The sequence below is a fragment of the Anneissia japonica genome, unplaced genomic scaffold, assembly GCF_011630105.1.
Source record: "Anneissia japonica isolate Jap-2015-1 unplaced genomic scaffold, ASM1163010v1 scaffold287782_len627234_cov183, whole genome shotgun sequence".
NCBI classification, from domain to species: Eukaryota; Metazoa; Echinodermata; class Crinoidea; order Comatulida; family Comatulidae; genus Anneissia; species Anneissia japonica.
The window spans coordinates 1-51,793 of NW_022695201.1; the positions used below are offsets into that span (position 1 = coordinate 1).

At 34.1% G+C, this 51,793-nt stretch overlaps 2 protein-coding genes across 2 annotated transcripts; one reads left to right on the plus strand and one right to left on the minus strand.

Annotated features, from left to right (window-relative positions):
• Window positions 1-3: 3 nt before the first annotated feature.
• LOC117101436 (cadherin-23-like) lies at window positions 4-44,218 on the plus strand (the record flags this gene model as incomplete). Its single annotated transcript, XM_033241414.1, has 64 exons — window positions 4-54; window positions 327-431; window positions 983-1,108; window positions 2,107-2,185; window positions 2,614-2,723; window positions 3,280-3,459; window positions 4,061-4,210; window positions 4,593-4,807; window positions 5,778-6,027; window positions 6,720-6,968; window positions 7,472-7,726; window positions 8,677-8,779; window positions 9,032-9,162; window positions 9,682-9,806; window positions 10,013-10,112; window positions 10,740-10,839; window positions 11,286-11,536; window positions 11,730-11,898; window positions 12,098-12,243; window positions 12,472-12,790; window positions 13,441-13,727; window positions 14,416-14,620; window positions 14,983-15,159; window positions 15,783-16,033; window positions 16,934-17,032; window positions 17,651-17,752; window positions 17,902-18,051; window positions 18,311-18,439; window positions 18,986-19,111; window positions 19,282-19,725; window positions 19,859-19,975; window positions 20,073-20,244; window positions 20,387-20,520; window positions 21,627-21,833; window positions 22,274-22,381; window positions 22,664-22,777; window positions 23,135-23,228; window positions 23,811-24,002; window positions 24,976-25,091; window positions 25,515-25,989; window positions 26,716-26,934; window positions 27,645-27,955; window positions 28,185-28,301; window positions 29,463-29,643; window positions 30,341-30,444; window positions 30,586-30,726; window positions 31,102-31,195; window positions 31,579-31,779; window positions 32,486-32,694; window positions 33,159-33,336; window positions 33,709-33,932; window positions 34,181-34,375; window positions 34,539-34,646; window positions 35,045-35,177; window positions 35,510-35,752; window positions 36,434-36,711; window positions 37,153-37,241; window positions 37,860-38,015; window positions 38,397-38,454; window positions 38,852-38,976; window positions 39,430-39,477; window positions 40,120-40,167; window positions 41,176-41,236; window positions 41,933-44,218. Coding segments are annotated over 64 exons (11,499 nt in total), but the record flags the coding sequence as incomplete, so codon positions are not given.
• LOC117101428 lies at window positions 44,219-49,773 on the minus strand. The gene is made up of 6 exons (XM_033241400.1): window positions 49,592-49,773; window positions 47,755-47,901; window positions 46,659-46,714; window positions 45,371-45,450; window positions 45,075-45,160; window positions 44,219-44,911 (listed from the first exon to the last, which is right to left on the minus strand). Exons 1-6 carry the CDS (start codon window positions 49,728-49,730, stop codon window positions 44,868-44,870), a joined length of 552 nt encoding a protein of 183 aa, XP_033097291.1. The 5' UTR covers window positions 49,731-49,773; the 3' UTR covers window positions 44,219-44,867.
• Window positions 49,774-51,793: the final 2,020 nt, after the last annotated feature.

Below are 51,793 nucleotides of genomic sequence, written 5' to 3' on the forward strand. Positions count from 1 at the left end.
GCCATAGATCTTGATAGTGGCCAAAATGGTGCCGTAACTTATCAACTAGCAGAGGTATGTATTGGCATCCACTAAGCTCTGTCTATGCTATAAAATATTCTTTGACAAAAAACTGTTGTATGCTCATATATAGTCATGATGTGCCTATATATGGTGACGATGTGATGTCATCATGACCATATTTGGGCATGTCATATGTTTTTTTACATAAAATTTGATAGTCAGGGCTTTTTATTCAAAGTCTGTCTACATCTGTAATAAACATACTGTTTTACAATATTATACTGATGGAGTTTTACTGTATAATTATTTTACGTTTTTTACAGGCATCAGAACTGTTTGAGATATCTCCTTCATCAGGTGAAATTATCCTCATCGGAACATTGAATTTTGAAGAATCCGCAAGCTATCAGTTAAGAGTGCGAGCCTATGTGAGTAAATTATCAGAAATTAACATGAAAATACATATGGTTTCTATATGGGGCTTGCCATGCCAAAACCAGTATCAGCAACCAACATAAGATAATTTACTTTTTAATACATTCATATTCTCCACATTATAAACTATAAAATTTATTCATTTACTGGAATCGACTTATTATTGTCAAAGTAAAAGTATTACAGCTTCTCTGTACTAAAGTATACAATATTATCACATTTTTCTGCTAATTATTCAGTGTAACATATAGCGACAGTATGCTGGTTTTGGGATGGGAAGCCTTATATAGGAAATTAAAAGAACATGATTGTGGCCAGTGTTAATAAGAAAACGCTTTATCAAATTTAAACAAACAAACTGTGTTCTATGACTAACTATGACATATGTCATTATTTTGGCCTTTGTTGGAAAGTTACTACAGTTAAATTTTGTCTAAAACCCAAAGGTAAAAGATTGACTATAGATTTTAATTTGTAGCAGTTTTCTTTGATTTTTTTTGTCATTTTGATTACGATCACTTACTGCCTGTATAAAAATTTTCAGGATGGTGGAGTACCTCGTATGGAAAGCGAGGAGGAAGTGATCATTACAGTAGGAGATGTTCAAGATTCTGATCCGGTGTTTGTCAACATACCCTACTCACCTACGGTAGATGAGGAAACATCAGTTGTAAGAGCACAAGTTTTGTTAATATTAGTTTACACCATTGTAGATGTATTTTTAAAGTCAAGTGTATTCATGTACTAGACTGTAATGAGATTCACCAAGAATAGGGTGAAGAGGGAGAAATGTACGAGATCCAACTTTTTAATGTTTTTCACAACTTATTCTAACTTGTAGGTCTGATGAAAAGATTTTTGTGCCTCCCACCATTAAAATAATCTTTAGAACAGTGATAGTTTGGAGAAAAACAAAAATTGCGATGCCTCTGAATGTCAGTCATTTTTATTTATTCTCTCTTTATACTGAATGACACTTTCAGTGCTAAAGCATTGATTTCCAATGTGGTTCAGTATTAACAAATAAGAAAAATCACACAATGAACTTTATAAAGTATATACAAGGTAAAAAAAAAATAAATAATAATAATAATTATATACATTATAGTTTAACATAACAATAAAAAAATTTAAATAAAAAAATATAGGCAAGGTAAAGGAAATATTTGTTTTAGATATTACAAACCTGATATAGAATTTTTAAATTTTGAAACTGTCATAGATTTAAAGTTTATTTTAATATCATCTGGGAATTTATTCCAGAGCTTAGTAGACCGGTATACGAAAGTTCTTATACCTTGCATATTGCACTCCAAGACTGTTCTATAAGAATGTTTTTACTTTGACTTTTAGTACAATGTGAGTGCAGACAGTCATTAAACATAAAATTATTTGATAGGTAACATGGATCATAGTCATTTAAACACTTAAAAATCATTATAAGTAATTGTTGTTCCCATTTTTCACTAAGTTTGCTCCATTCTAATGCATTTAAAATATCAACAGTTGGAGTTTTTACGTCAGCAGACAGTAAAATTCTTCCCAATCTATTTACAAGAACTTGAAGGGAATTGGAAAGATGGGGCTTGCCTACTTGTCATACTTTGACTATCTCCTTCCATTTTCAATCATAATGCACATTATTCAAACCTACTATTTGTCTTCTAGGGAAGTGTTGTTCAGGTAGTTAGTGCAGAAGATCAAGACGTTGACAATCCAAATATAATTCAGTATAGCATTATTTCAGGTAAGTGCTACAAGACTATTCCATAGACCGTTTAAGTGCTTCTTGTTCTGCCATCAAAGGCTAATATACTCAACACATTCCTCATCTTGTTTTATTTTATCAACATAATTATTTTATATTATTACTTTGGAGAACTTTTTTCCAAGTTTAGAAACCTGATTCTTGTGAATATTCATACGTAAGAAGCATTGCCCTATTTCCCTCATCCTTCAAATATGATGTTAAGCAGTTAATCCTGGGTCTCTGGGTGGGTGGACTACTGCAACGCAAGCATCGGCCCCAAGGGAGAGTGTCCCTTATAATTAGCTGAATAACAAAGATTGATCGTTGTCAAATATGACAGTAATTAATACACTTCAGATCACCTTTTCCACTATTATATAACAATGTCATTATTCATAATTAAAAAAATGATATTTCTAATATAGGGAATGAACAGGGGTTCTTCAGCATTAACGCATCAACAGGAGTGTTGACTTTGGCCAATATGATTGATCTGGAGTCGGGTGCACCATCAACTTTTACAGTTGTGGTCAGGGTAAGTCTAATCAAGTGAAACCAAACTTTACTAGGGGTGGCGCGGCAGGTGGCCTGGCGGCCTGGATCGAGCTGTCGAGGCGGCCTGGCACAGCTGGCGGGGAGCCATAAAAGAAATTAAACATGGTGGATCTGAGGTGGGTGTGTCTGTTGTTGGGGAGCAATAGACTAGGTGTTGGGGAAAAGCAACTGGCACCCCTGTCAACTACATTTGTCTATTTTTTTACTAATATACTGTACCAATTAAAACTGGTTTCTTAATAATAATTATGTAATGAACAATAAAATGAACAATAAAGAAACAACCATTGATGACTAGCTTAAAATACTCTCAATTATGTTACCATTGAGATCAAACATTATTACCTATCAGATTTTCTACTATAAAGAATACATTCATTCCCTTTCTGCCAACTACTGTAGTTTTAAAAAAATCAAATGAAGGTTTTAATGTCTGTAGATTGCCCTGCAATGCAGTATGTTTACTTGTGTTTGAATAAAAATGGAATACATTTTAGACAAATCTTTAAAGAAATATAATGTTTTTACATCTTTAGGCAACAGAAATAGGGCCAACAGGAGGTGCTAGCGCCATCACAGAATTCACAATCCGTGTTGCTGATGTGAACGACAACCTCCCCATTTTTAATGCACCAATTTATGTTGAAACTATCTCTGAACTTTCACCTGTGAACACGCCTTTGAATCTGGGCATATCGGTCAACGACACAGATACGGTAGGTTGGTCTTCTGTCAACTCTGCGAAAGTATATTTGAATTTCATTTCTTTTAGTTCGATTTTTTTCCTTCTATCTATGGTAAGTTTAAAATGGCATTTTTTGACGGAAAGCACAGTACAGTATATGTTAATTCAACTTACAACAAAATGGTATATTTATTATGCTAGTAGTTTTATATTGATGTAGTTCTAAGCTGGAATTTATAAAAGAATATGAGCGTATAATATAGTGGCAGCCTGTGAAGTGAATAGCGAATAAATATAATTGTTCCACTTGAATCAACCCATAGTATATGGAGCTGTATCATGACCAGAGTGTGCTTTCCAAATAGAGAACCCTCTAATTCTTAGACCTCGCTAATTCGAGACCACTTGTTCAAAGAATAAAAAACCAAGCGTCAATCTTTTAACACCAAGCTAACCATCTAATTGGAGACCGAATTTCGAGACCACTTCAAATTTTTAGGTCCCCGCTGGTCTCAAATTGAAGGGTGAAGTGTAATAACAAAGCTTTCCAGGTACACAAATAATATATTCCTTGGTGTACATATGTTTTTGCTTATAAAAAGGATTAAGTGTGAATTTCTATTTGATTCTAGGGCATTAATTCTGCGTATTCGATCAGTCTAAGAGGAACCAACAGAAACCTGTTCAGTGTGGCCCCTACCAGTGGTATTGGACTGTCCATGCCTGTTGTAAGCTTAGCAAGTACATTGGATTATGAGACAAGCAGTAGTTACACTGTTGAGGTAAACATTCCAATTAAAATTAATGATATTGATGCAAATGGAATATGTAATAATAACAATAACAAATAGCAATGACAATGAAAACAATAAAAATAACAATAATAAAAATAACAATAATAACAATAACAACAATAACAATAATAAATAACAATAATAATAATAATAATAATCTTTAGACTTTTGTATCGCTTCATGCTAATAAGGCCTGTTGTAAACACTTATATTATTACCACCGATCATTATTTTTAAAGCACATATGAAACCCATACTCAGCTCCTTGGAGAGAATTCCATAATATTTCAGCTGTAATATTTGTATAAATATGCAAGTGTAATGTATTCTTGATTTTGTTGATTAAAAATCAAAAAATTTCTTTTTTTAGATTTATGCAACAGATGCAAATGATCCAACAAAGGAAACCTCATCGACAATCATTGTTAATCTGATGAATGAGAACGATAACTCGCCTTTCTTTTCCCCACAATCATATCTTGTTAACATACTTGAAAACGTGACTGTGGGAGCAATGGTGTTGCGAGTCACAGCAACAGATAATGATGGCGATCTAGTGACTTATGAAATTTCGGATAATCCCAGGTTAGTTGGATTGGATTGGATGTATTCGGTGTAAACATTAAACATAGCCCACGAAAGTCTCGAAGACTTATTTCCAGTGGGGTTCTTCTGGTGGTGATTGGGTAGTACACCGAGAGACAATCCCTAATCTTTTCCCAAGAGTGTACTGCTTTCTTTAACGTGCACATGGGCCGTAAATGCTCACAGGACCAACGGCTGAAGTGTCTCATCCAAAAGACGGTGCGCTATTGTAACTTGTATTTCAGCCCTCCAGCTGAAACACAAGGAGAGGCAGCGATAGGAATTGAACCGGGGACATAGAAATCCCCATGGTTCAGTGCACACACAGTGGCACACCAGATTAGCTGACTGAGCTAAGCTGCTCTCTCTATTTATTTTGTTTATATGTTTTTATATTCAAAAAATAGTAAAATTTTAAAGCATATATACGAAAGCATATACAGTACTAACGAAGTACTGACATTACATATAAATTATTTATTACACAGCTAAGAAATGTTTAATATTGATAAATTAATAAATTTAAATTAAAAATAATTTTGCACTGGTGAGATCTACTGATATCACTGACAAAAAAAAAACTTTTTTAATGTATTTTTAGCGCAAATGAGGAGATCTAATTAATAAATCTTTTTTAGATCTACTGCCTCTATTATATTTCTCTCATGAGGCTGATTGATTAATAGTTAATTAGTAGATCTTTTTTTAGCTTAACTCTCTCTAATAACTGCCCTTATGAGGAGTTTTAGAAACACTAGGCTGATTGATTAATAGTTGATTGATTAATTGATCTTTTTTAGCTCTACTGCCAATATACTGTCCTCATCGGAGCTTTCGAGATTAAGTTTCACTTATTGTAAGAGAGCAACATAATTTCTAGCAGTGGATATTATAAAGTATGCTGTATGTGGATCTACTTATTTATCTGCTTTATTTTATTTCAAATTTCTCTTTTCTGACTATCTTACAGTTTTAAAATTGATGCTGTTAGTGGAAATATAACGACAACCCAGGAATTGAATTATGAGGACTCAACTCAACATATCTTTACCGTACTGGCTTCAGATAATAGGAATCCACCAAGAACAGCAACTGCACAAGTAATAGTAAACGTTGAGAATGTCAATGATAATGCGCCACAATTCCCGCGTGATCGCTACGATTTGAACACTTTTGAGAATGAGAATTATGGGCCTGGTAACCCGCTTTGGACTCTCGAGGTATATTTTTAGACAGTAATTTTAATGTTTATAACGTTTATAAGAGAATTATTTATATGGAACTGATAGAAAAAATGAATTTGTATAATTTATTGTTTTATGGAACAAAACAATACATGACACTTTAATAGTAAAGTAGAGATTGTGGCACTATACAAAAATCGTATTGGATGACATGAAATTTGGAGAGTGTATTTGCTGTTGTGTGTAAAGAAATTTACTTTGAAAAGTGTATATAAACTTTGTTAAAGAAACACAAAATTTGACACATATGTATATGTGACCATCTCTAAAATACCCGCCATTTGTCGCCATTTCTAATTTTTACAAGCACCCAAAATTTTGAATATTTTCGTGTTTTTGCATTTTATAAAAGAAAATATATTGAAGAACAATTCTGCAAAATTTCAATCATCAAATCTAACTTGAAAAGTGTAGTAATTATTATTAACATACAAATAAATAATTTCTGAATCCTTGGAAGCTGTTTTCTCAAAACTTTCATGGCTGATACCTGCAATGAATTAAATATTCATAACTTTTCTGATACTCAACCAATTTCCATCAAATAAACACTGTTTTCATGTAGAAAGTAAAATCACTAAAGAATCAAATTTAAATTTTTCCTACAAACGGCTGGATTTGCCAGAGCCAGTCACATATAACTTTGAAAAAAATCTTGATATTTGTAGGCTACCGATTCTGATATGGACCCCACCAATCTACCATTGTACAGCTTCCTAGTGACAAGTCCTAATGGAGACACCATGAAAGTCTTGGAGTACATGGGTCTGCGTATTGAGACAGTGTCCGGCGTGGGTTACATCTATACAACATCCCCAATAGATTATGACGTCCTAGATGGGTCGATTTTAGTTACTGTTATCGCTGAGGATTCTGATGGTTTATCGGACACAGCAACTCTTAACATTATTGTCTTGGTAAGAGCAAGGAAATATCTGGATTTTGTAGAGAGAAAATATATATATATCAGCCTCTTATTGGCCAAATTACAAGATACCTATTGTTAATTAGTACAGTTAAACCTAATACTTGATATATAATGGCCCCAAAACCACAACTCAGAAATACCGGAATTGTGTCCGGCGGGGGATAATTTTTACCTTGTATAGTAGTTTAAACATTATAATCTCAATTTTCAAGCCCCGAAACCTTGATTCAAAAATATGGAGATGGTGTCTGGCGGGGGATAGTTTATTACCTGATTTTGCTACTTTTTCACCTAGTTATTATTTCTGTTATTTATTAATGAGCGGACCCTTGCAATTATATTTCTAATTAAAAAAAATGGGTTTTTTTTACAAATGACAATAAATATACTGAATACTGAATCCCTGAAATATTTGATTTGATTTTATTAGTTTTTATCAGATTTATTAGTTTTAGTTTTAAATCATTCTGATTGTTTATTATATTTTTTTAGGATACGAACGACAATGCCCCAGTGTTTAACCAATCATCATATTCCTTCACAATTCCCGAGAACATACCTCCTGGTCAGAGCGTATTTCAGGTTGTAGCTACTGATGGCGATAGATCACCACAGTACGGTACACCCTCTCTCCGCTACTACATCAGTCCACCAAGCTCCACCTTCTCAATATTTCAATCCACCGGGCAGATCTTGACTGTGAGATCTTTGGATTATGAGGCTGGTGATACAAGTTATGAATTGCAGGTAAGATGATGATATGTTTACTCTGCCATTTATGAAGATTAGTCAAAAAAATACAATCTTAATATATACAAATGATGTACTATTAGATTAAATGTGAGGTCTCACTACAAAATGAGTCTCATCGTTAGAAAATAAAAAAATTAGTTAATATTACATTTTGGTAGATCACATTATAAGCTTTAATTTGGTCTTTGAATGGCTTCCCTAGGATAAATAGATCCAGAGATGTTATCAATTAAAATTTAGGTGTATGAGAACCAGGTTTTGAGAAAATCGGCCACAAAGATAAAGTAACCTCTACAAATAATAGGACTGAATTACAGAATATGCTAAGAGAACACCGTTTTAGTAAGAAAATTCACTTAAAAAGTACACAATCATAAAATATAAGTATCAAGTTATTCAAAAACATTAAAATCAAAATTTTGTAAAAATGTTGCCTTTGACCTATTTTGGTGAATACAGTATCTCAATATGATTTCACCAACGATGCATCTCATTTCGTGGTGAGACCTCACAAATATGGTTTTAGGACACCCCCTAGACATCACCCAGGGCTAGACAATTGTTTAAGCTATGTTCCCTCATGAGCTGCACTGTTTCTGATTAATTTTTAGAAAGTATTGGTGTAGTTGTTATATTTATTTTATTTTTTTATTTTATAATAGTTTGGGCAAACAACAAACTTTACAAAGCTATCCTAATAATATAAATAAAATAAAAATAGTAACAGTATCTGCCAGTCCAGGAAAGACAAAATAGCCAAAGGTAGTAGTTAATGTATTCCCAATTAAACAATTACTGAATAAAAAAAAAATCCATCACTGAAAAAAACCTAAATTTGTCTTGTCTTAACATTGCAAGAATGTTCAGTCAACACTAGTTTCATCAGTGCGTGGTAGGCATTTGAGTATTCCTATTTCATTTTGACCATTTTAAATTTCATTTAGGTGATAGCCATTGACAGCTTTCAACCCAATGAGATGACCGGCACAACTACTGTTAGTATCACCATAGAAGATGTCAACGATAATGATCCACAGTTTAACCCCAGTAAGTATAAACCACAAGGCAAGTGTTCCCTTTTTGCTTGTGCATATATTTGATACAAAATGGCAAAAATTATAGTTTAATAGTTTAATATTTTAACTATTACATATCAATGGTTTGGTCCATCACACTTGGTTGGTTTTGTCTATCCAAGTGTCTAATCTAATGTAAGATTTGTCATCATAGCATTATATGTTCTCCGTTTTGCAATGATAAACATATGAGTGATCATGTGGGGTTGTTCTTATACCATAGTTTTGCAGCAAGTGACGGTGATGGAAGAGCAAGGCACTGGGGTCTTCGTTGCTGATGTCAATGCCTTTGACAGGGATAGTGCGGGTCCCAACGGAGACATCACATATTCTATCATTAGTGGAGACAGTGAGGTGAATAATTTGCATATGTAGTCAGATAAGGTTTCTATTTCCAATGATTGAGACACAAATTGAAACAAAGCGGTTTGTGCTGTTTTAAAGACTTTATAAATGCTGAAATTAACCAATTTATGGGTGTTTGTAAAATACTGTATATAAAAATGGTATTTTATGCATCTGTTAATTGTTCAAGAAAATATTTTGTTCTTATTTTCGCATAAAAGTTAAATACAGGTCCCCCTCCAATTAAAGACCACTTTTCTGTGGTCCCAAATTAACAAATGTCTTTTATTTCTATTATTCTAATTAGAGACCAAAGCTGTTAAAAACATGAAAACCCCAGTCATAAAAGTGGTCTTTAATTGGAGGTAGACCTGAATTGTATATGCAATTTAAATATTTAATTAAATTTTACAAATTCATTAGCTCAAAATTGGCAATATATCACACTGGTTATGGTGATGCTTTCATAACCTTCCTAATAATTATGTTTCTTATAATCATAGTCACACTGTCTTATTCATTTCACAGGGGGAATTTACAATTGATGGAATGACTGGAGAGATAAGAACAACCGCAGTATTGAACTATGAAAACACTCAGTCTTACACTCTCCGCATTTTGGCCGAAAACAACGCCACAGCTGTTCCACCTGCGTAAGTTAATTTGTAAATGCAAACTTTCTTATCATCACAAGTTATGTTAAAAATTTTAATAATGTTTGTGTAATTATAAGTTTATTTTGAATTTAAAATGGCATACTATTTCATTTACCAAAGAATCTTGATTTTGGTTTCTAGTTGGAATAGAATAAATGAATAATAAATATATCAAGAATTTTATTTAATATATATATATATAGGTCTGGTTCATCTACTGGAACAGTGATTGTGTCTGTTGTGGATATAAATGATAACAGCCCTGAGTTTGTAGGTGTACCTTATGCTTTTGAGGTATCAGAGGTAAGAATTTGTGTCTCTTCTATAATTCTGTGGTGTCTCTTCTTCTTTATTGCCGTTCTGCCAAATGATTTCTTGGCTGCTCTACAGATTAGCTGACTTAGCTCGGTCGGCTAATCTGGTGGTAGGCACTGTGTGTGCGCTGAACCGTGGAGATCTCTAGGTCCCTGGTTCAATTCCCATCGCTGCCTCTCCATGTGTTTCAGCTAGAGGGCTGAAATACAAGTTACATCAGCGCACCGTCTTTCGGATAAGACGTTTAAACCGTTGGTCCTGTGTGCATTTAAGGCCCATGTGCACGTTAAGGAACTTGGTACACTCTTCGGAAAAGAGTAGGGGATTGTCTCCCGGCGTACTGCCCAATCACCACCAAAAGGACCCCACTGGAAATAAGTCTTCTTCTAGACTTTCGTGGAGTATCCTTTGTGTTTACACCGAATAAATCCAATCCAATCCAATCCATACTTATTCTTGTGTTAATATTTTCCATATCTTTCTATCCTGGCAATTTTTTTGCCTAAATCAATGTCATGTCATTCATAAGGTTTTAAGTACTTGCCTTTATTGCTGTTATTTTTTAATTAAAATTGGATTGCAAATGAAGTGTAAAATTTGTTTTATATTTTTTAGGACCGGTCACCAGTTAGTACCATAGGGGTTGTATCGGCAGTAGACCGAGATTCAGGCGTGAATGGGGACATTACTTATAGCATAGTAGCTGGAAATATAGGTATTGATCCAATTCATAAAATTAAATACTAATGTAAATACTAATTATTGAATATTTTCATATCAATAGTTTTTTTTTTTAACAGGCCTAGTATATATTTTTTGATTCCTCAAATCTCAAATCCACTTTATTGCAATCAATGCTATGTGTCTTTGTAGTATCTTTGTAATATGCTGTCCTGTTTTGGGATAGTGTTAATAACATTGATTTTCTTTTTTCTTCTTTGACTGGTTATTTAATTTATTTATTGTTTTGTTTATTGATAATAATTCTGTTTTAGTTTGTGGAAGATTGGTTGCTATTACTATTTTGATTTTTTAAAAATTAATATAAATAAATCTGCATTTTATTAATCACTCAATAAAGAATATTTAAATTAATCAAGTTATGACTGAAACTTGGCTAATTAAAGTATAATAATTAACTTGGATTGATTTATCTTTCAGAAAACTCTGCTGTTGTATTCCAAGTGGATCCGAATTCAGGGGAAGTTACACTTCTCCGGAGTCTTGACCGTGAAACTAGACCGTCTTACTCATTGACCATACAAGCGGCCGATGGCGGAGCATCACCACGTATTGCTTTAGTTAACGTGCCAGTGACAGTTCTTGATGTTAATGATAACAGTCCCGTCTGGATTCAAAATACGTATGATGTTAGCATTACGGAAAATTCAGCAGCAGAAGAAGTTGTTCAGGTACTACTTCTACTACTGGTACTGATAATAATATTAAAATAATAATTATAACAATTGAAGTCATAATCAGTAGTGGATTTGATCAGATATAAAACTTGTAATTCAAAATAATTAAATAAATTCATTGATATTAGCTTTTTTCCAGAAGTGCACCCATTATTTGAAATGACACTCAATTTTGAACTTTTTATAGGTCATAGCAACTGACGCAGATATTGGTCAGAACTCGAGATTGATTTATCAAATTCTTTCTCCAAGTCCATACTTCACCATCAACAATGAAACCGGCCAGATATCAACGACTGGACCAATTGACCGTGAAGCAGAGAGTACCATTAACCTTGTTGTCAGTGTCAGTGACAGTATGTATATAATTTATTTAATAAATAATTAATCCCACTCTCCTCTTTTCATTTACTAAAGGCTAGACACAACGTCATATGAGCGTTTGTGAATTGTATAAATGCTAACCACTGGAGAACTGTAACTTAAATTACATAAAATATTAGACTTAAATCCTACTGTACTAATTTTGGTGTTGTTTTTGCACTTTATTTTCAGGTGGTTTCCCATCACGTCAGGCCACACCCTTTGCTCAGGTGAACTTTGAAATTATCGACATGAATGACAATGTTCCGATGTTCGAGCAATTAAATTATGTGTTCGAAGTCGAAGAAAATCAACCAAATGGAACAATAGTTGGGCAGGTGAGATTGGTTTGTAGTGAAATTTAATGGCAAAAAGATGGTTATGGTGCTGAACTTTAGTCCCAGAGTCCAGAGTGCAAGTCCTTTTAATCATAAGTGAAAACAACTGCAGTTCTTAACCCTCATTTATGACATATTATCACCAAGTTTATTGTATTCAGTAAGTTACAAATCACACACAAATGGATGTTTTTTTGATTAAATTGTTACGTCTTGTTTTAAAATCAGATTTCAGCAACTGACTTGGATCCAAGTGATGATTTAACATATTCCTTGCAAGGTTTTGATGAAGTGTTTTCAATAGACTCCAACTCTGGTAATATCACCACACTTAAGCCACTCAACCAGGAGGATGTGTCATCGTATACTCTGATTGGTCGTGTCTCTGATGGACTAAACATTGGCCAGGCCAACATCGTTATTACAGTAATAGATTTAAATGATAACGTTCCGGTGCTGAATATTCAAAGTCAGAATGTAACCGTATCAGAGGGTGATCCTTCAGGGACATTTGTTACCAGAGTTAGTGCAAGTGATGAGGATTCTCGTGAGTAATAATTGCTTCATAGTATTTTCTTTGGAAGATATTGCGTTTTATCTTGCAAGGTTGTTGATTTTGTCGTCATTGCCGAGTATGCAAAGCTTTACTTGTGGCTGGCTTTGGCACAACCTTGCATTTATCAGCATTTCAAATTTTGCACTAGCAGCCGTAAGAATCGATATTTTTAGCAATTTCAGGTTTTTCTGTTTGGTATGAAAGGTATTGGGGAAAAATTCTACCACATATAAATAAGTAAATTTATATCGAAGGTATATTAAAATCATTTTAAAAATACATACCTGAATATTATATTACTGACTTTAAATCTATTTTCAAGAACCTACTATCCAATGAATTAAATATTCTTAACTTGACTAATACTTAACCAATTGTTAACAAAATAAACAATTTTAAAATATTAATACCTAAAGAATTTAAAAATACAAAAGATTCCAAAGATTCAATTTTAGTTTTTTTTTTTTTTGCAGACAATTGTAAAGTTTTGCCAGAACTGGTTACATTTATTATTATTGTATCATGTAATTGGCCATTTGACATGATTGAAATATAAAAAAATAATGTTTAAAATAATTGTTTATTTTACCTTTAATAGATACTCTAAAACTAAAAGTAAATTAAAATGTATTTTTATGTAGACTCACCAATTACATCATTTTCAATCACCAATGGGAACGTAAACAATGCATTCATCATTAAGTCTTCCGGTGAAATTGAAACGTTGCAGTCGTTAGACCGTGAGGTAATTCCATACTACTCACTGACAATCGAAGCTACCGATAGGGAGATTTCCGGTGTTCAGCATACAGGAACAGGGACCGTTGGCATTATTGTTACGGATGTGAATGACAATGGACCAAGGTTTATCCAGAACTCGTATTCTATCAGCGTGCCAGAGAATGTCAACCAACAGACATTAGTTACGGTTCGTAAACATTTCCTAATTTTTATTGCAACCCAAAAACATTGATGAAATCATAAAAAAATTCATATAAAATGTTGAATTGCTCAGTCTATTTCGTGAATACTTACCTGGGTAAACCGACTAATCGCCATTGTTTCTTTAAAAACACCCCAATATTGTAGAATATTTTGAAGAATTATAATAAGTCATCACTGCTGAATTCACACTCTTAGCTACAAGAATCCCTAAATTTGCCAACTTGAAATATACAAATTAAGTAATTCATTTGAATTTCAAAGGTTATTAGATTTTATACTTGGTAGTACATCTTTAATTATGAAAATATAAATATATGTAAGTCAAAGGAAACGAGGAATCTGTTCTTTCATGCATGGGTGTATATAGGCAACTAGGGTGATTCCATTATTTACTTTCATGGATGAGAGTTAAGTTTCAAGGGCACTTATCAGTTTTTTTTTAGGTATGTATCTCACTCTCAAGCTTGTTTTCCATACGATTGCTAAACGCTATCACTGATAGCTTTCGGTGATGCTGATTGGTCAGTTGAATCAGGGAGCCTTCCCAATTGCGTCAGGGACCACTACGCTGTACAACAATTGCGCTGAAAACACTGTAGCGACAGTGTTACGATTTTAAGGAAACCAGGCTATAATCTAACATCGCCTCTGATTTGTTGAATTTCTTATAGGTACAAGCAACAGATGCTGATGAAGACTTGAATGCACAAATCAACTATCGTATAATCCTAGGTAATATTAACAACGCTTTTGAAATCGACTCAATCACTGGAGCCATTCGTAGAGGGCGTGCACCTTTGGACCGTGAATTCATTGATGCGTACTCACTTGAGGTTGAGGCATCAAATCCACGAAGCAATCTCCCTCCTGATTATGGTAAGACTATAAGTGCTGCTGCTATTTATAAAATTCGTATCACAATTTTTTAAGTTACTTACAAAATTAATTTGGCAATTTGAAAATGAGAAAGCAGAGAGTAGTGCTAAGCTATGCATTTCAGTGGTAAGTAAATCAGCACAAACACGGGTTACGATTAGTCTGTATATTATCATTCTTAAAATTGTAAACATTGTGTGATTTTTGTGATTCGTGTAATGCAATCGGTAGTATTAATAGCTCTAATGGTATTTGGAATTGATCAAAGTTAAACTGTGATGTAAACACACGTTCACCTTTAGGCTTGCAAATGCATGTCAGGGAGCACTATTATAGTCATATTCTTTTCGCTCCTATAACAGTGCGCGTTAATATTGCTGTTGAAGACATCAACGATGAGGTTCCAGTGTTTAGCCAGTTGGTCTACCAGCGTATAAACCTGGATGAGAACTCTCCAGTGGGGACATTCGTCATCTCAGTCATTGCAACAGATTCAGATACTGGTGCAGGAGGAGAGGTTAAATATTTCATTGATCAAGGTAAATACTTTATTGTCTTTTATATGTGGCAAAGACAAGCCAAACAAGTCACTTGTCGCAAATAATGCTTCGGAAATAATGGCCTAAACATGCTGGAATGTCTACATTTTTAAAATCTATTTTATTGCACTAAACTAACCTATATATATCTATTCATCATGCTTTGTTGTTATTTCCCCATTTCAATGTTAAAACAACCATTTTTAATGATTTTGGTGATGGTTTCTGCCTGATAAATGCCCAAAATCGTAAACTTTGAAGGCTGCTTTCTCAAATATTGTTCTTTAAACAGCTGTATATTTAAAATCCTGTAACTTCATAATGAAATGTTGTATTTAAATGATTCTTTTACCATTTTATAACTCCCATTTTACCATTTATCCCTGTATTAACTTTTGCGAGGAGGGACTGATTTTGCTTGTCTTCGCCACATATCCTTGCTTGTCATTCACTTTGTATTAAAATGTGAATTGTTTGATTTATCTTATTACTTTGAGAGCTTTCATCTGCTCATTCACTTACCATCACTGGTTTAATTTGTCTTTTTTTTTTTCATTTTTGCCTGAATTGCTCCAATTTTGAGAAGAAAAAAAAAAATGAAAATTTTGTACTTAATTTTACAGGAAATGAAGATGGTAAATTTTTCTTGGATGAGGATACTGGAGAAATCACTGTAGCAAACCCTTTGAACTTTGAATCAGTTAGTAATTACACTCTTGTGATCAGTGCAAGAGATCAAGCCTTACCGTTCAACAATGGTACGTCTACAGTTATTATCCAACTTAGCAACGTCAATGAGCAGACACAGTTCTCACAGACACAGTATCGAGAAGCAGTACCTGAAGACACTCCTCCTGGTACCGTAGTCTTGCAGGTATAACAATCATTTATTGCAAATAAATATTTCAGTCATTGTTCATTTATTAACCATTTTTATTCTCATATTTGAAGCTGCCCTAATCTCTAGGTGTTTGCCTGTCTATTGTTAGATATAGACATATTTTCCCTGATTATCATTCTTGGTATTAAAATAGGCTATAGAATGGTGGTTCAATTCCATTGTGTCACCATGGTTTTTAAATATCTGATCAGTTTTAAGACTTGGAGGTCATCTTGCTTCATCAACATATTTTTCTTCAGTATCAATTGTAATGAAGCTGATGTTGTAAAGAAGCATTAGAATAAAATAATCTTGGCTTATATATTTTTTTTTTTCAATTTTATTCAATATTTGATAGGCAGCATATATGCTGAATTGCATCAAATTTACAGTTAAAAGTTCACAGTTAAAAAAACACAACTAGATTTGAACTTGTCACTGAGGATGAGTTTGGTGATCCGCCGTACTTTGACCCTCACGAAGCATGTGCGGATTGAAAATTATTATATGCTAAAACATGCTCTATTTAGTTTTTAAAAAGAGTAATTTTGAGCATTTTAAGGACTAAGAATGTGTACACTTACGTCTTAACGTCCCTGCGCACAGTAATGATATTAATACAGTGTCACAAACCCAAAACATGTAACCGAAACGTAATTTCCAGCTTCAGTATGTGCTGTGGGCGTGGAAATGAGCGTACGGCGCGTAAATTATGATAAGTTTTGGAATACTGAAAATGACCCGAAAGGGTGCACTACCCCAGGGAAGAACACCCCTGTGTTGATCTGGGCCTACATGGATAAATAAAGCTGAACTTAATCTTGATATTTTAATTTAAGTAATAATGGTTTATTTGTTATATTTCAGTTTTTTTTTTGTATCAATGTCTTTTAGGTATTTGCCACTGACCCTGACAATAGCGCCATCATCTACAGTATCAGCTCCAACGCCCCTTCCTCCATACGTAACCTCTTTACAATTAACTCAACAACAGTAAGTTTTGACTTTTAATTTCATTTTTATCTAAACCTTAATAATTGTCTTATTGACTTCCCCTTGGATCCTGTGGCCAAGTTTTCTCATGCAATCCCTATTGAGACACAGAGGTGTACATACAGTAAGTGAGAGATATTACTCTACACCTTTAGACTCTAGATTTGCCAGTGTTCTTATGTTTCTTTTATTAATTTTATTAATACATTAAAACTTAATGAGTCTATTGCATGAATACTTACCTGGATATCCAATAAATGCTTAAATTTGCTTTGGAACTTAGCTTTCGAGCATAAAAGAAAAGTAATGGACTCGCCCTAGCTCGCCTATATACGCCCTGCGTGAATGAAGAATATTCTCGTTTCCTTCTCGCTGTAAAGCAATATAGATGAATTGAAAGAAAAGCTTACCCATTCTATGTTTAGAAGTGTTTTTACTTAATGAATTTGTTTTGTATGTTGAGTACAGAAATAATATTATAGTATGAGTATTTTTAAATATTGTTGCATATTTTGATGGTTTTAAAAGACCTCTCTTATTAAAAGTTCTTTCTTTATCAACAATTAGTGAAGATGAGCCAATTCTGGTAATATTGGTCTTTTATTGTTTTTTTTTCAGGGTGAGATCAAAACAAGTGGACCGCTAGACAGAGAAGACACTGACCTTTATACTTTCAATGTGTTAGCCTCTGATGGCGGTGCTGGGGAAGGATCAGCAGAAGTGAGCTTGAATAATTTTATTCTTCAAGACATGCCTTTAAGGAAATTAACTGACTCATAGTGTTTTTTTATATATTTTCTTTTATAATTGTAATTTATATGTCAGTGTATTGTTTTTTATAAAACGTAATATAATGTATCTTTCTTTAGGTTCGCATTGATGTTGTAGATGTGAATGACAATACACCAACATTTGATGTAGGTCCAGTTGTCCTCGTCAGTATCCCTGAGAATGTAGATGCAAATTACCCGGTGACATCATTCCGGGCAACTGACCCTGATGCAGATGTTAACGGACAGGTAAATGTAATTTTATTCAATGTATTATTTTTATTGTTAAAATTATAGAAGAATGTGGCATGGAGTTCTTTGAGCTTCCAGTGTCCAACTCTGATCGCAATGTTGTGCCAAGTTGAACTACCTGCTTTAGCTTTTAAATTAAAAATGGGTTTAGGCTCAGGGTACCGCATTGACAAGGGTATAAATTCCTCTGGCACTGTCAATGTGTAATTAACATATTAGATGTAAAATAAACAATTGTTATTCTATTTTTTTATAGGTCACATACAGAATTGAATCAGGAAATAATCCAACAACATTTTACCTTGATGAGGGCAGCAATAACCTGATTCAGATGAGAACCAGTCGATTGCTAGACAGGGAAGAGCAAATGGAATACAGTATTGTGGTATGAAAATAGCTACTATCTAAAGGCTGAGCAAATAATTTATGTTTTCTCAATACTTACATGGATAAACCTACAAATGCCAGTGTTTTTATCCAGTCAGCATTTTGTCAGTTCATCAAGACTAAATCTCACTCACAAACTACCAACATCACCATTAATGTTTATATATTGATTGTTGCGCTAAGGCCCGCTCTTTGGATGTTTGTTAATACACAAAATGACCCTCATGGCGGTCATAAACATACAGCATGCTGGTGTTTGCGAGAAAACTGCCTTATCCGGGCCTCACCTATTAAATAAGACATTCTGATTGGTTAGTTTTTAAGTTTGATCGACACTCTTGGAAGGTCCATTCAATATAGGGTAATGCTCTCCAGTAGTGCCCAAACTACATCATAACAACAATGATTCTACAGCTTAAATGTATTCTATTTAAACAAATGCTTCCTAGAATTTAAACATATGATGATTTTGACTATTACATTTAAATATATTTTGACATAATTTGACAAATCTGATTATGAAAATTTTGTGTCTGTTGTCAAGGTGGTTGTGTCTGATGCTGGTAGGCCTTCGTTGAATAACTCAATCAGAATAAATGTGACTGTGGAAGATGTGAACGACAACCCACCGCAATTCGCAGAAAACTCATATACTGGCCGTATCAATGAGGTAAGTATGACCTTTCATCACAAATTGAGCCATGCTAATATTATCCAAAATATATTAATAGAACTTCAATTCTGGCAGAATTAATTTTCTTCCATGGTGTCCATCCTACTAAAATATTACACCTCGGTGAACTTCTGTTTCCAATTCTCTCACTCTGATTTCCTCCCCAGAATGCAGCTGAAGGAGCACCTGTTGTGAATGTGTCCGCAACCGATGTTGATGCAGGTAACAATGCTCGTCTCACATACTTCATTGTGTCCGGTAACCAAGGAAATGCATTTGAAATTGACCGGAATACGGGAGAAATTACTACATCATCAAATCCAACGGACAGGGAACAGCTTCCAGTCTATAACCTCATGGTTCAGGTCACAGATGACGGTATTCCTCAGTTCTCAGATTCTGTCCCGGTAACTATCATCATTTTAGACGAGAATGATAACACTCCAACGTTTGACCCAGCTTCTGTAACCTACACGATCCCAGAAGGCCCAGCATCACTAGGCATAACCTTTGGACCAATCACAGCCAACGATGATGATAATGGTGAAAACGGACGTGTTCTATACATGCTTCTTGATGGAAATGGAACATTCGTCATAAATTCTGGAACAGTAAATATATTTCCATAGACTTCTAAACATTAGTTTCTTCTCTTTTGGTCTTTTTTTTTCACCATCACCATCCATTATTAAATTAATTGTCAACTTATGTTTATGTTGATGTTCTATATATTCATTTCCGAAGGGTTTGTTAATGGTTGTGTCTGAGTTGGACCGTGAGACTGCTGCAAGTTATGTTTTAACTGTTATTGGAGTTGACCAGGCAGTTAATGAGGCTGACAGGCTAACAGGAACAGCTACAGTGAGTTGGAAAACAAATTATGACCAAAGCATGCATCAAGTTTTTATTGGTCGAAGAAATTTCTGTTTTCTATAATGATTATTGTGTATGGTTACAGGTGACAGTGATCGTCGAGGACTTGAATGACAATGCACCCTCATTTGAGCAACCATCATATGGACCAGTGGATATTGGTGAAGAACAGCAAGGACAGGTCATTGGTGTTTACACAGCAACAGACGATGATGAAATGCCTGTCATTACTTACAGTATCGACAGCATGTCACAGGGTAAGTGTTACTATATTGAAAATTATAGAATACTCACTCAGAGAGTGTAACACAAAAAGCTCTACGTTATTTCCCAATATGTATTGCTATATGATCAGTGATGTCATTATTGATTTAATGTGATTGGGTTTTTCTTTTTAAGGTTTGTTTGAGATTAATCCAAATACAGGTGTTTTAATGTTAAGACCAGGTGTAACACTTGATTATGAATCAGAAACATCCCACGTGATTATTATCACAGCAAGTGATGACGGCAACCCACCACTAACAGGAATGGCAAGTAGAAATCTATTGAAATAATGTCTGCTGATTAGAGTAAAGTCTTGTTGCAAGTCGTATCTACAGTGTCATTTTTTCTTAAGTTGTGTCAAGGACTTTTAACTGTTACCAGGATAGGAAACTGGCTGGTTGAAGCCGTCTAACTTGAATTAGCCTTATGTGCGGTATTGTTATGCGAATGAGCCAGATAAGCACAATCTGCGCATGCTCAGAAAAACTAAACTTTTCCTTAGCCACACGATGGCCACTAGGCGTACAGCTAGGCCTAGCCCTGAATTACGGTACGGTAAAACAAAGCAAAATAAGAGTACTAATTTCACTTAGCATGCAAATCAATCATACTTACACACTTAAAAACAAACTAGTCTACCAATAAAATCACCTGCAAGTTAAGATATAAGGCAAGTATGTCTACAAATTTGATTTTAAATTGATGTGATTAGGCTAGCCTAGACCCGGCCTAGGCCATGTCTAACCGCTTATGAAAATGCAGAAAAAAGACCCAAAACAAATTGGAATGAAGTTTTCAACTAACTAGTGCATTAAAATTATTCATATACTTACTACTTACCTATATAAAATTAAAATGTATTGTTCACAAACTCCAATATTTGGATTTTAATACGCCTTTTCCACGAATCGGTAGACATCGCGAAGTGATGACAAACTGCCTAAGTCAGTGGTGCGTAACAAACAAAAATAACATAAGCTAGGCCTAGCTGCTGTACGCCTAGCCGATACGAAGTGTCACCAAGGAAAGTTTAGTTTTTCTGAGTATGTGCAGATTGTGCTTATCTGGCTCATTTGCATAACAATACCGCACATAAGGCTAATTCAAGTTAGACGGCTTCAACCAGCCAGCTTCCTATCCTGGTAACAGTTAAAAGTCCTTGGTTGTGTAGTGCAATTTAAAGCTCCAATGATGCTGAAACTCAAATTCATACATGTGTATGTTTTGGTACAGTACAACCAACCAATGGTTTAAGAAACTTCAAAGTGTAGTCATGCAATGAAAATCCAGTGGACTATACAACTTCAAATTCTAGTATATAATGCCACTTATACAATTAAAATACAATAAACTTTTAATGATTACTTTTTAGACATTGGTTACCGTGAGTGTGACCAACATAAACGACAACACCCCAGAGTTTGAAGGTGCGCCATATGCAGCAGCTGTTGATGATGACTCGCCACCAGACACTGTCATCACCCAGATTACAGCCAACGATGCAGATAATCAGACAGGTGGTCTCTGGTATGACATCATTCAAGGAAATCCTGATGGATTGTTCCGAATTGACCCCATGGTAGGAACATTGATTTGATTACGCTGCATCATTTGGTGGATAAGACATCAATTTATTCCTTTTGACTGCCACCTCCCTCCAGCTGCCTTCCATTCCTTCACTTTCTCATGTTTATGGTCATCTCCCACACTGTCTTGTTGCATTTTTTGCCCATGTCAGTGCTGTTTCTTCCTTCTCTATTCATGAAACATATCCTCACAAACTCTGTTTACATAAACGTGTCTTCATCAACTTAGTATTATCAATAATAGTTGTATCAATCCCTTTGTAAATACTAACCTCAATAAGCCAATATAATATGCCCATTTAACCTTTGAGTAATTTACCTTAAAAATAAAGGAATCATCTGTCCCCTGCTATACGTAGGGGACAATCATGGCTTATAGCCCTCATTTGTCATTTTGCATAATTTGTTACCATTTTAATCATTTTTTTCCCAGACTGGTATTGTGTACTTGAATCAATCTGCTGGTAACTATGGTGGTGAGATGTTTTCATTGACAGTTGAAGTAAGCGATAACCCAGCAGATCCAAGCAATGCTCAAACTGTAAGTGCATGCATTTTTGTTTTTGTGTTCAAGAATAGTATAATATCCCCAGGTGTATACATTCAGTGACCAATACGAATACAATAGTTTGGTGATAATTTAGTTACATAACCAGTCAATTTAAGGTGTTCCAATATTATGAAAATATTAAAATGCTAGTATATGGTCCAGAAAATCACTGCACTTTCAAACTTCTATCAATTGAGTCATTTTATTTTAAAGTAACGCATTATAAATGTTTGATTGTTATTATTATTAACATAGAACATTCCTGATTTACAGAGCATAGCAACCTTGACAGTGACGGTTGTATCTGTGGAGAAACCACCAGAATTGACTTCTTCATTGTTCATTGGCAGTGTTGATGAGGGAGTTGCAGGAGCACCAGTAACAATGGTATGAGAACACTAATAAATAGTTTGTCAGCCTCATTAACCATAGTCCAACCTGTTTAACCAAAGTAGGATCAGTGACCTTAAGGAGCTCATTCTCTTTAGCCTTTACATTGTTTTCTGAGTAGAGCATCTACTCACATTTATTAAAGACTTAAATTTTAATTTTGTTATTTGATTTGAAATGTATACTTACTACTGACAATTAAAATTACACTTTCAGTACTGGTTTTAATACCTTCTGATAATAATTCTATTTTTTCTTCAACTTAGTATTTGTATCTCATTTATTCTAGGTACTGCAAGATGTTAGTTACACATTTGTTTCATTGTGTTTATATTGCTGTTCATAATTTTTCAGGTTCCTGTCATCAGTGTGTTAGGTGATCCTTCTAAGGTGACATATTCAGTCACTGGTCCAGATTCAGATTACTTTAACATTGACCCAGCAACAGGTAAAATCATTGACAATATGCTAAATCCTCTTTAGTATCATTTTAGGTTGCATTTTTTTTTTCTGTTTATCTGATATCTTCACATATCCTCCTCATGGTATAAGGCACATAAAAGACATGTGAGTCTGTAGTGTAAACCTCTGTTATACCAGAGGAGCAAGAGACTGTTTTTTTTATCTGATCTCAAAGCCGATCGGACCAGTCTACTCTACTATCAGCATGGTGTCAAGATGTAGTAGGTAACACAAGAGTAGGATACTGTTGATTATGTAATCCAGAGCAGTAAAATTTTAGCTGATAATGCAATAGTAGATTATGCAATAGTATACCATGCAATAATATACTATTGCATGATATACTATTGCATATTACATCATGCTATAGCAAAATAGAATATGCAATAAAGTAAATTTTGCAGCATATCAGGCTATAATAATTTATAATTTATATATAATTTGCCTTGTATACCTTGCAATATTAGATCCTACAAATATTCGATCATGCATTATTTGAATATTGCGGTAGATAGTAAATATATTCAATTGAAGATATATATTTCTTTTACATTTTCTTCTAATTCAGGCCAACTGACTACCAACAGCTCTCTTGATGCCGATACGAAAAACCTCTATGACTTTGAAATCGTCGCAACAAACTCAAAAGGCGAGACAGACACTGCAGATGTTCAAGTAATTATTACCAACCTCAATGACAACTTCCCTGTGTTCCTTCCACCTCAGATGAGCATTAATATATCCGAAGGGACAGTTGGTGGTGAGACAAAATTTATTTATATTTTTTTTTTAGAATACTTACCTTGGTTAAACCCATAGTGTAAAGCTTCTTTTGCAAGGCTCTAAAAATTATTGGAATTGGAACGTCTATCAGTAGGTGTACCGTAAGGGCCAACTCAGACAGCGTCGGCCGACGCAGCCCAACCTGATTTCTCGTCGGGGACAGTCTTAAGCCGTCTTGAGAAATATTAAACATGTTTAATATTCTACGACGCGACTGCCACTGACGCACACCATCGCGTCTGCGTTTAACTCACACAGGCCCGGCGCGACAACAAATCGCGTCGGGCTGCGTCATACGATGCTGTCTGTGTTGGCCTTAAGGCGCTATGCAAGTCTTTCTACATTACATCTAACTACATTACATCTGGATCTACAAGTGCATCCTAGAGTTTATACTGTATTGTATTCTAAAACGTATTAAAAAATATGAGTGTTGTGCTCATTAGAGCATGATATTCAAATCAATGGCAAACACTGTATTAAGCCAACATCTGTGATAGGTTTTCAATATATTGTGATGCAGCAGTCTTGGCTGCTTCCATTTGTCCAATCAATGTTCCTCTAAGTTGTGTGGCTCATCACATTCCTCTTTTGGCGTCACCTCCTCACCCGCCCTTGGCTAACAATAGACATCAGCTCTGGGTTAAATAAACACATTTTGGCGATAGAATTTATATGCACATCCAACTTTCCTATTTGCTGTTGCGCAAAAACAGATTTTATTAGTGAATGTTTTTTTTAATGGAAAAATTACATTACATAAAGTTTGAGATTGACTATTGCTTTTACATTGGTCAAATCAATATTATCTGTATCAGGTGGTAGTATGATTGAATCATTTATTTTGAGGGCCTCTTTGAGTCAGCTTCGCTGTAAGAGCCCCCTCATGAAATATTGTTGAATAAATAAATAAATAAACATTGTTTTCAAACCATTAATTTTCATAACAGGTGATATCATTGGTCAAGTGAATGCTTCTGATCCTGATGGATTCCCAATTACTTACTTTATTTCCAGTGGCAGTGAGGGAAAATTTATCATAGATCCCAATACTGGTGAAATTAGAGTAAGTCCTTGAAAAGCAAAGCAATTGTTTTACAAGATTTTCATTTTTTGTATTACTTTTTTAAATTGGATAAAATGTAAATTTTGTTACCATTCTAAATAATGAATTTCCAATTTAAAATTTAATCTCATCTTGATAATGTAAATGTCCAACATATTTGTATATTAGATTAGATCCAATCAAATATCTTGTGTCTGTACTTAATTGGACCATGGAGGAAAGAAACTTGAACCTAATTAATTCTAAGTTTATTTTGATATTTAGTAAAGTGTAGTAAGTGTACATTTACATGTTTCAAAGACGGAGCACAAAATCAAGCTCTCTGACTGGGTAAATACTGTTTCTTCTTTGTATCAGCAAATTTAACTTCAACAAATAATATCCTTGAAATGAATATTTGCAATTTTTTTCTTGAAATTCAAGGTTGCACCTGGAGAGACCATTGATGGCACGTCGTCATACACACTTACCATATCGGCAATTGATGGAGGAAACCCATCCCAGACTGCCACTTCAGTCATTACCATCAATGTAGAGAACGTCAATAACAGTCCACCGTACTTCCCATCTGATCAACTGTACCGTGTCGTTATAATTCCTGAAGATACCCCAGTTGGTAAGAACGTGGTTAACATTACGGCTATGGATGACGATAATGATGCTGATCTCGAGTACACAATTACGGACAGCGTAATGTATGACAGCGCCGGACGAGAAGTCATGCCATCAACAACCGCTAGATCAAACACTCAGAACTTATTTGTCCTCAATTCACAGACAGGAGCACTGACTGTTGACATGGGTCTGGACCGTGAACTTGTGGAAACAGTCAGGTTGACCATTGAAGCAACTGACAAGAATTCTGTTGACCAGAGTCAAGCTGATAGCGTTATTGATGGTAAGTATTAGTTTTGTTTCCAGGGGTCACAAGTCTCCTGGACGTCACAGAATCGGGAAGGCCTCACGTACTCCTGCAAGCAAGGAAGGATCTCCCGGAAAATAACCCATCTCCCGTACATTTCATAATATTTGTATATTTTTACTACTTTATTATCAATTGTCTCACGGAAGTCAGTGCTGATAGGAATCAACAGGCGCAGTAAAATAAAATTAAATATCTTATGAAAGCTCATTCAACCAGATTTCCTGGAAGGGATTTCTACCAACTTTGGACCCCTGTGTTTCTTTCTTTACATTTACTACGTGCAACACACCTGGCCCGGGATTTATCAATCTCAGCTTAGCAAATGTCTTACGTCAAAAAAGTTAAGATGTCCCTAATAAATATCTTAAGCTGATTTATTACCCAATCTTAGCAAAATCTTGGCTTAAAAATCATCTTAGATGGCACCAACGTACAATCGACTTTCTAATTTTAGGCAATTTTTAAGCTAAGCAATATGGATAAATTTGACTTAAGCAAAAAAATGGACTTAAGACAAATTTAAGCTGATTTCTAGTTTGATAAATCTGGCCCCTGCACTGACAACATCAAAGTGCTGAAATTCACTATAAATATATTTATAATTTTAATTATTAATTGTATTATCTGGTGGATTAATTAATCAAGCAATTTTTAAAAATTTTAAAAATAATGCATAATTTTTGTTTCTATTCCATCCAGCGATTGTTCTAATTCAAATTACCGACATCAACGACAACACTCCTGTTATTGAGCAGATCAATGTCACAGCATTGGTCATTGATGTTACTGAAAATGAGGAACGTGGGACGCTTCTTACAACGATTGTTGCCAGTGATGCAGACAAGGATGCCAATGGCATGTTGGAGTATCTTCTTGTTGATGAAGACACTGGTCTTGTTGGCCTGATCAGGGAAACAGGTACGATAATACAGGTTATGTAAACACGTAATTATATTTTCATCATGGTATTGATTGAAGATTTTGCCAAAAAAAAAGGGGCAATCATGGTGGGCTGCAGGGGCTGGGACCACATTTAATTTTGTTATTTTGACTTTTCAGCCCCATAATCATCCATCCCTGTGTATATTTCCAAATTTATTCAAACAGAAGATGATTGGAATAGATGTGTTCACAAAATTTTTCGACCATGGGTCTTTCTCAAGTGATCTTCATAAATTTAGTTACTTATAGTCAAAAAATGTTGGTTTGACAGTATCAAAATGATTACACTATTGATTAAGGTCTGTTTCATGAATATTTAACAGTTTTTCCAATCAATACCAGTAATCCCTTTATTAAAATACAGGGCTCAATTTATCTTTCTTTTTGGTGAGTAGCCCAATGGGATAGTTTACTGTATATTTCACCAGCCCAATCATTGGCTACATTTTACATCAGTAACATTATGTTCTTGGTCAAGCATACTTGAGAAGGAGTTTATAACTAATCTCTAGCCCACAGGGCTAGTAGTGTAAGGTAGGTTTACTAGCCCAGAGGAGTTTTCACTAGACACTGTACGATGGACTAGTACTAAATTGAGCTGTGGAATACCCATTGAAGCTAATAGAACTGTCAACATAAACTATTATTTTAAGTTGTTTTTTTTTTTTTTATCAAATTTTATTTAGGTCATTTAGTTGTAAATGGTGAAATAGACTATGAGCAAGTCCAGTGGTTCAACTTTACTGTGCGAGTGCAAGATATGGGAATGCCCCCATTGTTTACATCAATCCCAGTCTTCATTCGTGTCATCGATGTAAACGATAACAGTCCAGTTTTCCAAGATACGCCCTATGAAACTGTGGTGTCTGAGAGCGCAGGAATTGGAGATCCAGTTGGTGTCACTGTACTTGCGACTGACCAGGACAGTGGTTCATTCGGAGAGGTTGTGTACACACTTAGCGGAGGAAATGGAAGGTTTAGCATCGATCAAAACACTGTGAGTAAACAATATATTTCATATGACAGTAGATGTGTAAATATATTTATTTCTTTTTTACATTTTTTAATTATAAAAATACATAATAATACTTATACAATTTATAAATGATAGGTTCTTTCAAACTTTCATAATTTTTTAAATTATCATTTACTTGATTAACCATTCAAACAACTTTCTTAGTGTGTCAATAACATATTTCTCTGTATATTATTAAACATATTTTTAGGGTGAGATTTTTGTAGCTAACCAATTAGATGGAAACCAGAATGAATATTTCGTCACAGTAACAGCAACAGATAACCCTAATGGAGCCTCGACCGATCGCTTGACAGCTACTGTAGGGGTGAGTAACTTAAACTTAGATATTTTAGGAATCTAGCATTTGTTGAATACAAAAAAATTAAATAGATTATAATAGAATAAATTCCAAGTACACCACATAAGTTGTGTGAAATATGGATGTGGTACACTGCAAATTTATACCAATTATTATTTATCTGCCATGCGGTGAGCCTCAAATTTATACCAAATATTATTTATCCGCCATGTGGTGCAAATTTATACCAATAGACTTTGTACATATTGTCATAAACTAACTTATCGAAAAGGCTTTGTAAGTATTCCTTTATTTAACGTCAGACTTTTGACCCGTTAGATTGGAAGTAGAGTGAAAGAAACAAATGGAAATCTTGAACATTTTTGCATAGCCTTGTTGCGTGAACACGGGTCTAGCCCTAGACTAGAGAGCGGTACAATCAACCTTCTTCTTACTCATTATTGGTCATCGCAGTCAAAAGAAACCTCATATTCTACAATTCAGCAATTTAAGTTTATCCAATAGTTTAAATATTTCATATATAAATTGCAACAAAATGAATTGGTGACAGTGTTTAAGTTGAATGTGTACCTCTAAATCAACGACAATCGCTTAGTCAGCGCTGGACGTGGTGAGTCCTGCTAGCGATGGACCTAGGCCCCCTAGAAGGCCTGTCAAAACTCTTCATATTTTTAGTCTGAATGGAAACTTAAATAAAATCAACCTTAATCCCATGAATCTATGAATCATTCAAAATGTATACGTTGTTATAAAAATTATCTTCTATGGTAACTTCATTACATTTTAGACAATTTAATATACACCACTTTCAACTCCGCTCAATGCATTAGCATAGGACTTTGGCAGTGTAAACAACTTCAATACCCACTCGGTGAACTTGCGATGACGTCATCTTTTGGTGACTAATTCGGTCTATTATTGTATCACTGAGTGGTGAACTGCAAATTTATACCAATCATTGTTTATCTGCCATGCAAACCATTAAACAGTATTATTCAATGATACTTATCAATTTTAAATGATTTCTAGAGGTGCTGCAACTGGCTTAACAATGGCAACTGATCTTTATGGTTACACTAATTGTTGTGTTGTATATATGACTAAGTAGATGCATGAATTTATCCATTTCTGTTGATTTACCTGATTTTCTTTGTTTCATTTTATCAGGTTACAATTGGCGTTGTAATTGATAACAAATTCACCCCAATTCCTGATACGTCAACCTACTACTTTGAAATTGCTGAAAACACACCAGCATCGACATTTGTTGGTGAAGTGCAGGCCACTGATAATGATATTGGACAGGCAGGTGAATTGACATATGCACTTAGTGATACCAGTCCAGAATGTAAGTAACAATCAAGAGAAGATAATTTGAAATGCACTAAACAGTTAATGTCATGCTTTTTCATTTAGCCATCATATTCATTTTTAGAGTAGCAGTGTCTATTTTGTGAATTCTTACCTAAATAAACTGAAAATTCCCATTTTTTTAAACCAGAAAAAACCCCTTAAAAATAATAGAACAATCTAGCCAGGGTACCATATATCACATGTGCATCCTCATTCTTTTTTCACTTTGCAACGATATACACCTTCTCAGAAGGTAAAGATTAAATAGTAGTTTAGAACACCCCTAGAAAATAATAGAACAATCAACCCCAGGGTACCATATACCACTTGTGCATCCTCATTCCTTTTCTACATTGCAACTATAAACACCTTCTCGGAAGATAGAGATGGCCTAAATAGTAGTCTTAGTTATTTGTGTAGTGATATTGAGTTTTTGGTTTCAAAGTGTTTAAGATACGTCCTAAAGTAAGACAATCTCTGTAATTAATGAGTATTTATTGTAAAACAAAGCTTATAATGATTAATAAATTATTATTATTATCAATCAGTATTTTTCATAGTTTCAGTTAAGTAGTTTTAAGTTAATTAAGTTATGGTTGCCAGCACTTATGTACAGAGTCCATCTCCCTTTGTTGGCTACCATCTCTAGTGTATTGAGAGAAAAGAAACTTTGATATATTTTTTATCCACAGTAATCCTTTCTCATCTGATGATCAATGAGAACCTTGGTGTGATTCTCACCACTGCTCCCTTTGATCGCGAGGTTCATGGTGGTCGTCTTGAATTCACTGTTGTTGTGAGTTTTCAGTTTACATATTTTCTAATCTCTTTCTATCTAACACAATAGGCTTTTTTTTTTATTACTGTTGTTTTTTGTGATGGTTTTTAAAAATATTAATCCAATTAATAATCTGGTTCAATCCATCATTTTCTGTAGATATCTGACAATGGTACACCAAGAAAATCCAGTACTGCAAATGTGATACTAACCATCAAAGACGTGAATGACAATCCTCCGGTATTTGACAGCACAACTTATTCTGTCAGTGTTCCAGAAGGATTAGCAATAGGATCATCTGTAAGAATTAAATATGAAAGATTGATAAGAGAAGTTCGATGATTTGAATGAGTTACAGTCTTAAGATACTGCTATACAATATACCAATCAGTGATTTTTAGAATTGAATTTTGTTGATAATATTATTGCTATTTGTATTTTTGTATTACACCTTAAGAGCAGCAAAGCTATAGGGGCTTAATTAGTGGTAACCCTAATGTGTGTGCAGAATCATAGATGCACTAGTTACTTGGGCATCTCCATGCTGCCTCCTTGTTCTCTTAATAAGTACAAAAGTAATTGTAAAGTGAAAGAAAATTTAAGTATGATGTTTTACTTGTTTCACGTTCACTGATGCAATATGATGTGATATACTGGATATTTTTGTTGTTTTAGGTGTATACTGTGATGGCTTCTGATTCTGATACTAACAGTAGTGTAACGTACAGCATAGTTCAGGGAAACACCGGAAATGCTTTCATAATAGATCGTAAGTTCTACATTTTTATTGCATAATGCAATTTTTTTTTTTTATACAAAGTAAAAGAGATAAAAATGAAGTATATTACAAGCTACTAATATGGAACATATCTCTCACCATGCATCAGTGTTTTAATATTCTAAATAACAGTCAATTTTTTAGTATACTGTGTTTGCGCAGATATGCTGTGGAAGTGAAATTTCTGTGTAAATTGGAATGTGTTAAGGTTCACTTCAGTTCCTTTCATTTTACACGCACGCCCATACAGTGTGTTGACAGATGACCAATGGCTAGTAGCACCCTGTCCGTTAAGAGTAATTTTTTACCTAGTTCTGCAGTATACTAATGCTCTTATCTAATGCCTATTTTATATATATTCCTGTCTTTTACAGCATCATCTGGAGAATTGACCAATAATCAAGTGTTGGACTTCGACACTGTTAATCGCTATAACTTAACAATAGCTGCCACTGATCAGGGCGGTATGATTGGAACAACTCAGCTCTACATTGATATCTTGGATTTGCAGATTGGAAGTATTACATTTTCAGAGACGATCTACCGTGCCAGCCTTGCTGAAGACGTACCAGTTGGTGAGATAACTTTTTAAGTCATTCTTATCCAATAGTGAATACTTTATCAAATGCCAGATACTGTATATACCACACACATACATCCCAGACATCTGATTTAGTAGTAAGTGTTGGAATATTTTAGGCATCTCATTGTAAAGTGTTGAAATATTCTGGGAATCTCATTGGTTAAAATATCCTATGCATCTATTTGGTTGAAAGTGTGAAAATATCATGGACAAGTATTTGGTTGAAAGTGTGTAAATATCATCGACAAGTATTTGGTTGAAAGTGTTGGAATATCATGTGCATCTCAGTGGTTGAAAATGTGGAAATACTGAGGAAATCTATTTGGTTGAAAGTGTTGGAATATACTGGGCATCCCTTTAGTTGAAATTGTGGGAATGCTTTGACTATTGTATATAATTGTGTTGTAAACAAGTATGCCCCAGGCAGAGTAAAGTATTCATATCCTTAAGGTATTACTATTCTTAGGCTATTCTAGTAAGGTAGGCATGCCATGAATGAGTAGGTGTAGGGCATATACTAACTGAGACATCTCCTAGTTAGGGCCTACTCAGGCAGGTAGAGTAAGTGGTAAGTAAAATTATGGGTTTAGAGAGTAGAGTTGTTTTCAATGCATCTTACCACCTAACTACACCACTGATCCTTAAAACAACAGAATTTATAGCCCTCCTTTAAATTTGAATGTGAATTATGTTTTCAGATACCTACGTAAACCAGGTATTGGTGAATGACAATGGGAAACCCGTCATCGCCACATTCAGTATCGTCGATGGTAACGAGGATGGCGCTTTCATTATCGATCCCAACACCGGTACCATTACAACTAACAAAACTCTGGACTCGGAGACTAACTCTCAATACTTCCTTGTGATCGAAGCTAAAACCGATGATACAATAGCACAGGCTTTGGTAAGAAATTAGTCCAATTTATGTCTTGAGTTATAAATCTCCAAAACTCTTTGATTTTGTCTTGTTCGTTTCCACTTTGTTCCATTTTTTTCCTGTTCCTCCGCTATTTTTTAATCAGTAATACACATTTGCATTTAGAAATTTTAATATAAATGAAATCCATTTTGTAGATGACAGGTTATTGAATGCAATTTAAATTATAATGAAATAAATCATATCTGCATAGAAACATACAGTAATTTTTATAGTTCCAATACTATGTGAAGCACTTTTTATAACATAAAGTTAAAAAGAATACCTCATCAATGAAGATCAGATTTTCAACAATTTAACAATGAAGTCAACTGCTAAAATTTACCAGTCAGTGATGGTCAATTGTACTCTAGCAAGAGATCTCAAGTATCATATTATAATAATTGATTATAATAATAATGCTATTATTTTTTCCTATTTACGATAAATAGCTGCAAGTAGTTGTTACTGACGTCAATGATCAGGCACCAGTGTTCCAGCAGGCATCTTACTCTGTCCGCATACTGGAGAATACAGAGGTTGGCATGGAAGTGGAAGAAGTGATGGCAGTTGACAAAGATGCTGATGGTGGTACCATACTCTACAGCATCATAAGTGGAAATGACATGGGTAAGGTAGCTTGTTATCTGGTACTGGTATGGGCATTTATAATGCACCTCTTCCTTGAGGTTCTAAAGCATAGTTCTTTTCCCGGGTCATTAGGTCCACACGCTTTATGTGTTGCTGCTGGAAATCAGCGCAGGAGCAAGCAACCCCACCAGGTACCCAGTTATACTCCTGGGTGGAGAGAAGCAATGCAGATAGTCTCTTGCTCAATGACACAAGGGAAATGCACAGCGAGGGATTGAAACCCTGACCTCAAGGTCGGGAAACCAAAATTTTCCCGCTGCACCAAACCGCTTACTGTATTATTGTTGTTGTTGCTGCTGCTGCTTTTACAAGATGAACTTTATAATCTATATTATTATTATACATTTGTAGGGCACTTTAGGATTGACAACACAACAGGTAAAATTTACCTGAAGAAAATTCTTCTTGACCGTATTCCAATGGACTTTTTGTATGAGTTGGTGGTCGAAGCTCAAGATAGTGCCGACTCCCAACTCTCCAGCACCATTACCGTCTCCATCGAGATTATCGATATTAATGACCATGCTCCCGTCTTTATCATGCCCTCTGAGGGTGAAGTACTCACAGTTCCTGAAGTAAGTATAAACCAGACTGCCCCTTTTTGTTCATAGAGAACTAGCAGTATCTAGCAGATGTACACTTTCATATATTTTTTTAATGGGTTTAGGTGTTTTACCTGTGTTTTTTAATTGTTTGTCCTTTTTTTCTCTCTGGAATTATTGTTTTTATATAAACATAGTGGCATAAGAATTTTTCCCAGTGATTTACAATCCTGTGAATTACTGGTTGATCTTTAATTTAAATATTTTCTACTTTGTTTTAGAATGAACCAGTTGGGTATATAGTCCTTTATGTTAGTGCAATGGATGTTGATTTAGGGCGCAATGCTGAAATCAGATACGATTTCTTGCGTACAGAAGATGTTAGCCGTGATTGGGAAAGCTTCACCATCAATGCAACATCTGGTGAAATTGAAACAAGTGTAGTGTTTGATAGAGAAGAAAAAGATCTTTATACTGTAAGTATCCAAAGTATTTTGCAGTACAGATATCAATGCTGGTAAAATAATTGAGAATACATTTTCAGTTCAGATAAGTAAATCTTCTCATAAAGAAGGTCATTATTAGTTATGATTGATTGAATGATTGATTGAGTGATTGATTATTTTATTATTCCTGCAGCTTGTTGTGGTTGCATCAGACCAAGGCGTAATTCAGTTGGCAACACCACATGAGATAACTGTATTGATCTCTGATAGAGATGACAATCTTCCAATGTTTGAGCAGCTGGTAAGTGTCACTACTCAAACTGAATAAAATTATATTTTTATGGAAACATGCACATAAAATGATTATTATTAATGGAAGTTAATTCTCAAAAACATTAACATTATCATGATAAAAATGGGATTTTTTTTCTGGTGGGATAGTTCCATTAGCAATCTGGTTATATCTCTTCTTCCAGGTATTACTCACAATAGATTTTTTTTTTTCAATTTAGAAATGAACGAGTTACAATTTTCAGTATACAATATTTTGGATATGCTATGCATTCCTTCAGTAACACAGACTAAAAAAAAAATCGCCCTAATATTACCCTTTTTTTTCTCAGCATCACTTATAATTTTGATGATTTAGTAATAAGTTGATATACAGATTGGTTGATTGATTGATTGATTATTTATTAGGTTGCAGGTGTACCTACAGTAGAAACAATGGATGTTGATGAAAACTCACCTGTTGGTACAGTCATTGGTGTTGTTCCATCAGCTGCTGACAGAGATACAGATGTGTACTCTAAGACTTACTACTACATTGTTGGTAAGTTTGTAGAGGAACATTCATGCAGACATGTATGTTTAAAATGGATGCAGAATGGCTTTAGTTGATTAACTTTCAATAGAAGGGCCCATAAGCATCTCCTGTTTATTGGCAAAGAAAATATTTCTTCGTTTTGATTTACTTTAATGTACAAAATAAGCAAATAAAAATTATTATTTTATTCAAATAACAATGTCAGTATATTATTAAAGGTGTCAGATTCATATTATGCATGAATTAAGGTTGTTGTTCCACAAAGCTTGTTTTTCCATTTTGAAAGTACCAAGACGTCAATTGTATTTTCATGATGTCGGAATCTCTTAATTTTTCAGAAGGAAACTCAGAAAATCTATTTTCTATTAACAAAACAACTGGCCAACTGACTGTAAATGGTGAGATTGATCGTGAAGTGAAGTCTTCGTACCGGATTGTGGTTAAAGCTAGCAGTGACAGCGACTACACAATCTCTGGACCCTACAATGTCACCAGTGATTTTTCGTTAAAGGAGATTCTAATTAACATCAATGATAAGAATGACAATGGACCCAAGTTCACTCAAAACCCATACTTTGCAGGTAAATTACAGTTGCATTCATTTAATCGTTATTAATATTGTAAATTTTAAGTTTTGGGTTTTTTTTAATTATTTTTATTTTATTTTAGACTTCAGTATATTTTGTATAATACATAATTTTAACATACAAACCATAAGTAAATGTGCAACAATTAAAAAGAAATACAAAGTAGGGATATGACCTTAATTTAAATAAAGAAATTACAAAATTTATAATACCTGATGTAAGGATAACTTATGAAAGTTATAAAAACACCATGCATCCAATGGGGTCTTTCAATTTGACAATACGGTACTTGGAAGCTAATTTTACTTGTGTTCTGTTCTATGTAACATTAAATTGCCGAGAATATTTTAAAATATAAAACAGAAACATTTGTCACTGATTATACATTGGAAGAAGAGTTCTTTCAAACGTGCCCTGATTCTGTATTATATAAAAAAAGTCCTATAAAATGAGCTATTCAAGGAGCTCAGACACAATTAATAATACACCATGGATATTCTTCTGACATGCCGTAGTGCATTAAGATAGCAAGACTGAAGTTTAAGTTTAGGGTCACGCCAGTTCAACCAATCAACCGCTTGGAGGTTGTCGGAAAAATATTCACAGCCTTAATAATATCCACATTAGCTACTAGAATGACAAGAGTCAATAATGAACTTCTTTGGATCCTAACAGCTGTTGCCATTGATGCTACTGTGGGAAAATCCATAATCCGTGTGTCTGCGGTGGACGCTGATGTCGGTGATGAGACCATCTTTTATGACCTTACTTACAGCATCATCTTTGATAATTCCATACCTCAACAAGCTCCGAATTATTTCAGTATTGATAGAGCAACAGGGCTGATATTTCTGAACAAGGAATTGACATCTGTGAAGACAGGCTATTTTGAAGTTGGTCTTCTTGCTGAAGATGCTTCAAATACAGATCTTAAAGACATGTCTGTTCTTCAGGTATTACTTGTTTGAATTCATAGGTTTATTTGGTGTATCTGAATGTCAACTATTGCCAGTGGCTTCTTAACTAGAAAACCCCTCAAGAATAATGTAATCATCCGTGCCATCATGCAGTATAGCTATGCTAACCACCATCTTATCATCCTCATTCCCTTTTCGCTGTAACTGAGAAAAAAGAACTAGTGATAATTTGTTGTCACCTGCAATTGGAGAAACTTGCTTTCGCACATTTTGAATGACTCGCACTCTTTGTAGATATTTTGAATTATCAGTTTAAATTTCAGAACAGTAAATGGGCACAGTGGATTCCAACAGACCATTTTTTTTTGTAATGATCTTTGTATTGAAATACAATATTTATTATCAGATAATTTTCGAGAGTTTATAAGTTTAAAATTAATAGAAGTATATTATTTAATGTGATTACCTTAAAATTAGGTAAATCTTCTGAAGAAAAGTGAGCGCATCATACTGATTGTTGATGCCAGTGTGGATGTTGTCAGAAGCAAAGAGGTGGAGCTCACTGAGTAAGTACATCATCTTTATCTATTTTAACAATTCATTTTGTTTTAAAAGAGAACAGTAACTTGTCATTCAGTCCCAGAGTAGAGGGTTCACCCTAAAAAATTTAAGATATTTTTGCTCATGTTGAGACTTACTGCAAAGTATGTTATAGAAATGTGGCACAGCATGTATAGTGTTAAGCTTTTGATTGACAGGTCTTTTATCTGTAAAGCGCTTAGAAGCATTGTTTTGCACTAAGCACTCTATAAGACTAACATTCAAGATCAATACCCTGGTCACGTTACTTGTGATCTTGGTCAAGACACTTTTATGTACATTTGCCTCTCTTCAGCTACCTGGGCAGAGGTTTGGATTGTACAGGAGTAATATTAATATAACTGCTATTTTATCATACTTATTCATATTATTATTATTATACAAGATATGGTAAATAAATCTGTCTCATTTTCGACGTATTCCTTCGTGTTTTGAAATGATTTATTTTGTTTTTATGGATAGCAATAAATATTATACTTATACAGAACTTAACAACATTTATTTGTTATAATAGTCTATATCACAAGGAAAGTAACTGAATAAAGCAATTTTATATCATTCTGCTAACTTCCTTCCAAACATAGGCTGCTGTCTAACATAACAGGTGGCATGGCAGTAATTGACAGCATTGAAACCTACATTGATGCAGATGGTGTGGCCCACCTGGACCAATCACAGGTGTCATTCCATGTGATCAATGAACAGACAGGTGCAGTGGAAGATGGGGCAGAGATCGACAAGTATGTATCAGTTAACTATTATGTTGGAATTTGTTATTATTATGATGTTGGTATTTGTTGTGAATTATCTTGGTTTCAGCTCATAGATGATCTACTTATCAATATATCATATATAATTTATTCAATTCATTGTTACGCTCCTTTCTCTTCGTGTTTGATGTTCTCCACAGTATTTTTGTTTCTATTAATATTAGTTTTTCTTTATATGTTGTTTTTCGTCCTTTTTTCCATCTTTCTTCATCTCATTTGTGTACCTTTAGTCTATTGTAAGATGTAGATAGTAAATTTTAGTATCAAAATCCATTATTAGAAGTACTGTATTAGTTGATTAGGTGACGTTTACAAAATTAACTCACTTAAAATAAATTTCAATAATTTCAGACTAATCCAAGCCAACTATTATGAAATTCAGAAACTTTTCAGCATTAGTGAATATTATGTGAGTATTTTATGTGTTATAGTTTTATTGATATATTTTATTTAGAAAACTGTTAATAATGTTCATGAAAAGGGTAGTTGAATGACTGATTGATGTTCATGGTAATGGTAGTCAATACAATTTGTTTTGTTTAAATATCCACTCGTTGTATCAACCAAACAGTGCAAAATCGCTGAAAATCAGCCCTTTTTCTGCAATTTTTTTAAAGCCACCTTCGTTAATATTGGATGTTTTTTGCTGTTTTTGTAACGTGTTCATTATTTTTTTTAGCTGCCATATCATTTTAAATTATTAAATTAGTGATGCAACATCAGAATTTTTGAAAATATATCTATCTGTGTTGATCTATATCCTATTCTGTTGTTGGTGTGATTTTATAACATATATTCCTGCACAGGCGCTTTCGGAGATTACCGGAGGAAGTGGTCTGGGATTCTTTGAGTGGATGTGGCTCATCCTTGCCATCCTCATCTTCTTAGCTGCCCTCATTGCAGCTCTGCTCCTGTGTTGCTGTGTTAGAAGGTATGTCAACTCAACTACACTTTAAACTCCATATAGATACCAAAAAAGAGTTGAACATAAAATTAAATGCTAAATGGTTGTTAAATTGCTTAGCATGGTGAAGTTGTGTTGAATTTTGAATTGGGATATTTGTAGATCATTATCTCTGTGCTTGTAGTACTGGTACGGTATAGATCAGTTTACTAGTGCTGTATAAATTATTTGATATATTCTATTTACAATATTTCATTAACTGTGTATTTTTTTAAAAACCCAAAGGTTTTTTAAACAACAAAGATGTATTGTGACAGGTTTTTGCTGATTACAATTGTATTCTTTCTGATTGATATATTTTATCCATAAAATTAAATCCCTCCCCTACTCCAGAGTCTGAATTGTTTAATTCCCAAACAAGTATTATCGTTGCAGTTTTCAAGTCTGTCCTTATTTGTCTTTTGATTTTATTTTTTGTAGGAAAAAAGTGGCTAAGAATGAAGATTATCGCTTGGCATACTGGAAAGGGTAAGTAGAGGAGTATTCTTCATTGACAGTATCCTATAATGTGTTGAGATGATGTCATATAATGTGTTGAGATGATGTCATATAATGTGTTGAGATGATGTCATAATGTGTTGAGATGATGTCATATAATGTGTTGAAATGATGTCATGTGTTGAGATGATGTCATGTAATGTGTTGAGATGATGTCATATAATGTGTTGAGATGATGTCGTATAATGTGTTGAGATGATGTCGTATAATGTGTTGAGATGATGTCGTATAATGTGTTGAGATGATGTCGTATAATGTGTTGAGATGATGTCGTATAATGTGTTGAGATGATGTCGTATAATGTGTTGAGATGATGTCGTATAATGTGTTGAGATGATGTCACGTAATGTGTTGAGATGATGTTAAAAAAAGACAAAAGATGGTGATGGCTGTCACTCATCATCATTATTCAATAATCTTTCCTTTTTTTGTTCATTTTGTAAATACTTACCTGGATAAACCATCTAATTGCTCATGATGCCCCAAGACTGACTGTTCTATTTTTTCTGAGGGGTGTTCCAGATTTTAGGAACAAGGCAATTAGTTGATTTATCCAGGTAAGTATCTCAGTCATAGACAACCAACATCACAATTGATTTGTGTAATTTACAGGAAGAAGGTTCGCAAGGTTGATGAGTATGGTATGGATGTCTTGAGTAGGTAAGTTATTTTCTTGTTTTTAACGTAGTCAACAACAAGTGGAGTTCTGAATACAACTATATACATAGTTTAGTATCATGCAGGGCTGGAAAAAGTGCACAACCGGCGGTTGGAGGCAACATGAATGTCCCGGAGGGATTTTGGGAGAAAAAATTTAAAAAATAAACTGTTGGGCTATACCATGGCTATACAGTGTACAGATACATTTTGGTGCTAGCAGGCATTTGAGGCATGTTGTGGCAAAATGGCCAAGTTGTAGCAAAAATTGAAATTCAAGTTATTGGTATTTTCAGATACATGAGTATGTGATCTTTAAAATGAGGGGTCATTCATTGAAATTGGACATTTCAAGCCTAAGTTATTGGAAAGTAAAAGTACAGTACTCTTAGAATCAAGATAAACATGATTTTGAGCAATTGCCTTTCAAAGTTATTTGTGCATACATTGTTTAATAGAATGAACTATCAAAATAACATTAAATAAACAATTTGTTGACCATTTCCAGAACTAATACTTTGGTACATGATTAATCAGACATTAAACTGTGGATCTATAATGAAAAACAAATTTGAATTTTTAGGCAATTTTTTGAGCTCCCATATTTTATAGGTCATTTACTCAATACTAGCCTGTGCGACAACTTAACCATTTTGCCACGACATGCCTCATTTTATCGAAACAATTTCCATGGTTGGAGGCACAAACATTTTTTCCAGGCCTGGTATTATGTGATATATAATTTGATGGCATTTAATCAAATCATAAAATACCTTGGGATTAATGTGTAGTATATTGAAAAGTCAAAATATTAAACTAGTTTTGCTTCATAGCATTGTTGATCAAGCAACCGACCGGTTATCAGAGGGTATGTCGTTTAATTCCTGTGAATGGGAAAAGCTGTTCTTCCACCTCTGTTATGTATATAATGTCTGCTGTAGATTTTAATAAATATTTAACATAATGTTGTTAAATAATGATTATTTTTTTTTATTACCTTTTTTTTTGTAGTGACTCTGGTATAGGAAGTGATGAAGCCGATAGAGGTAAAAAGAATCTCTATGAACTACAGGTAAGTGTCTTTAGATACTTAGAATATGTTGATACAAAATTGATATGAAGTGATATTGCCATATATCTAAGCTACTCTACTGATATTAATTGCGACAGCTGGGATTGGGTAACAGTGTCCAAATTGAAACTAATAGGTAACATGGGTTTAAATTTATTCCTTATAATCATAGGATGCATATCCTGCACTGTATAATGAACAAACTTAAACAATTTTTGTTAATGTTGGTTATTAACTGTATCTAAAGAATTAAAACATTGAATCGCTCATTTTTAAGATCGAAATCGAAATGTTTTTACTACATTATTAAATTGATTATTTACCAATTCAAGCATTTATGTAGGGATATAGAAATAGTAATATATGTGGCGTTTTACTTTTTTCTCATTCTAACTTTGAACTGAAAGCTAGAAACAAAATCAGCAATTCTTAATTTTTATCATTACTATTATTATTGATATTATGTTATAATTGCTAGTTTTTGTCACTGCTTCATGAACTAATTTAATTCATATTAAACAATTTTGTACATTTTCTATTATAAAAACTAAAACCATTTATGTTATTATTAGTACTAATACATGTGGACTGTCATAGGAATCACAGATCAATTAGTAGACAGTAGAATAATTATGATTCATTATATTTCAATTGTTAAAATTTAATCAAAATCTAATTTAATCTTTGACATTCAAGGAGGTTACATTGAACATGGACAATGACATGAAAGACAATCGCCAGATCCAGATGACATCGTTCATCACACCGAGTGGTTCAGCTGGAGGCTACGCTAACAGAGGATATGAACGATTGGGAGAGTCAGTGAGCACTGGCAACATCGCTGTATCATCCGCCGCAGGCGGGTTGTCCACATTTGCTGCTGTGGGGGGAGTCCATGGTGTGTCCAATGGCGGCTTTCATGGTGTGACCAATGGTGGGTTTATTCATAGCCAACAGAATCTTCAACAGAATGCTGGATTTGTTCATAGTCAACAAAATCTTCAACAGAATACTGGATTTGTTCATAGCCAACCGAATCTTCAACAAAACGCTGGGTTTGTCCAAAGCCAACAAAATCTCCAACAGAATGGCGGAATAGCCAGTGTTCACATACCGGGCCAACAGAATATAGCCATCAGAAACATAAACCCAGTATCTACAACCACCTCTTTTTCCTCGCACAGTAACTTTGGTAACTATTTAGATGTCGGTGGCACAGGTGTTAGATCAACAAGACATTCGGCAGGCAATCTCAAGAGGGTTGATTCTGAAGACTCCCTGTTCAGCCAGGGCTCTGTTACTGTTAAAGTTGGAAGTCCTAGCAATCAAGGTCCAACAGTTCTGAAGAGTACACACTTAAAAACTCCTCTGTCAAGTGATTGGCAGCAGTCGTCAACCATCCATGTTCCTGACCAAGGAAGTGCACACAATGACAGCTTCCTCTCGGCCAAGAGTGAACCAAATTTAGTACAACATCCGAATGGATTCCATAACAATTCATTGAAGACCAGGGTAGAGAAAAGGAGCGCATACAAAGATGGCAGTTCTGTCCACGAAGAATATACACGAACTGAAGAAACGTCAACACGATTGCTACCTGCAACCTACGTCGGCAACAACCTGGGTAGCACGTCGATGCTTCAGAACATGCATTTTCACGACATATCATCTGATGAGGACTATGATCCAAAAGACAGATATGCATACGCATACAACGTAGAGGAAGATCGACTTAGCTTCAGCGACTCCGATCTTCAATAGATCTTTCAGTTATGGTAATCATAACTTTATTTTTTAATGCAATTTGTTAAAAAAATATTAATTTTTTTATTGCTAATTAGTAAAGTATATGTCTAGCTATGCAAGTATAGTATTTAAACAATAAGGATGTACGAGATATTTTTCCTACGTTAAAGAAAAAGTGCTGTTTCTGCTACACTGTATATTCTCCACACCAAATACTGTATATTCCTTTTTGTGTATTCTGGGTATTTAGGGCTGCCAAAGCCTACGTATTGTGATCAGCTGGTAAAACGCAAACATTTTGAGATTGCACAAATCACTAAGCTTTGTAGAGACAGTATATTTACAGTAATTCTTACCCAGATCAAACAAAAATTTATGCAAAAAGTAATATTTTTTTAGGAAATGGTGCTTGTTTACTAAGACCCACAATTTTGTTTGCACTGTATTGAACAATTCAAGTTTTTGATCCAGCTTGAATATATCTCGTAATAAATCAAAATTGATATGCCCATATTTGGGTGTAATTTACTTCATTTTGCCCATATATGGGCACATCTCACAAATTTGTCACATAAATTTTGATAGTGGAGTTTACAGTAAATGTGTAAGACTTGGTTGAGACTGGCTGAAATAAGACTTTCCCCATTTCTATTTGTAGTTCCATGTAGTAGTGTTACCATGATTGATTGAAAGGGGAAAGTATAACTTACTCCACTAGATGTCTCTGTATTTTCCCATAAGTTCATTTTTCATTCCAGTTTCTAAAGAAACCAAATGGAGTATTACCAAAGTAATTTCTATTAAAACATAAATTATTGGTGTATGTTAAATTAATATGTATTTCTGTACATCAAACATATGAGCTGTGTTACCTATGAAATTGTAACCACTGAAATAATGATAGTGATTTGCAATTACTGTACTGCATAATACACAAATATTTATTTTCTTGAAAATGTACTAAAGTTGCAGTAGTGAAAAATCCTGTCCAGTTTTATTTTTTCTACTTTATTTTGGGAGGACTGAAGGATTTCAAATTTATATGCGATATATTTTTTATAAAGGTAAAGGGAATGACTGATATGGTGTATGTATAAAGTTACTAATATTTTTTATATTTTTATAGTAGGCCTATATATTGGTAAAACTAAATTTGTGTTTATATTTTAACAAGGCTGAATATTTTCTGATGAATACAGTAACTCACTTAATAAAAAACTTAAAATGAGATGAAAAGATAGTCCACTTGTTTTTATTTCATAAAAACGAAATATAACATAATTATACAGTACTGTTTTTCCATATTTTCTATAAAAACAATATTTTCTTGTGTTCTAAGATAAAATAAACCAATTAGTATACTATACTAAAGACACTTGATTTGCATCTGGAAGAGCCCATAAATAGCAAATGGATTAAAATCTGATAAACCTAACATTCCATCTCACAAGTTCATAAATACAATCAATAAATATTTCTGAAATTTTTCTTTTTGTTATTCCAGTTGTTAAATATAAGTATTGAATACAGAAAGAATAAGCAAACAAGATTTTTACGAAAAAATAAACACTTCACAAAGTGAGCCTCAAGTGTTCTGTTAGGTAGAGGTCAACACAATGTAAGAAATTCATGTTAAGGAAGTGGGTGAATAGAGCAATACATGTTCAGGGCTAGTTTGCATATAGCACAGTGATGTTGAGAGCACAAGTAAATGGAATTCAGATTCAGGGCTACCTTGCAAGGTATTCATGACGTTGAGGGTTTGGGTACACGGAATACAAATTCAGGGCAACATTGTTAAGCATTCAAGATACTGACGGCTTGAATGAATGAAATTGAGTTGCACCACACTAGCTGTTTTCTGTCCAGAGTGTGTTGAATGTTGTCAGCTAAGATGCGACATGTGTTTCAAAACAACAGCATTGGCATCTAAGTAAACAAAAAATATATGTAAATAGTATGGTGGAAAGCATATGGAGAGATATCTGAGGATGTTACATTTATATCAGGAATTGAAGGATGAATATAGGCTTATTAAGATGCAAACATGTACAGTATACTGTACATACTTATACATAATAATAAAACTTACAATCTTCATGGACAAGACGATTTAAAATTAGGCCATGAAATATTTCTTCATCATCTTCATCTTCAAAATCGATAGGCTGGTATTTCCTAATAAGTACATAAAAAATATCAACGAATAATAAAAACACTATAAAAACATGTATCTGCCTCAAAATACATTATTGTTTCAATATTGTTGATGGTGTATCTAGAAGTCTTAAAATGGAGGTGGGGGAAATTGACGGCGAATGATGATTAGGTAAGGTGATGCAGAAGTGCCACAATTTTAAGTTCTATTTCGTTATTAGGTTTGCTCACCAGCCAATCTGTGAACGACATCGTGGACACCGGGTTATCTGCCACGCTGTGTCCTCAAACCAAGAATCTGACCGGTAAACCTGAAAAATTAATTATTTATTCTAACTGTGCGATAAACTTAAAAAAAAGCAGAAGAAAAAGAACCCATTCAGGCACAATAAATGAAGTAAGCTTGACAGGCCAACTAAAAACAAATCACAATATAATATATGAGTTCAAATTGATATTGGTACCAGGTATTGAATGTCTATTCTTTGAACTATGATTACATGTCATGAAATAAAAAATCAAGCAATTAACTGTACAGTACAGGGGTGGATCCAGGTGTCTGAAAGTGAGGCAGATTGAGATAAAACTACCCTGGGGGCATGCCCCCGTAAAATTTTTATTTTATAGACTGCCGAAAATAACCTCTGAGGCATTATGGGCGATCAATTTTTTTCTTTTCTTGCCACATTTTTTAACTTTCCCAAAGAGGGTGGAGGGCACGGGGCCGGCCTAGTCACCCCGCCAAATCCACCCCCAAATCCGAATCCAACAGCATATTCCTGTTGAATAGTTTTATGTTACTATTTTAGATTACCCAATGTTATTTTGTTACCGTGTCAGATTTTCCATTTTGTTGTCAATGGGGCCTGACCCAGTAATGACACTGGATAATAGGGAGTTTTCGACTGCTCGAGCATAATGACATCACTAAGAAGTCATCCTGTTAAAAGTTAAAAAGCGGTTTGGCACAGCGGGAATCGTTTAGTCTCCCAACCTTAAGGTTGGGTTTTCAATCCCTCGCTGTACATTTTCGCTTATGTCCTTGAGCAAGGCACTTTATCTGCATTGCTTCTCTCTACCCAGGAGTATAAATGGGTACCTGGTGGGGTTGCCTTCTCCTGCGCTGATTACTAGAAGCAAATTTAAACATGTGGACCCAATGATCAAGGAAAAGCACTACTTTCTATCTACAAAGAAAAGGCGCTATATAAATAATAATAATAATCCCCATGCTAGAACGTATCTTTTGTCATCTGGATTCTAGGATCCAATTTGGCCCAGAGCTATGTTGTGCTGCGAGAACGTAGGACGGTCATGCATGAGTGAATCTGTTCTAGCATCACATCATTTCGCAAATCGAAATCTCCCTAATGTCCGATGGCAAAGTGAGGTCTCCAACAAGAGGTAAATAGAAGATGTGCATTATCCTTTCCGCTCTTATGCATGCTGTCTCACGTCAACAACCACACACCCACAATATTATTACTGAACTACTGATAATAACAATTTGTTGCATTACTTTTGGATCAACTTCTACGTGAGCATCCTTCGCTGTGATAACCTCAAAAGCAGCTCCTGCAATGTAAGCAAAATTTGTTCATACGAGATATTTAATGTAGTGATCGCACCAATCAGAAAAATCTACAACAATCTTGCCATCCCAAAACCAGCATCAGTGACCAAAAAAAAAAATTAAAATAGACTTTTCATTATTCTTATTCTCCACATCGTAAGCTTTAAAATGATGGGTCATTTACTGAAATTGACTTACTATATTGCCAAAGTTATGAGTAAAAGTATTATAGCTTCTCTGTACTAAAGTACACAATGCTGCCACATTATTATGAATATGCTAATTACTCAGTTCAACAATTGGCAACAGTACAGTATGCTGGTTTTGGGATGCCATGCCTCATACAATGAATTGCATGGTTTTATAAGTAATATTCTATTATAACAAGAGCGAACGCTCACCAGGTTCGCGCGTTCCTTCAGGCTTAAATACGGTACAGGCACTAGTTTTTATATTGGGTTTTTTTTAAACAGCTAATGAGATAGAAATTTTAAAATAATTATTAATGTTTATTTGTACAAAAAAAATATTATTTATAATGTTTACTTGTACAAAATTAAAATATCTTAAAATTAAAAAATAAATAAAATTTCTTAAAATTGGAGAAAAAAAAATTGAATACAAGACACGATTTCAAGTCACAACCTTAAGTTCTTTAGAACACATCCTTAACCAACCAGTGGCAATGGCAGTAATGTACAGTCCTTGCTGAAACCCCTGTTTTGTTTTGTAGGTGTAGGGGGAACCCTGGGGTTCAACTTTAAAAAAGGGCGATGAACGTTTGTTGTAAATCACCTCTAGTTTATGTGTACAAAATTTCCTGAACGTCTGTTCAAAATTGGTGACACTGGACGCTTTTAAAGTTTTGGTAACAAGAACAATTACGACAATGAGGCTCAGGGGTCAGCGCCTTGCATGGACCCAATTATTATAGGATTACAACTACATTTAAATTATGAATAGTACATCAACATTACAACTGCACTGATGTTGCAAAATACTGTTAAGATCCCACTTCATCAAAATCAGCAAAAATACTCACTATTGGGGTTCTGTAGAAGTTGGACAAGAATATCAGGCACTCCAAGAACGGTGTCTTCACGTTTATTTAAAAATGTTTTCGCGGGAATGTTTTTCAGATCACTTGCTTTTACTATATCATGACCACAGGCTCGACATAATAACACATCTGAAAAAAATAATTATCAGGCCTAGAGCAGTAGTTAAACACAGACAACACAATAAGAAATTTTAAATAAATTAAAACACAAGCTGTACCAGCTCTATGAATAAAAAGTCACATCAAAACAATCACTCAAAGTTTACAATATAAAAACACAAAAGATGTAGAAATGGGCAATAAATATAATTAAATTACAGATTAAAAACATTTTTCATTTTATTTTATTCAATATCAAAATCACAGTCGAGGACTGAATTAAATGATACAAAAATACATAAAAATAAAAACTTCAAAGGATTAATTATATTAATTAACAAAATACATACTGTACAGACATTCAGAAAAAAAGATTAAAAACATTAAAAATTGTATAAAAATTGGATCATTAAAAGAAAGTTATTTATAAAAGTATATGATTACAGAATAATATAATAATAATTATATTATACAGTATAAAATTAATTACATTAATAATAACTTGAGGGTGTGTTCGCTCTGATTACTTACCCTCTAGTATGTTAAACATTGTGATTAGTTTTGATAAAAGAGAACAATTATTCATGACCACTAAAACAAGACTGGCCTAATTACAAACACATACGGGTACAGAAATACACAAAAATACTACGGACATACATCATTAGGTCTAGACCCATATGATTATGTAAATTAATAAGTCTACATAGTGTCTAACTGTCCAGGACAATGATTTTTCCATCATGACCTTTGGTTTCCCCTAGACAACTAAAGACTAATCATGTAGTTCAATGATAATATTGTGCGAACCAAGAGTGACCTGTCGTTAGCTGACCTGAGATTTAAGCAACCCATATTCTGTAGGGGTGTCGGCTAACTCGTACATGTGCCAACTCGTACAAACTTTAGCAAACTCCTACACAAATTTAGGCGAACTCGTACTCACGTTTTCTGATCTCGTACACTTGACTTTTGGCGAACTCGTACCCAAATGCATTTTTGATAGGGTCAATTTCTTCTTTTTTTTCTATTTTTTTTTTTCAATTTTGTGTGGGTAAGCCATCTATGGTATGAGTTGGCATGTGTACAAGTTGGCCTGTGTATTCTTTTGCACTTAAGGCAAATCAATAGGTGCTATGGAAATATTTTTTTTACTATATTTGAAGACTAAATTCATACTAAATACATGTGACCCAATTTGTGTTGTTAATTGTAAGAATGGTTGAGGGCTAACTCAGCTGCTAAACACATTGCTTATTGGCATTCCGATGTTTTAAATTTATTTTACAGTGCATTATTGAGGGCCTCATGTTTTCATTTTGTTCATAGGCTTTGAAATAAAGTGTAATTATAATATAGGCAGATGACTGTGAGAGGAGCACTTACCAGTTTTGGAACAGACCAAAATTTAAAAACATTAGTACAAGAGCAGCACACCCTAAAAATAAAACTCAAGCATGATAAACTACTGTATCAAGGACAAGGCCAAGGCATGGCATACATACCTGAAACTTGCACAAACAGTGGATCAAGCCAGCTCCACCATTCAACACCTCGGATTTATTATGTAAGATCGTCGAAACAATATCCACGGCTTATCCTACCAGTCCTGACCTAGGCTAGGCCTGCCCTAGCTAGGGCCTAGGTATACTACAGACCGAGGGCCTAGGCCACACTGAACTTAGAAGTATTAAAGAAGCAACGCATCACACAGGCCTACCTTCGAACTCGTCCTCTGTTTTATGTGCATAAGTTCTGTTAATAATTTCACTAAATAGACAAAATGACATAAAAATAAGACTAATATTGCAATCCTCACTTGACCACAACCTCCTTATCAACTGCATGATGCTTTGCATTTGCTGCTCTGTGTAAGAGCGCCACCCACACACAAAATAATTGGAAAACTTTTTGTGTCTACCAACCAATCGATCGAAACTGTTGATGAATCAATAATAAATATTCTGTTTTGTTGATCTGTGAACGGTTGGTTGCAAACAATTTACCACAATAGACGAGAAGCACTGGGCTTTTTTTTCTTCATGCCTACTGTTTCACAATCAACGTTGAATTCGATCTAAGCTAACAATACTTGTATTATTCTTCCCACAATTGATGTGTCGTTCCTTTTTTTCAGTCAGAAAGAAAATATATACAGACCTGAACAAGAGTTCGCCGTGCATCATATAATAAGTCCAATCATCCGTATTATTCATGCATTAATACCAGGTAAAACTACAGTAGGTAAGACTAACGAAGGCAAAAACAGGAATAGATATAAAATGTTATATCTTCACATCTCAAAAATGAATATTACAATTATTTTTTAGGAGTTAGAAACTACGTGCAAATTCAGATTAACTGAAAAAGTTCCTAATGGAATCTGGACCGTTATTGGGTCCGTCTTCCTATTTTTATTTTGTTCCATAACTTCACAGTAAATATTCTCAAACCTAGGCCTACTCTAGCTATTTTATTTTTTGTAGATAATAACTGACAAATTAATCATATAATGGTTTATATATGAATATTGTAATTTGGAGGGAACAATACCATGTAGGTAATAGGAATATACAAAGCTGACATCATCAAAACTGTGTTTATAGGCCAAAATGGTGCTGTCTTGTAGAATCGGATATAACTCTCACCAATTCTTTAAAATTATATTCAAATAAATTTCAATTAGATACACATCAAAACAATTTACAGTTTTTTTACGAAAACTCTAATTGATTACAGCCTTTGCATTTTTAAATTTGCACATGAACTGTATAGGACGTGGGACAATTGATATAAAAAATGATTTACTTTGTTGAGTTCCGTAGTGCACCTCATGAAAGTACTTGTTTTTTATATTAACAACGTCAACACTACTGATACGAAACTAAATTTTGTTTCCAAGTACGTTTAATGCTTGCACAAAAACGAAAGAAATGCAGAATTACTACTACATGAGCACACATATAAATTTACAGTTGCACTAAGACAAACTTGTGCAACTTTGCCAGAAATAGTTTCTTTACATTTCTATTGAATTTATTTATTTGTTTATTATACCATATTAACAGGTAACATGGAACAAACAGGAAAATTAAATTATTTATAAGTAAGTACATCATGACAGCAGAGAGTAACAGACGATGAAGTTGATTATTGATTAGGTTGAGGGAGAATTTAGTTGTAATTGAAAGGATAAGAGTGTAGAATCATTAAATTACGAGAGTAAGTTCAGGAGAGAAGTGACTCGATAATGAAATGATTTTTTTTAAAAACGTATTTATGTAAAGGTGCAGCAAGCAAATAATTTCATTTATACTTAGGCATATCAAGATTAATAATACACCACGAAATAATACAATATGCTTCTATTACATCTAATCTAATCCGGGACTTCTTATTCTTACTTAGGCCTATATTCCGTACTAAATTTTAGAATGGTTTTGCTGTGTATGGCTGTGGTTTCGATTATGCCAATTATTATGCCAATTCAGTAATACTGTACTCTCATGTGACGTCATGATATTGTGTTAAGGATCCACATGTACAGTATCAACAGACAAATAAACATGACAATAGGACTACATAAATTAATTTCATCATCCGTAAGAAGACAACTGAAAGTTAACGTCACGTTTTTCGCCTCAACGAATATGACAGATTGTTTACTTTGCGTCTATCTTTGGATTATTCGTAGAGCTCAGATGGATTACCCGATTTATTCCGATGTCGTAATTTCGAATTATACATTACAGTGTATTTATTGAACTTACACTTTTGTTACAGTGGCACTCGTCAATTGACGGTGGGTTCAAGACCAACAAAATTACAAAAAAGAAGTTATTTTTAAATTAATACTAAAAAGCACAAGCACATAATTTGAAAGCACCTTCCTTTCATAACTTGACTATTAAAAAAACAATTC

What these genes read in the sequence shown, in the direction of transcription:
- LOC117101428 (XM_033241400.1), bottom strand. Translation starts at nt 49,730, where the DNA reads ATGCAAAGCATCATGCAGTTGATAAGGAGGTTGTGGTCAAGTGAGGAT. An exon ending in AACAGAGGACGAGTTCGAAG is followed by an intron (nt 47,902 to 49,591) that starts GTAGGCCTGTGT and finishes TATTTTTTTCAG; the next exon opens with ATGTGTTATTATGTCGAGCC. An exon ending in ACTTCTACAGAACCCCAATA is followed by an intron (nt 46,715 to 47,754) that starts GTGAGTATTTTT and finishes CTTACATTGCAG; the next exon opens with GAGCTGCTTTTGAGGTTATC.